Source organism: Dermacentor andersoni, chromosome 2 (genome assembly GCF_023375885.2).
Source record: "Dermacentor andersoni chromosome 2, qqDerAnde1_hic_scaffold, whole genome shotgun sequence".
Classification (NCBI taxonomy): domain Eukaryota; kingdom Metazoa; phylum Arthropoda; class Arachnida; order Ixodida; family Ixodidae; genus Dermacentor; species Dermacentor andersoni.
This window is the reverse complement of record NC_092815.1, coordinates 149842252-149914340: the sequence shown is the minus strand read 5'-3', so window position 1 is coordinate 149914340 and position 72089 is coordinate 149842252. Positions and strand designations below refer to the sequence as shown.

The 72089-nt window shown below is 42.1% G+C and overlaps 2 long non-coding RNA genes across 9 annotated transcripts; one reads left to right on the top strand and one right to left on the bottom strand.

Annotated features, from left to right (window-relative positions):
* The first annotated feature begins 30203 nt into the window (after positions 1-30203).
* LOC126527462 (uncharacterized) lies at positions 30204-46563 on the top strand. Of its 3 annotated transcripts, XR_008611466.2 has the most exons (4): positions 30204-30362; positions 33065-33205; positions 42848-43030; positions 46072-46563. It is a non-coding gene; the product is annotated as an uncharacterized lncRNA (long non-coding RNA). The 3 variants fall into 3 exon arrangements; XR_007598788.3 differs by lacking the exon at positions 30204-30362 and having other exon boundaries at positions 32453-33205; XR_011892847.1 differs by lacking the exons at positions 30204-30362; positions 33065-33205 and adding an exon at positions 39959-41134.
* On the bottom strand, positions 45733-70991 carry LOC126527452 (uncharacterized). 6 transcript variants are annotated; one of them, XR_011892842.1, is made up of 6 exons: positions 70867-70991; positions 68512-68596; positions 60702-60778; positions 59381-59432; positions 58325-58449; positions 53342-53446 (listed from the first exon to the last, which is right to left on the bottom strand). It is a non-coding gene; the product is annotated as an uncharacterized lncRNA (long non-coding RNA). The 6 variants fall into 6 exon arrangements; XR_011892843.1 differs by lacking the exon at positions 60702-60778 and having other exon boundaries at positions 70867-70988; XR_011892846.1 differs by lacking the exons at positions 60702-60778; positions 68512-68596; positions 70867-70991 and adding an exon at positions 45733-45861 and having other exon boundaries at positions 53380-53446; positions 59381-59989.
* Positions 70992-72089: the final 1098 nt, after the last annotated feature.

Sequence of the window (72089 nt, the reverse complement as noted above, 5' to 3'; positions counted from 1 at the left end):
GATCTGCCATGCTACTACCCAATGTGGGGTTCTTGAGTAGCGCTGTGTCCGGTTCTGCCCTCCTTTTGTGAGGTTTTTTAAGGAGCCTATTTGTTTTTGAATCGTTTCGACATGAGCGTTGTGCCTCATCCACATATCGTATTCGTGTTTGATCAGTTCAAAAAGCCGGTTTGTCCTGTCATCTATGTTTCTAGACACATGATCAACGTTTCTCCGGAGGTTCATTAGTTGTTGTCCTACCACGTTCATGATTCTGGTCTCGAGGTCCGCGAGTTTGCATTCTTCGCTACTGCGGTCTTGCAAGTTGATGGCGAGGGGTGTAGGTGGAGTTTCTAGTGTTCTTGGCCGCCTATGCTCTTTTGTTTGTTTGTGTTCGAGTCTGTCTATCTTGTCAGATAGCTTTTTAACAGTGTCGGTAAGACTTTTGACCGTTTCGGTCAGTTTCTTGTTCTCGTCGATCAGCTACTTTTCTGTGTCAGAGGTTATCTGTGGTGTTAGGTTAGGAGCGATGGTAAATACAACACTCGCCCAGCTCACCCTGTTGCGTTCTCGACCTCTCGTGTTGTCTGTCCGGCTCCGGGATCTGCTCTTGACTCGTCCCCTGGCGCCACTCCTGGATCTATGCCTAGTGCATGGGCCCGAGTCCCTGGATCTTGACCTCGATGTTCCCGATCTTGCGCCTTGTGCAGAGAAGCGTCCTCGTCAGGAGCTTTCCCTGTATCAATCTGCGGGCGGCTAAATAAAGTTGTTTCTCTCTCTCCCCCCTAGGCGCGTTGTTGGCGATGTTGGTTGAGTCAGTTTCTGCGCTCAGCCATCTCTTTTGTTTCGGGTTTGCTAGTGTTCTTCTTGTCACCCTGGCTTCCCTTAGTCTTTTCGGACAGTCCCTGGAACCGGCTAGGTGCTCACCCCTGCAGGTGCTGCACACCGGCTTGCACTGATGATCTGCTAGATGTTCTTTTACCCCGCACCTGTCACAAACTCTCAAATCTGGGTGGTAGAAAACGTCGGAACGGCGTCCGGATTTTTTGCACTTGGTGCAGAATTGTACTGTGCTTCTGAAGGGATGGCAAAGTCGCGCCCCTCCTCTCTGGTACACTCTGCTTGATATGTAGGGGCCATCGAAGAAGATTACTGCAGAGGAGCTATTGAAAGACATCCTTGCTCCAACAATATCCACATCAACGGACCGGTTAAGTAATTCGTCTAGGAGCACTTCCGGTTTGGTGTGAGGATCCACTCCGTGAATGGCTCCTTTAAGGATTCTTCTCCTGGGGACAGATACGCGTTTACCACGTGTTGTTCCCTTGATTGTTAGGTTCTTGATTGATCCGATTGCCAGAACGTCGCGCTCTTTGGCCGTAGAAAGAACGCAAATGTTGGAGCCTATCCTGGGTCGTACGAGGAAGTTCCTGTAGATCACTTTGCTCGCCGGTGAAATGGCGTCAGCGAGCTGCGTTGCTGATAAGTATTTTATCGAGAGACCCTGCTTAAGTCTCAAAACAATCATGAAGTGGCTTCTCAATAGTGGAGGAGATGGTTCTCATCCCATCTTGCCGTTAGGTTTCTTGGCGGTCGTCGGAAGAGTGCTCTCGGACGACGAACTTTCACGATGTTGGTTTCCTATGCTTTTCTGGCACGCCAAATCGCTTCTTCTTGGGTGAAATGACCGTTGTCCAGCACGAAACGGCGTTGGAATCGTCTGACGACACGGTGTTCTCCGTATCCTCAAACTGGCAATCCACGTTTTCGGTAGAATTGACCTCCAACATGCTCCATATGGTGCGTTCTGCCGCCACGCTACCCGGTATCTCCAATGCTTCTCTATGGCGTCTCACATTGCTTGTGTGATACAGCACAGAGTGATAGCCGCGCGGTCACCGCTGCAAAACTTCAGACTCAGAAAAAGGCGAAACATGCACTAAGAGCTTGAAACTTGGTATCCATGTGAAGCTTTTGAATAGTTGTTTCCCTTCGCTGCTTCATAAACAACCCCCGAGATGAATAATCGCATATAATTAGCACTGTTTGCGGAGCCCCTGCGACGTGCGTCCGCTCGCTCTGGCCACCCTTAGAGGGCGTCGAGAGAATGCTTTGTGCTCTTTTACTTAAGTGTCTTTGAGAAATGTATGGTTGCTCACATGGTAATGATGAGCATGCTAATTAAGAAGGGGCTAATTAGTCTGAAGTGAATGCCAGTGTTGTGCTTTCGCATTGTACATTGTGACCCTGATCTCGGGGCCGTGCAGATGTTGGGAGAGATGGAGTCGGGAGACGCAGGCGAGCGCAGTAAACAGACTTTACTTAGAACAAACCCAAAGTAAAACGCACTCAAAATAGAACTCAAAACTCAACTGACAAAGATAAAACTCCACACTTGCGTAGCGCACACTAAGAAAAAAACAAGAGTATCCCTTACACTTTTCGAAGAGTCTGGACTCATCACGTATACGACACACTTTGTGGGAGACACCTGAACTCTCTCTTAACAGAGAGTCCCTAGACTATCTGTGCTCGATACAAGGTGTTAACGTGACTCCGCACAGAATAATCATGCATACTCTGTTGTAGTAGTCGCCTATACCCTCTCAAAAGGGTTACAAGACTTGTGCTGAGGGATTCCGGTCAACTATTCTAGATGAGTCTGATGACTCCAGCAGTGTTTGTCAAGTTACCCTTAGTGCGTGGTGGTTTCTTGCAAATAGACTAAAATAACTAATTTATGTAAGTGGTTTGACTCTTGGATGGCAGTGTCCAGCCTCTTTTCAATATATGTCAACAACTTCTGCTATAAGTACACACGACTACGACTAGTTCTCAAGATGACTACTGTGAAAAGACAACATACGATAATAAAGAATCCATAGCAAACTTGCCAGAAAGCACATGGTAGATTAGCAAGAAAAAGTTAATATTTCATCACTCTTTGTTATTGTCCTCTGGAAAATTCAAATGTATCAGTCAGCACAGAATCACCATGAAAGCAAGACAGTTCTCATTACTATTAAACTGGAATAAATGGCCAACCAAGCAAAACAGTCTTAAATAAACATCCAATATGTAGCCTGCAGCTGCATATGCACGACACTGCAATGCCACTCAAAACCATGAAACCCCAAAATATTATGTAACTCATGTAGAAGCTCAATTCACCACCCCACAGGTCTCTTATAGTATTTATTTATTTATTTTATTTCTTTATTTCAGGATACTGCAGGCCATTGCTTGGCCCAAGCAGGAATGAATTTACATTGTTACATAACCAAGAGAATAAAATTTATACAATATTAGCAGCACACTTATATCAAAAGAATAAACCAAAAGAATGAATTTGTACAATATTAGCAGCACACGGATACCGAAAGAATAAACCAAAAGAATAAAATTATACAATATTAGCAGCACAAGGATACAAAACATACATATTATAAGGTAAGTAGACGATGTAACGCATCAGAAATATTTTGTGAGAAAAAGACAGATGCAGGTAACGAATTCCAATCTCGCACTGTTCTACGGAAAAAACTGTATTTAAAGCTGTTAGTTTTGGCGAAGAGGGGAGCTTGTGAATGCTCACGAACGCTCAGAGTCCTTCTCACTAGAGGACGCTTAATGCACTCTGGAAGCAGGAGCTTATTTTTTTCTGTTAAACTATTGAACAAGAATATCAATATATTATTCTTTCTGCGGGTTTCTAGTGTATGAATGTTATTTGAGATCATTAACTGCGATGGAGGGTTTTCCCTTTTGTATTTTCCGCCTATGAACCTAACCACTTTCCTATTGACTTTTTCAAGGATGATTATATCTTTTTTCGTGTACGGGTCCCACACTACTCAAGCATATTCAAGCAAAGACCGCACACAAGTTTTGTAAGCAATTTTTTTTAGGTGTGTAGGGGCAGTTCTTAGCTTTCTTCGTAAAACCCTCAGCTTTCGAAATGAAGCTAAAATTATTAATAATTTATAGGTTAAACCTATTTCACTGTTCTCAGAGACGTATTTTTATTTAGAACTTATGATTTAACATCCTAAGCAAATAAGCTACACATAATAAATAAAAAAGGCTGCACTTATGTACGAAGGAGACCCAGATAATGAAGTGCAATAAAAACAGTATTACAACTTAGATTACCTAATGTATGCATTATACTACGCTTGCTGAAAGCAACTGGTTGGCAATTGATAATCCAATCTAACAGTAAGAACAGCTGTCTTACATTTTGATATTCTTTTTGTCACATTTCCCACGCAACTTGTGCGTGTTAGCGCGAGTTCAAAATTGATCTTAAAAACACACATTAAAAAGTTGTGCATCAATTTTATTCTGTCATACAACATGCAACAGTGTATAAAAACTTCGTAACTGACAATATTACAAAAATAAATACAACAACATTTATAATGATAATTTATTTATGTTGACAAACATATACTCTTGCAAGACTATGTATAGTAGCTGACACAGACAATTTCACAGATTGAAATAACCACTACCACAAAACTTGCCATATTGCAAACACGCTGACAAAATAAGTAGCACAGGTAGCTGTATTTTGTTACAGCAAAGATAGCGCATGAATGATGAGGACAAGGGAGGAAGCAGAACACATCAACAAACTATACCCAGCTGCGTGCACTCAGCTGTAACAATACACATGGTGCACAAAGATAAAAAACAAACAAAGAGGAAGATGTGAGGAAGGCTCCTTTTACTCATCACACGTTATCCTGTAAGAGCACATTATGCACTGTCTGTAATCTACCTTCAGCACATACATGAATGAGTTACATTAGGTGCTACGTTAAGAAATCACTCATACAATGTTCTTCTGGTTTTCCTTATTCCAATTTTTAACTTATCAAGCATGACTGAGTTACTTTAATTCTTTTGTCTTTGTTTTTATGGTTATCTACCGCAGCAGTGTTTTGTACAGTGAAGCACATCCAGATAATGCACTGTAGGGCAACCAAGTGTGAGTACTTGTTCTTGATTTCTACCTTTCTCTGGTGTCCCGCTAAGGTAACATTGGCGCAAACGATTGTCTTCCCAATGTATGCGTTCCCACACAACAGGAGCAGATGATAAGCCACATTAATGGTGCGTGAAATTAAATATCTGTACTTAACTTTCCACTACCGCTCCAACCTGGAGTGATATTTTCCTTTGATGTGTACTCTAGCACAGGTGCTACGCAGTTCACTTGGTGCCCAAAGCAACTCTCACACGATAGCGGGATGTAAATTTTTTTTTCAGATTCTAAGCGAAACTCTTGTTATGGAGGACAACTGCAAACTTATATTTTTGCTTTGTATGTTAATTATGTTGTTGACCTTTAACTTTAGCCACTTTGCTACTCTTCTGCAGGTGCACACAGGCCATTGCACCAATGCCAGGGTAAGAAAACTCCAAAGCAGGGTACAAAGCAAGAACAGATATTTATAATTTGCGTGCCCACTGTGAATCGCGTGGACATGTTTCAATGAACGATAAATCTACTTCGTAGATAAACATATAAAAAATAAGAAAATTATGCTCGAACCCCACCATTTTAGTAACTGAGAATTTTATGTGTAAACGAACTTTCCTGACTCCCACTGATAAAGAAACTGTTTTGAGAATATGTGCCAAGGTAACGAAGTCACGCATGCTCACAAAGAAAACAAAATAAAAACAAGCAAGATTAGAAGAACTTCGAACTTGCAACCTAAAGTAAGACACCTCACATGATTGATTTATGTATTTACTGAGCATAATTTACATCTGTCGTATAATCTGCTTGTACAAGATGGTAAACAATGAGATAATATTGCTTTCTCTCTGGGGCTTTTGGATCTTCGGAACACATGTACAGGCGCCGACAAAAGTGGTATACTCCACGCAGTCCACGCAGCGGGAGCCGGAGCAACGGCAAACTGCATCGCAACGCCATCTACGGGCAGCATCTGGGATCACGTCTGCCGATACTAAAGGGCACCCATTGGCTGCCTCGATCCCAGATGCCGCCTGCAGGTGGCGTCGCGATGCAGTGTGCCGCTGCTCTGGCTTCCGCTGCGTGGAGTGCGTGGAGTATACCACTTTTGTCGGCGCGTGTACATTGTATGGCATAGCTGCGTGGATGTAGCTGGGCACAGTTGTGAGTCAACACCAGTCTGTTTCGGTATGATTTATCGGTATGATTTATAATTAGCAAATAGCCTAAATATCGGGTTTGATCAGCTGTATTTTAAACAAAACATACTGACAGATTTCCCTGTTTATTGCTAACATAAGGAGGCGGGTACATAATTTCAGATTTCAAGAAACAGCTGTGTAACAGAAGAAATGCTGAAGACAGAAAATCTACAATGACCAGTACCTTTATTATTAAATGCCATGTACTAGCTCTTTCTGCAATGAATACCTCTATTACCAAAAACTGTAGCCTGAACAAATAATTGGAAAATATTTACAAATGTGACAGAGATTAGAACTGCCTTATAATTGCAAATGTCTTCTTAAACAAGATCACAATAATTGAAGTTTTATTAATTTCAGCAAGTTGGCTGACATCCCGTTATTCAGGCTAGACAGTTCTGAATGTATTGTTAGTTTGTAGGAGTGCTCAGACTGACAGCTCTGAAATATTTGTCATCATACTTGATGGAACATGCTTTGCTGTTTCAATGTTACTTTGCCACAAAGCTTTTTGTAAGCCTTGTGGGACAATTCTGTGTGAAAGAGAAACCTATTTGATCTTTGCTTTTTGTGGTTGTGCATCTCAGAACATGTGCTTGTCCGAGTTCTTACAAAGTAGACGTTATTGAGTACTGTAATTATAATGCCTGCCACTGCTACAAATTTCTGTTAGCGAAAATTGTCGCATTGTCATGAAGCAGTTATGTTCAATAACTAGCGGTAGTGACCACTGAAACACTCAGTACAAAACACAAAACAAAGATATGGGGTCAAAATGTACATGTCGAACAAAGTTATAGTCGATTCTGTATTTCACAGAACTGTTTCTTTTTCTGTTAGTGTGCCAGTACCACTTGCACATGCACAAACGTTTTAGTACTGCACTTCTGGCAAATGCAGGAAAATTCAGTGTTTAACAGCAGCCCCTCGGAAGACAGCCCTTCGACAAGAAGGACTTCCTTTGCGTCGCTATGTTGTAGGTCACTATAGCAAGGGGCGCGTTTTGCTGATTGAGTATGACTCGAAATATTTTTATTATTTGTACTAGAGGTTTGAAACGAGAGCCAATTGTAGAGTTCTTCATGCAGATTTCACATATGTGATTAGTTTTTGTTTAGCTGCTTGTTGAGTTATGTCCTACACTACGGGTAAATACAGTGATCCTTGCGGGTACTATCTTGTGTATTAAATTTTCACAAAAAGCAGTGTGCTGTAGCTAACTCAGCACTTTGTAGACTACAAAGTGTTGATATCCATTCAAACAACATGTAAAGTTACTAGAAGTATGCAAGATTAGCAGGCAGGCAGGCAGGCTTGCCTACAAACCTTGCATACTTGTCATGCTATTGTGAAAAAAATTATTGAGTATACTTCAATAATTTTTTCTCACTATTGCACGAGAATAACCTTGTGCACTTATAATTGTCCAATACTAACAAAATGTGGCATACATACTCTTCAAGATATGCAAAATCCTGATATTTAATTGAAATTGCGATCTCTAAAATTATTTAAGGTGGCATAATATTTTTTTGCATAGGTCCAGTAATTCTACAAGCTGTCTGGATAGGTATCGCCATTTTGCGGTATACAACTAGCTAAATATGATACAGCATGAAGATATTTGGGAAACTTTTATGCAAAAGAAAGTACCCACAAAGTATTTGCCACTGTGTAGAACATAACTAAAAAACAGCAGCTACACAACAATCAATGACAATTCAAATCTACATAAAACACTCTTGGAATAGCAGTATATTCAAATCTCTAGCACAAATAACTAAAGAAAAGTTGTTTCGAGGAGCATTTCCCCTTAGTAAGTGGGTGTCAGTGCATTGCACCAAAATGTTAGAAAATGCCTTCAGGCATACCATAGGGAGTGTCATAAATAGCACAGGCACGCATCTGCCTAAAAAGCCCCACGCACTGCTTGCAATTCTTAGTCATTCTTGCACTCTGTTGTATGTCACCGTTTGCATCCCTTAACATTGAGTGCACAAAGCCAAAAACAGGCTATCAAAACACAGTATTTTTAGCCTGTAAAGGGTTTGTATACAAATGGGGGCAGCCAACGCTAGTGTTACAATAAATAAATATTTGTTCTTGCATTAATGAAAGTAGCCATAAAATATATCCTCATGAATTTGGAAATGAATGCACTAAGAACCTTGCTGATTGTCACATTAGTGTACCGAAAAAGATCTTTTGATGTTTATAATGCCTAGTTTAATTCACTTTCATCTGGCCTCTAGACTCTGACCTAGAATACTCAGTGTAGGAGACTAACCCAGACCTGGAAACCAATATTTAAATCTGAAATAAAGATATTCATCCCACGACCACATGTCACCGCTATGTCATCAGAAGAAGCGTGCAACCATGGGCATATAGTCTGTACAATTATTCTTACACGATCTGCACCATTACTCTCGCTCTAATAAATTCTCAAAATTAGGAATACATTTGCAATTTAAAGCACTGCTGTAAACTTTTGTGGTTAAGAAATGCAATACTCAAAAGGTGCAACACAACCAATGTGTGCATGAAACCTACGATGCCTTTGACATTCGTCAGTGTGGCAAATAGGCACTGAGAAATCCCAAAGGAATCATAGCCTTCATTTCTCAAACTTTGTATGCGAGTACCAGAATCTTTGCCGTGAAAGAAAGTCACATTATTACCAGACTTTAGTGGGGAACCCATGTTCCTCTTGTTTATTATTTTCTTTTTTGTGCTCCTATATTTCTGACTTTTTCAGAAATAATGGGTGTTTGAAATGAGTACTCTATATTGCTCTTAAATTTATCTTGCACCAGAGGCCGTGTTAGGTTACATTTCTTGAATACTTTGCAGTGCTGTAGATTATCAAAAGAACAAAAATGCCATAAGTTTGCATTTTAGCCTTTTGTATAACAAGAATTATGAACCTATCAATTACATACACAAACACAAAAGAATTATTAAAAACTGAGCATAAAGACAGATATACATTATAATAGCAGGAGTCGATGGTGAGAATTCTGAGAAAGCAACTATTAAAAACTAAGTACTAAAGACACATATGAATTATAATAACAGAAGTATTTGGTAAGAATTTGAAGAGAGGAGTACAATGTCTCTTTAAATCATTCCACCCCAACATTCATCCATGGTTCGATAAGTGACCACAGCTGGTGATGCTGTTTGGATAGATGAAGCTGAGGTGCAGTTGTTAATATGTGGAACATGTAGAGGGGTCACCAAAAGTTGCACGCTTCTTGCAAAGCAAATTGCCTTGATTTCCGGACTCACTCGACACTGATGCGTTGAGCCTGCTTATACGTCGTTTACAAGAGGCCTGGCCTTAGCGTGTGGCATGGCTAGCGTAAAATTTCGAGGCAACCTGGAAAACACAGATTCATATCCATAAGCACCAAAATATTTTCCTCATAGGGCAAACCTGAAGTTTACCATCTGCACATAGCAGATAATTAAAACAGACACAAGTCACCAGACTCAATGTAAATAAATGTGCAAAAGTGTAAATGAATGTGAAGAGCTGCTTATAGGATGGAATGCTTCATTTTGTCTTTTGTAGATCAATAATAGTATCTTAACATAAAGTAAAGTGTACATGGCCCTACCTATTTGAGTAAGCAGGCTAGTTCATGCCGGCTGTCCCAACCTGGCACACAACCACTTGAAATTTCTTTTTGAAAAACTGGAGGCTTTCAATATAGCTCAAATGCTAATTTCCCGAAATACTTAAGCCAAAAAATGTTTTTACTGCCGCAAGCACTAAATGAGATTTTGTGTAAAACACCAAACTATGCAGGCCACTCGCTACCTCAAGATTGGTGTAGAGCAATTGTTGTCCCAATTTTTAAAGGCGGCAATAGAACAATGTTGAGCAATTATAGGCCTGTGTCTCTCACGTGGGTGTGTTTTAATATATTTGAGCATATAGTTACAAAAAAACAGACAATTTTTGGAACAAAATGACTTATGTCCATTTCAGCATGGCTTCCACAGTGGCCTTTCAACTGTAACACAGTTGATTGAAACCATCCATGATTTCTGTGTTGCTATACGTGCCTGTGTGCAAGTCGATGTTATATGCATAGATTTTGCGATGGCTTTTGAAAATTTCCACACCATAAACTGCTTGTCAAGCTTCGCAATGTCGGTCTTAGTGCTGATGTTCTCGATTGGATAGGAGCTTATTTAAATGATCGCCAACAAGCAGTCAGAGCGGCACATACTATGTCGGGAAATCGTGAGGTGTATTCGGGCGTGCCACAGGGTTCCGTTCTAGGGCCACTACTTTTTCTGCTATACATTAATGATATCTTAGCGGTTGTCCAATCACCTGTACAAATTTAGCTTTTTGCAGCTAATTGCCTAATTTATTGTCCTGTAACATGCAGGGAAGCTCAATTTAAAATCAACCAGTGCCTTCAAGACTTGAGCTCGTGGTGTAAAAAATGTGGTAGAGAAATTAATTTTAAAACATATCTTACACACACATAACAAAACGAAAGTGATCTCGTTCACATATAATATTGCTGATAATATACTGGTAAAAGGATGTAGTTTCAAATATTTGGGTATAACTATAACAGATAAATTGAACTGGCGTCCCCATGTTGAAAATATTTGTGAATCAACATACCAGAAGTTGTGCTTCCTGCAATGGAAGTTGCGCCAGGCGACGAAAGGAGTCAAGCTGATTGCATGCAACACACATATCCGTCCGAGCCTGGAATACGCTGCTGCTGTGTGGAGCTCCCATCAAAAGCTTTTAAAACATAAACTAGACCGAATTCAGAGAATGTCAGTTCACTTATCTGCTCTAAATATCGACGACGTGACTCGCTAACTGTAATGTTAAAAATATGTTACTTGGAACCACTGTAATCAAGAAGGCAGAAGCAGTGATTGAAACTGCTTTTTCAAATACTACACGCAGAGGTGAAAATAAACAAGGATGAATGTCTAACGCTCTTTCACAAAATGTTCCCACGAACAACATGCAGCACGTTCGTGCAACCAATAATAGCTCGAACAGACTTATTCCGCTTTTCTATCTTTCCCGACGCTATTAAACTGTGGAATGAATTACCGAATGATGTGGTAAAAAAATACTCTGACTGATTTTGAAGTTGGTCTTGATAAGTATTTTGCTCAAACTGTATTGCTTATTATTTATTCCTTGCATGTAACAATTGTTGTTTTTATTACAAATGTTCTCCTACAAATGATGTTCAATATTTGTTCTATGTACAATTTAATTGCTGACCCTCCCTGTAACGACCCTCAAGTGAGGGTTAACAGTATAAGCAAATAAATAAATAAATCATAAAAGGCATAGCCAGAAAATTGGTTCCCTTATTAAGAGGGCCAAATTTTTCAGGACAATGAAGAGAGGCCTTACACCAAAAATTGAACTGCTTATTAGCCACTGCTCAGTTTATTATGGGTCACTAAAAATGGACAAAATGGTTTAACTTTATTTTGACAGAACTGGCTTACAGCGATACCTGCAAATTTATGTAATCCACGCGTTTAGGACTTGTGCTGTGTGCAAAAACTGGTTTCAGAAAGATAAATTATGCAGCAGTGCGCAGAGATGAGGATGAACTTGCAAAAAAAAGTCAGTTTTGGTGTATGTTTATCGGCATACTTACTTTTGAGGCAGTCCTAGTAAATTTACGCCAAATACCGTGTACGAGTGTACATCGTATGGTTTTTAAATTGGTGAAGCTTTATCAGAGTAGTTTTTGTGTTAAGGAAGAAACAAAATTCTACAAGTGGTCTCCCACATGTTCGAAAATTTGCATTACGTTTCGTCTTATCCACATAGCCTCTTGGCGGCTAAGACAAAATGCATGGACTTGAGCATTCCTGCACCGATAGCAGGGAGTCTAAACTGCTTCGAAGTTAATTCTTTCATTGCCGAGTGGCTACAAGCTGCTTCACTCAAAAAGAGGCCGCTTAATTGCATGTACCTGAATCTTTCTGCCGGCTGCCAGCCCGCTTGGCATCATCACTAAGGCTTGGAACTCCATAGTGGAAGTAGTCGGGACACGGCGGTGGCAGGACGCAGTGGCAGGAGCCGCCAAAGGCTGGGAACTCCCTAGTGGACGTAGTCAGGACACGGTGGTGGCAGGAAGCAGGGCCGCGAGCTGCCAGAGTTTACCTGCAACAAATTTGCACAAATGTTCTTAGTCCTACCATGTCACAATTTACAAGAAAAATTCAGCTGTCTGTGTAACATGGCTTCCAATACAAATAAATGTAAACAGTTAGGTCCTACAACACAACTAGAACCCCGACAAAAAAGAAACGGTACTTATCTTTATTAAAATCCAAGAAATGACAAAAAAGAATGTGCAACCGATTTGTGCATGGAAGCTCGGTTGAAACCTGAGCTCATACCATCAAGTGATCTGCTAGTCAACTGCAAGTCTGACATCTTAAAATGTCATTGTATGTTTATTTACATGAATTATTTTAGGCTGCATTAATACAAGTTCAACACCTCTTAGCATATGTAAATCACCAAGCTAATTCAATTAACGAATTCCAGTGGTCGTTAAAACAACAAACTGCAAGCTCGGAATGAAGCTCGCCAAACTGGGCAGTGAAAAATAACAATGTGGTTCTCTACATCTTGTTTTCCTGGCTTTCGCTGTAGCATTAGAATACACAAGAATTTTGACATTCCTGACTTTTCACCCTGCTAATTTTTATTCCATAATGCATAATACTTCAGCAAGAGCATTAATGCTTTCTTTTGACCGTAAATAGTGATAGAACAAGAAATTTCACTGGAGCCAACGTTTTTACAAGAAAACTTTTCTCCTTCTCTTTGTGGAAACATTGGCTCCAGCGATGCTCCTTGTTCTTCGGCTCTTCATCATTTCAAGTCTCTGTACTTTCAATGTTATGTCAATGAAATTGTAATAACGGAGAATTAGTAAATGTACCTGATGAGAAAGTTGAGCTTGTTCGTAGATAACGACAGAGTAACTGCGCAACATTGAGATAAAGTCAAAGGAGGCTTGTGTATATTGTCTCCTCCAGCCATATATCGCGTTTGGGCAATTACTATTTCTCGATGTGAAAGTATTACCCTTCGCATAATAATAGTAAAATGAATAAAGGTCAGGAAAGTGGACAGAAAAATTACAATAAATAACATCAAATGCTAATGAGATACGCAAAAGTTCTTGCTACGATTTGTCTCACCAATAACGTGCTGGATAAGGTGGCGACTTCTGGCTGTTGCCATTTCTTGAATACCAAATATAAAATCTATTTCAAAATTACAAAAATACACAGGACCACAGCAGTAGCAGAGGAGTTAACGCATTGTTTTACTCAAGAAAGTAAATTCATCTCTGATACGCGGCAAAAAAAATTTCCTTTATTAAATTAGTAAAAACATACACCACACTTCATTTCATTCAATGCTGTCAGCGTTTCTTAGCACAAGAAAAAAAGGTATTTCTGCATGAAAGCAGTAAAATAATACATAGCGTTCTACTTTTACAAAATACGCAACAGCGACTAAGCCAACTGAAGCTGTATATACCTAAAATTGTTATATACACATTGCAATAGCCAAGGCAGGATAAACTTGGGTTCACATGCAGCTCACTGGGAGGTACAACTTTGCAATTAACTCATTTATGCTTGCCACATATACGCACTAACGTAAAACTACAAATAAAAGGACCCTTCTTTTAATAAAACACAGCGCTCAAAATAGAAAATCCAGTAGCAATATTACAAATTCACCACATAACACACCCAGGTTTTGCAAGCCTACTAGGATTTACTATATACAGGTTGCAGCAAATTCTTGCTTTTAAATATTTACAACAGTGAAGATAAAGATTACGTAAAAATAATACATTATATATCGGCATAGATTATGAGCTAATACATTTCCGACTTGCAGCCAAATGCACATGAAATTTGTTCTGTTTCAGTGCTTTTAAAGCGCTGTGTCTGTTCGCTTGTGTATGCAACCGCCTTATTGCTAGTAAAATATACGTGCTGCCACATCGCCTGACACTTCATACAGCATAGTAGCGCTTTTATTATTCGCGGTAATATACCTACAGCGCTAGTAAACATTCAGAATACAGAAGCTGTCTTCAATGTTTTCGGCCACCTGTCTTCGCCAGCGAAAGTTACACTGATGCTAGTATGGTATCTACAGCCGCGGCCACGTCTGTGTAGAGCGCGCGAGCGGACGGCCTTGCTCTGCGGGGCGACACCGTGCGGCAGTTGCGGGATCTGATGCACTGTGCCCAGGAGCATGCGCGGCCTAATAGACATGCAGGTCGGCGCACGAGACGGTCATTAGAGGAAACGCCAGTTCACGGGATTGGCCAGTCGTTTCAGCGGGTGCAAGAGAGAAAATCTGGGGGCGTTTGCGCCTGAAATTTCTCCCTTTGCCTAGGTACTACGGAGGAGAAGCCGATTTGCTTGTTTCGTATGCGTTTGTCCCTAGGCGCGCATTTTGCCGTGTGTCGGCCGGCGATCCTTCAAATCAATGTCTCCTTTCTTGACGAAGCTGTGCGTGCCGTGCGTCGTGCATAAGTGTTCCTCCTGCGTCTCCTTGGATGTTGCCGGTAGGTTTGTTGCGCTTTTTGGTAACATACGGAACGTGCGACGGGATCAGTGAACCTGTGATATCGAGGACCAATCGGATAACTTAATGCCACGGCGTAATGCCAAAGCATTACGCCGTGTCCATCATGTGTTGGTTATCGGTGCATACTGCACCCTTCAAGAGATACGCGTGAACATGCATGTCTGCATGTCGAAACACATTTAGCACCCTGTAGCTGGGAAAAGCGAAAGTCGTTATGCAATTCATGGCCGTAGACCACTCTGAAACGTGATGGTGGCCGCAGTGTTCCGACTGGTGTTAGAAGTGGCGGGGTGCTTTTTTCGTTCTGACGATATAATGGATTTTTACCAGTACTGCGACAGGACGGCATACGTCACCGGCAAACGGAGCCCTCACGATAGCACCTGAGCTTATAATAACGCTCTGTCTAAATGTACATCCGATCCCGGCCACGGCGGCCGCATTTCGATGGGGGCGAAATGCGAAAACACCCGTGTGCTTAGGTTTAGGTGCATGTTAAAGAACCCCAGGTGGTCGAAATTTCCGGAGTCCTCCACTACGGCGTGCCTCATAATCAGAAAGTGGTTTTGGCACGTAAAACCCCATAATTTAATTTAAATGTACGTCCAACTTGCCTGCTTTGCTTCCGTTTCGCTAGCTCTGCGGCTCCCGCTTACCGATTTATTGCACATGGTTTTGCTGAAGAACCTTTATTTATATCGAAGGGGACCATTCAAATATTCCATTTAAAAGTCAGAGAGCAGCGTACAAAAAGCGTTGCACGAGCGAAGGTACTGCTCCAGGAGAGCATGCCTGGTCTACACTATGACCCCTATTCCTCGCCCGGGAAGAGACGCAAAACATCTTTAATGAGACGAAAGATGGCTCATTAAATCAATAATCCGCCATCACCAACTCGGCACGAGCGCCGCACGGGCGAGAAAGTCTTTCCGACGTACACCCACTTTAGCAGTACATTTCAACTCGACATAGGTGACAGATTTCAAGAAGCACAGGCTGGTACTCTTGGCTCACTGTAGCCCAGTACTGCCCGGTACTGCCATTTTTATGAGACACCTGCTGCTATCCCTTGCCACAACTGCGCCTTCACTTCCTTAACAGCGCCAGGACTGATGCTTGGCATCAGTAGCATTCGTGACAGAAAGTGCTTGCTCTTTGGCAACTGATGACCCAATTAATTTGCTACTTTCTTCTGAAGTTTGTGCTCATAAGTGCTGCTCTTGTCGTCACTGCCAAACTGATCTCCTTTGTGTGATCCCTTGTAGTTTTTCTGTACCCTTCTCCCTGCACATGCTTGATCACTTTTTGTTGCTCTTCCCTGTCGCCATTCCTCTACAGTGGCACTGTCTTTTGCTATATGTGCCTGGCTGTCTATTGCTTATGCTGCATGTTCACTGTAATGATTTCCTTCGCCAGATACGTGAATTATTAATTGCTAAAAAAACTTTTATCTGCAGGGTCTCCTGGAAATTCATCCACAGCTGGAAACCAAAATTGTGCTTCATCCCAGACCACAGCTTATCTCCACATCAAAGCCTCATATCACCATTACATCTCCAGTCTCACTCACGTTCACTCTGGAAAAAAAAAAAAAGAACAGTTGCTGCACTTCACAAGGCAAGAATCCATCTCATCATTTTCTCATGGGGGGGGGGGGGGGGTATTCTGTAAGAGTACACCTAGTGGGCTGTCCATTTCGGCCACTGCCGATTGGATTCAGCTGTGAGAGGAGGAGACGAGCAGCCCTCGCCAATCAGTAGCGGCCGAAATGGACAGTCCACTAAGTGGGCTCTTACAGAATACTCCTCCCCACCCCCCACCCCCCTGCTCACCACATCTTGCCTGCTGCTTTCTCTTGTCATGTATGACTTTGCACATACTTTTCGTTCATGTTCTCCTTTCTGCTTTGGCACTACACCTATGCTTTTTTTTTTTTTTTTTGTTCAAGCAATAGCTCTTCATTGCCATTGCTATTTTCTCGGCCTTCACGTATTCTATTGCAGTCACTAGCATCATACTTACTAATCAGTGTGGAAACAATGGAAGACACACGGAAGGGCACTGGACGAGTGCTATCTAATAACTGAAATTTATTGAACACTAGCATCAAATGTCTCTTACCTTTGGTTGCTCCATATAACTTGCTAGAAATGCAATAGAAATTTTCATCATAGGGCATTCAGTCTTGGAGCATACTGAAATTATAGCTATTTGCTTTGTGATGAAGTATTGCTTTAGTAAAAAACAACTAATTAACTTGGCAAGTTGTTTCCAAAGGCTACATCCTTTGCATGTCCAAATGTCCACACCTTGCAAGTTCCTAAAGAACTTCACAGCTTCAAAGGCTTTTGCTTCATAATTTTGCAGCTTAATTTAGCATTTTACCCCCCGTTGTTCATCTCATTATTGTGGTTGTTGTGTGACAGTACCGAACTTAGACCTTAGCATGAAGCAATGCTTAAAAACCGTTGTGCTCTTACACGCTTTATCAAATCACTGCTTTGTTTTAATGTTACTGGTGCTGTGGCTTTGGTGTTGGCTGCTAAGCCCAAGGCCGTGCAATCAAATCCAAGCCCTTGCGGCCACATTTCGATCGGGGCAAAGTGCAAAAAATGCTGTGCGCCTTGCATTGGGTGCATGTTAAACCCAGGTAGTCAGAATTAATCCAGAGTTTCTCATTATTGCATCCCTCATCATCATTTAGTGATTTTGGCATGTAAAACCACTGAACTTAATTTTTAAGTATTGTCTTTGCCAAGTACAAATCTAGATTTTGGATGTCACTGCAAATGTAACCAATACACAAATTTAAATACTTTGTCATCTAAAGAAAAATGGGACACTATAAAATGCAGTAATCACCATTATGTGCCTTGCAGCCAGAACAATATCAGCACGCTAGGAAGCACCATCGCCATTGCCTGTTGCTTGACGACTCCATTACACCTCGTCACAGTCAAACAGAACAGCTTTCACCTCCAACTTTTGTCCGCTCTCCTTTGCCTGTTGTCTAATCATCTCGCCAAATTCTATGGTTGCTATCCTGTTCTCCAGCTGTGAATCGTGGTTGAACCACTTCAAACGTCTGTCGACTTGTTTATCTGACACAGTGAAGTAAAAGTGTACTTACTCACTGTGAAGTAAAAATGCACTGCAGTGATGTTGCAGTGATACTCTTGCCAGAATAACCTACTTTTCATGAAACCAGAGTAGTAGTCAGAAGACTGGCATTTATGCCAGCTGCATTGCCAAGCTCCTGCACAAGAGCAGAGCTTAGCATCTGAGCATTCGCATCATTCTGAGTATTCTTGCATATCATTTTCGCTCGTTAAACCTTGCTACAAGACATTAATTTTCAGCAGCCAAGCCTAACAGCTTTGGTCAATCTTTCGTGCTCTGAGCTGGTTTGATGCAATACTTTTAACGGAATTTCTTTATTGCTGTTTGTTATGTGGTCAGTGACAGGATTTTTTTTTATGCAAGAATGTTAAATGGTTCCTTCAGTGAAAAAGCCGGCAGCACCTGTAGCAGCAAAACGGTGCCTAATTTCCCGTTGACTGTGACGCCATGTGAGCACACGAGGCGCGCTCATGACACTAGCTTGCACTTGCTGGCTCGTGTCTCAGCAGAGGAAAGCGAGTGAAGGGGAACATCTGCTGCTGCGCTACTTCGCGAGGGGAGAGTGCATTGCTACGACAAAACATCACCTTCCCTCTCGCAAGCCTGTGTTACCACCTGTTCCTTGTCTACTCAAGCTCTTGTGTGTGTTCTAACTGCGCCTCGGTGAGGCTAAATCAATATGTGCCAAGCGTCTTAACGTGCCCACTTGCCCGCGAGAAGTTCATAACTCGGACTGCTCAGTGGCATTCAGTTGGATATTAAAGTATTCACAACTCATAAGAAGTGCTTAGGTATCCTCGGATTTTCTTCATACTTAATGCACAAACTTCGAAGTCATTTTTCCTGGCGAAATTAGTTAAATATCATCGTCCTTTGTCTGCTGTCCGGCCTTTGTGTGAGCCTTATACATCTTCGCAGCCACTCCTGTCATGCACAGTAATTTGTGTACTTGTGCTTGTATCTTCCATGGCATATGATTAATTAATGCATTTTATTTGCATGATCCAACTAAACATAATCTCAAAAAGCTTCACTTGACTGCTCACTTGTCCCTGTGGCTACATTGTGTGGATGTACTATCAGCGTCAAATGAAACGCAAACAGCAGAGTGCATGCCTGTAGCATCACTGAATGTATAGTGCACACACTTGGCCAATCATCACCCTCACAGGCGTGCACATCTGGTTTCACAACACTGTGCAATGATGCCCTATACTGAGATAATTTTCTTTCTGTTTTGCTTCTTGCTTTCTTAGATCTTTGGTTTTTTTTTTGGTTTGAAATAAAAGGAAAGCATAACAGAAAGAAAATTTGACTGCATTCAATGTGTTAGAAAACGTTCACTTCAATATTTTTTTCTCACACTTCAATCAAAAGCAATGTGGCAACACTGAGTCTTGATGAAATGAATTGGCACCCTCGGAAACTGTTCCCACTGGTAATCGAAGCTGATCTTGAAGGCCATGCTTTTGTCTACTGCAAAAACTGGAACCGATTTCAGGAGCTGGGAAATACGTTATGGCCCTCATTCATTGTTTTGCTTTTGCATCTTGGCAGTTTGCTGCTGCTAATTATAGCACAAGTGAAGGAATTGTAGCACAAGTAACACTGACACCTGTGCTGCCCTTTTTGGTGCCAGAGTGTGTGAAGGAAGGCTGCTATCTGGTCTTGAAATCCATCGAAGCAGCCTTATTCCCAGACATCACACAGCCTGCCAAAATGGCGGTTGGCACGAAGGGTCTAGAGGCAGCGACTTGAAATAGAATTTTCGACTTACCATACCAGAAATGGTTTTATTTCCAACAAACTTTGTTGGGTGTCCTCCAGGCAAAAAGCTGCAACATACAGCTTTAATGTGCCTGAAGGCCCTCGCATGGCAGCAGTAAGTCTCCTATCGGCAAACGTATAACATACGAAACACTAATCTATTAGGATATACATTTACAATGTAGCAAAAGAAATGTGTGAAATCTAAAGAAACATTCATCTTTTCAGATAATTATATAGTATTTATAAAATAAGTTCTTCTTAATGCACAACAAAGCTAAGATGCATATTATATGTATTATACATCCCAAAGGATCACATTTCAAAAATAAGCACTACAGACAACATGTCTAGCATGTACACTCGCCCACAAAATGTTACAGGGTGTGCAAGCGTGTGGCAAAACGACCCTTCTTCCCTTCTAGCTGTGCACCCATGGTATCGAGTTTGCACGCATGCGCGTCCCTCTGAGACTGCAAGCGTGCATGTTTCTGCACTTCCTCCTTGTGCCCCGGCGATATCCGAATGTAGCCGTGAGGTGCCCCTCTTGCGATGGGCGCGAAATTATGTGAAGCCTGAGCTTGCGCGTGCCGCTGCGGCTGCTTTTTGTCGAGTCACGAGCGCCGACACATACGGCCCAGTGGCGAACCCAGCAAGTAATTTTTTTTTAATGAGCTGCACCATTTTGTGTCCAATCTTTGTTGTTTCTTTTTATGAATGGGGCATTCTCCCACAGAAGAGCATGTCAGAAAATGCCCCCTATAGAAGGAGACAGTGTCAACTCCCATTGAAGACCAGCAGTTAGGACACATGGACCTGCGACAGAAAAGCTGCCGGATGGATCTGGGACAGCGACGCTGGCCTGTACTTTCCTATCGTCTCCATTATCCATGGCAACTTGGTATGCAGAGCATGCGTTGGCCATTTATGCTTGAACTACTTTTTCCTGGAAACAGTGAACAAAATGTTTTCCATGGAACAAAGAAGGTATGTTCACCTTCGCAAGTAGTGGCTCATAGGGAAGGCTGGCACATTGGCTGGAGGGATCAAGGTTGGACATGTTGATCTCGACTGCACTTTTAACTCGAAGTCTATGGCAGCCTGAAAGCAAGAGTGCTTATGCTAATTTTCTGTTTGCCCTACGACATAGAATACACTGCCTCGGTAAAGCTGTTGAACAAGTTCAACTTAGGAGGAATTGTAGAAGCCCGGTAACCTGGGAAAGTTGGTATGATTTCACTGAGAGGGAAAATTAATTTGCACCCATTCAAATCTGAACTACTGGAGGCACCAGCACCTAAACCAGAGAACCAGGGGTAGAGAGGCTGGCCAAGACTGCTTTCATCAAAACTCGTAGTAACATGATGGGAAGACGTCTGCCAGCCAATAACCGCTTCAACTAAAACTGTGCAGCATAATGTGGACAAAGCAAGACATAAAAGCTATAGAGACAAGCCCACGATAAGTATGCTCATCCCTGTAATGTTGTTTTCCTTTTTCGACGATGCATGGCACAGTTTTACTTCAAGCTCATGTTTACAAAATGGCCTCATACTATGTTTTATTGTGGAGTAACTGTTTATTCCATCACATAGTCAGCGAGATCATTACAACAGCCAAGTGAAACTTTTACCTCTGCAAGCAGCAACAAGCTTTCAGCACAAGCTTGCATGGGCTGTGAATATGCACAGAGTGAGTGTACGACATGGCTTGTTGTGTCAGGTGCACTGTCACATTGGCCAACTGTATGAGGAAGCTGGGAGATTCCAAGCTTGAGAGTATTAGTTATAGTAATGGAAAGAATGACGTATAGCAATAATTCATTACAATTAAACCTTGTTATATGAAACAATTATAAATAGAATTACTGCTTAAATAACAGGTGGTGAATCACCAAGAGAATTACATGTATATGAAACTTCATACATCAAACTTGCTCAGACATTAAATGGATATATTGAACTCCGTAGCATTGGACATTGGGACACATATTAAAGGCTTCACTGCAGTACATCGGCAGATCCTGGTGGCGCAAATAGGACCTACAAATTCTGCATGGGCTAAAGGGTAGAAAGCGCTGCTCTGAATGTATCTATGTAGTCAAACGCCTTTTTAACAAAGTGCTCGCACCTTCAAAATCCTTCGCTATGCAGGTCACTTTGTTTTAAAGGTTGCGCAGCTCACTGCTCACATAGCTAAGCACTTTCAACAAAAGAAAATCTTTAACAAGAATTCAAGAGAGACTTAATGAAATAGACCGCTAATCTTTCTCTGCAAAATATCCCTGACAGCACGTTCTACTGTAGCCACCCTATGCTCCATTGAGGTTCCCAGCTTGCTCTCCAACCAAATGCAGGAACCATGCAAAGCAAAGCCCCCGATTGTCTAGTGCCCCTAAGCCTCCCTTGCTGCAAAATTTTTGGTCGCCTTCGTTGACATTCGCGGCCTATCCATTGCATTCGTCAGCCGTTGATCCATCACAACAAGTAGCATACGAGGTGAGTGAATCCTGGAGCAGGGCAACAGAACTAGTAATATCAGCACGCTCTTCAAATACACTGCTGTTAGCGCTAGCGCACAGCTTACCCTGGTGACATCTTCGCGGGGCAGTGGCGGCACTGGTGCGGCATTCGTTTTATAAACGTAAATCAGCCGCCAGGGACGCATAAGTTTCTTTGTTTTACAGGCAAATTAATTGTGGTCTTCATTGTAGAGCTGTTCAACTGTAATCTAGTGCTTATGCTGACGCCACTTGCTGCATGCAGCGGTTCGTTTTCCTCACGTGATAGTGTGCGACGCTGTTGTATCTCACCTTTCGGACTTTAAAACCAGCAAGCATCTAAAATGTGCTGCATAATAGACAGTTTTAGTTTAGCGTACGCTATAAAATAGTGGGTCATCACTGCGCATGCGCAGAACGCTAAACGACCCATTGCGTATAGCGTACGCGCACTATTTCTCAGATTTAGCATTAGTGTCTTTGCGTGGTTTGCGGAATTTGCGTGAAACATGGCGGCGGCCCCGGCTGCCAGCTTCGAATTGAATTTGGCGTTGCTTTTGTAAAATGGACTTCATTCTTTGCAACTGACTGTGTAAATGGCTTTCGTTTAGTCTCAGGCTGCTTCGACGACAGAGTATTATGGATAACCTTGTGGTGTTTTCGAGATCGCTTCTCGTTTCGAGTGAGTTGAAACCTAACGAAAGAAACATCCGACATGTTAGCACCACCTATAGCTACAGTCGGGAGATAGCCGCAATGACGGCACATGGCCTCTAAGATCTGAACATCTCACAGGCCAACTCAACCTAAAGAAATGTGTGCTGCTTAGCATACGCTATATATACTTTAGCGTATAGCATACGCTATAGTTGCGTACGCTAAATTAAAACTGTAATGTCAGACCCATAAGTTAGCTTCATCCCAATACAGTGGTGTTACGCATTCAACCATGCACTTAGCATTGTGATGAAGTATACCAACAGTGGGAAGGGGTCACAAACACTGGACATAGCAAGGTTACGCAGTCAAGCATACCATAGCGCTGAAGCATACTGAAAGTGGAAAAAGATAAAATTACATGCAGAGTATCCTGTGGGAGTTATCTAAATGATGCATAAGCATTTGCGACTGATCACCTACTGTTTTGTCGTCATATGCTGCTGCGTTTCATATAATTGCGAGAAACGCCACGAAAAAATCATGAAATGGAGAAGCGCATTTGCAACACCGAAATGTTAAACTGAGACCAGCATGAGTATGAAGCAGAGGCCAGTAGTAGCACTGTTGACTCCTTTTATATCATGGTGCATTTGGATGATGTTGCTGCTTCATGGAAGATGAGCATTGGCCAATGCGTGCTGTTCTACGTGACGTAATTGAACAGTGTCACGTTAGGTAGACGTCATACGTAGATGTGGTCAATGATGCTGCCTCCACTCGATGCAAACCATTATCAACTGTACATCAGCGGCCGCTGCTTATGGCACGGCTGCGCAGGCCCGATCTTACAATTCGCTCGCTCATGCGGGCCTTATCTTGAAAGCAATCATCTTACGTGACGGACGGGTTTCCTCATTGGGTAAGCATAGAAACCTTTACGCATTTTGTTTTAAAGTGAAGCTTTCTTTGTCTCTTCCTTTGACTTTCCCACTCCAGCTGCTGCTGTGGACTGCTGCTGATGTCACACACACCACGTCGGGGGGGAGGGGGGGTGTTCAGAGTGTGTATATACATGACAGGCACAAGTAAGAGAGAAAAGGAGATGGGAGAAGCTTGTTTTCACCCCACCGCATCGAATGTGCACAATGCCCTCTGGAGCTCCCTGGCCGTTGTCACATTAGCCACCTGACAGCTGCAATTATCCGTGACTCCCCTCAGAAGCACTGAAGAAACTGCAGCGCTTATGTGCGAGGAGAGAGGGAGAACTGTAGAGAGAAGAAGAGGGAGGAGAAGAGGCAGTTCCCATATAAGATGGGGGAAGTGACATGAGAAGGCAAGGAAACTCCACTAACATACAACAGCGGTTGCGGTGTGCTTATGTTCAAGGCACAATACAATACGTTGCTGCTATTTCTGAAAAAATAAACACTATGAAAATATGTCAAGCGGGCAATTCACACAGGGCGTGCAGAAGCAGAGCCGCATTATTTAAAGCACACTGCAGTGTCCAGGAAACACTACAGAAGTGGTTGACCGTCAAATCAACACTTCTGTGCCCGCTGCATTAGCTCTGCTGCTATGGCATTGCGAGAGGTCATGGATTTGATCCCAATCGCGGGAGCCACATTTCGACGGGGGCGAAATAGAAAACCCATGTGCAATTAGATTTTGGGACACATTAAAGAACATCACGGTGTCAAAATTAATCTGGAGTCTGCCACTATGCCGTGCTTCATAATCTGAGTGTCGTTTTGGCACGTACAGCCCCATAATCCAATTCAAGTTTAATACTTCTGCCATAACGCGATGTGCCATATGAGGAAATGACAACACTCAACCCTCTCGGGTTATAAGATATGGCCCACAACAATGCCTCATGCAAACATCTCTCCCTGTGTGTTCTGCCTATTACGCAGACAAACAGCAGTGGTGCCCACAAGGTAACGTTTAACATCAATTCGTCAATCTCGTGTTAGCCTAAACGTTGAAGAAATTAAGCTTTAGCCATCAACACTGCTAATTATCGTCAATCAGAGCATCCAGCATGGAAAGCTTCACTTACATCAATTCCCACAGGGTGTGGGATCTGCATAATTTTTCCCTTATTCCTCATTTTTGTGTGCATAGCATGAACAGGAAGATGTTCCAATGAGCTCAGTTTTGAAAATATAGTATTATATGTGCAATCTCCGGTTATGGTAAAAGCACCGAAACCCTTAAGGAGTGTACAGGCAGGGATTTAGAGCTATTTCCGGCAGCGTTGTAGTGATTTGGGCCCTTGCTTCGCCCATCTTGCAAGCTCCATATACGAGACTGCAACACAGCCTTGCACATGTTCCCGACTATACATGCGCACATGTGCCGTCATCTGTCACAGTATGAGCACCGAGACATCTAATAACTCACATGACACCCATTCAAAGCTGGTTCTGACGTTGCTGCAGTGATGGACCGCAATACATTACAGAAGCTCCAGTGCATAACACAACTGCATTGCGGTGAAGCTCAGTCTAGGGCATTGGCATTGAAACTTGTTTAAGAAATCACATTTCCTCAAGCCACAACCAGCATGCGTATTCGTGCTCTTAAACTACACAAGGGCCATCCATATGCCGACATGTCGGAATGTTAAGTCAGGTGTAGTTCTGACCAGAATGCACATATTGTTTGGCATATCTAGAAAGTGTTCCTAAAGTCACTTCTGCCACATTACAGTTGAGTTAAGCAGGGAAGCTTATGCAATGTATTGCACTGAAGCATATTAAAAGCGGAAAATTGCAATTTCATTGCTGTGGTGATTTAAGCCCCTTGTTTGGGGGGCCATGACCGTGCCCCCCTGGAGGGCACAAAGGAGCGAGGAATCATGGTTGGAGAGCATGACACAAACCCTGGCGATGGAGAAACAGCTTTGATGACCTGCTCTACCGAAACTGCACTGCTTGTTCAGCAGGTGTTAATCAAGAAGCTAGAAAAATGAAACCTAGTAGTCCGGATATTTATTGACTACAGCAAGGCTTTTGACAGTCTGCAACACAAGATTCTATTAACAGAGTTGACTGCCAACGGTGTACATGGAATGACATATTTTGTTGTGTTTGTATCTGCTTGATTGCAGGCAATGCGTTGTCATTGGAAATAGTATTTCCTCGGACGGCAATATTGTTAGGTGTCCCACAGGGCAGCATTTTAGGTCCCCTTCGACATTTACGTTAATGACATGATAGACATACGAGGGTTGATCCAGAAATAAGGTTCCCATCAATTTTAGAAGTAGAGAACATTGTTTATTCTCATAGAAATTTACATTATTGGAAAGATGAAACTTACACAATCGCCATCTTTTTCTATGCATTTTTGTATACAGTGCTCCAATTTCTGTATCCCAGTGTCGTAGAAGTCTGCCGCCGACCCATTGAGGAAGCATTTCACCTCTTCAACTTCATCGCTCCGGAAGCGTTGGCTACTCAAATGTTCCTTTAGCTTGGGGAACAAGTGATAATCACTAGGTGCAAGGTCCGGACTGTACGGTAGGTGGGGCATGACAGTCGACCCAAAGTTTGTCAAAAGTTCCTGGGTTTGACAGGAGACGTCAGGTCGGGCGTTGTCGTGAAGCAGTGTTACACTGGCTGCCAGTTGTCCTCGCCGGCAGTTCTGAATAGCTTGCCTGAGTTTTCATAGTGTTGCACAATAACTCTCAGAGTTGATTGTTGTCCCACGTTCCATTAAATCGATCAGCAGTACTCCCTTATGATCCCAAAAAACAGTGGCCATGACTTTGCCAGCAGAAGGAGTTTGAACTTCTTTGCGACTGGTGACTGTGGGTGATGCCACTCTTGGGATTTTTATTTCATATCGGAGTGAAATGAAACACCCACTTTTTGTCTCCCATAAAAATGGAGTCCAACAATCCTTCCTTATCTTCTTGACAATTTTGAAGAAACTGGCAAGCACAGTCAAGGCGTTTCTCCTTGTAGTCTGATGTCAATAGCCGCGGTATCCATTGAGCACAACACTTCTGATACCCCAATACTTTAGTCAAAGCTCTTTCCACTGTACCGTAAGAACTTCCAGGAATCTGAGCAATAAGTTCACAGATGTTGATCCTCCTCTTCCGAAGCACTTTGCGTTGGGCCATCTTGATAACCACCTTCGAAACTGACGGTCTTCCACTCCGTTCTTCATCGTGGACTTTCTTTCAACCGGCACTAAACTCCCTAAACCACTTTCGGACGTGTTGAACGGACATGCACTTGTCGCCATACACCTCTGTCAACTGATGATGAATATCCACGGGGGAGTCCCCTTGGCGTGCAAAAAGTGAATTGCGGAACAAATCTCGTACTTGGCGCGATCAACAATGGGAACCTCCATATCGGACGGCTGCTGAGCCAAGAATGAGCGGTGCAGCGAAGCAAAGTGCGGCTGGGGGTAACGGAGAGTGGGGGAACAGCCGCCTGCATGAGTGTTGCCGGATTTCACCTCGCACCTTCCCGTGCGGCTGGAGCTCTTTGGGAACCTTATTGCTCGATGAACCCTTGCAGAAAGTGAGGCAACAACCATTCTATATGTGGATGATACCAGCCTGTTTGTCTCTGGTCTGGAGGCTTGTGATGTCATTCCTAAAGCGAACGCACTCCTTTCCACTTCATTGGGATGGTCCAGCCACAACGGCCTTAAAAATATTATTTCTTTCCAGAACAGTTGAAATTACAAATTTACCAGGCACTATTTGCGTCTCATATTAACTACTGCATGCATGTGTGGGGCACCACTGTGAACACTAACACAAGCTTTTTTTTCAGAAACGTGCACGTCGGAATTATTGCTAACGTTCCATACCTCCACACAACATCACCACGTTTCACCAAATTTAACGCGATTTCAAACTGCCAGATCTGTATGGCTTTCCTTTACTCTATTCATATTTTTTTCCTCTAACAAAGTCTCTTCACTTGTAAAATCACTGTCGGGACTACAGCCAGGATAGATGGCTCGTGCCAAAAACGCTAACAATTTATCTAATGCAATCGCTAACCTGTAATGTTCCTTTACTTCTTAATAAGTATGAAAACCAAGGCATTATTAATGTTCATGTATTTATCCGGAAAGAAACACGAAATATTTTTTGGTCTACAATTATTCATTACATGATGCCTGCGCGCGGGAACAAATGTATGGATATCCATAACTGGGAGTTACTAATGCGCTGTTCTTTCTCTCTCTCTCTCTCTCTCTATAATATATATATATGTACATATATATTTTGATGGGCTCAGACACTGAACCAGTGTTTACAGTCGTCTTTGAAGAAGGACAAGAAGCCCCCGGAAAGGCTGGTGACGGTCATCGGAGACGTTGATCTTCCCAACGATGTCAGGCATGTGTTGAACAAAGGTCCGAAATTCAGCCACGAGCCACGGATAGAAGCACATGAGTTCCTGGCGCTTAATAGGCGCATGGCAGGAAAGGCGTTGGAAGAAAACCGTGAAAGATGCCTTCTGGATGGTGCGGATATGCTTATAAGATCTACGACCAGCACTAACACGTTGACTAGCAAAGATTCTATGGGAAAAATCGTGTCGTATTTCAGGAAGAATAGACTCCGGCTTCTTCAAGCTGACAAGGATGGTGGGTTTGTGGTGCTCACCGAGGAAGAGTTTCAAAAAAGAGCCGGCGAAGCAATTGCAAAGAACTTCATCCCTCTGAAAGCTAGTGCGACGCGAGTGAGAGGCAAGGCGGCTGCGATGTGCAAAGAATTAGATCTGAGCACGCTGGCCATTGACATTGGTAACAGCAAAAGCAATGCCCTTTCCATGTTCTTTACGGCCAAAACGCACAAACTGTCCGTGCCATTCAGAACAGCGGTCAGCGAAAATGGAACTTGGCTGGAGCAAGTTTCTTCAAAGGCACCTTACATCCCTTAAAGTTCAAGATCCGTACGCCACAAAGAGTTCAAAAGATGTTGTTAGGTTTCTTGAGGAATGTACTTCCAATGGTTATGTGTTTTCAGTAGATGTTGAAGACTTGTTTTACTCTGTGCCCCACGATGCCTTATTTCGTTCTGTCAGAGATGCTATAGAAAGTAACGGTGCAGTAGAGTTCCAAAACTCCTCTGGCGTGTCAATATATAATTTTATGAAAATGCTAGAATTTTACCTTGATGTGACGTTAATCTCTTTCGAGAACAAGTTTTATCGACAAAGACAAGGGATTTGTATTGGATCCTGCGTAGCCCCGGTGCTTACTAACATTTTCTTAACCTGTATTGACAGCGCCTTGGAGCCAATTTTAACATGGTGCTTGTCCTGTGTCGTTCTCCCCACTTGTGAACGTCTTCGTTGGCGCTGTTCCTTCCTAAATCAAGTATGCACCATCTAGCCCAAATGAATGTTGTCCTGAACTTCTAGACTCGTTGATTTTTTCATCGCCGCGTCTAGCCATAACCACTATGGTCTAGCCCCAGGGAGCCCAAACAGAGGAAACGAAGGTAGAAATGAACGATAAAGGTAATCTAAAATGATGCAGGAACTAGGCAGCCACCGTACCTGCGGTTAATCAAACATTCAAATTTTGACACTTCACGTGACAAAGCCGAAAACTGATAATGAGGCACACCGTAGCGGTGAACTGCGGATTAATTTTCACCGCGCGGGATTCGTTAACATGTATTCAACGTACGGTACACGGGCATTGCATTTTTACTTCGTCGAACCCCGTCGAAATGCGGCCTCCACGACCGAGATGTGATCCCACAACCTCACTTTCGCAGCGCAACGCCAAAACCACTAATACAACATGGTGGGTCTAGAAGCCATCAGGACAGTTTCAGTTAGCTGGACCAATAAACCATATTGCTTTTCACAAAATCCCGCAAAAGTTGCGGAGTCCAACATGACGGTCTAATGTGAGGAGTTTATTTTAAACTTGTTTCAATGCCAGGGCAGAATACTCAGACTTCGCCAACGTTACATCGCGATTGCATCTTTTGTCAGAATAGTAGATGCTTTCGAATTGCTACAGGCGCGCCCGTGCAGCCTACGCAGTTCGTGCGTGGTTGCGGGCCGGAGGAGAGAGATATGCACAAGAGAGGATATCTGCCACGCCTTCCGACGTCACTCATGCTTCGCAAAGAGTGACGTCAGCATCTCTCAGCTTTTTCTTTCCTCCATGGTCAGAGCACCCGCAGATATAAAAGGCCCGCTTGCACGCACTGAGCATAGTTACGTAATCGGTTTTTAGGAAACCCCCATGCTTCTCTTCGCGGTCTCGCAATGGCGAAATTTGCTTCCTTTGAATGTCAGTACTGCGACCGGCGGTTAGCGAACAATTGCAGTCTGCAGAGGCACATAAAACTTGTGCACAAAATCACTCACCTGAAGTACAACTGCGACGAGTGTGAAGTAGCCCTGACTTTGAAAGAACTGGAGTACCGCCATATCAGCGTGCATTTCTTCGAGCCGGAATATGAGAGGTATCACTTTCTGACAATGCCAGGTAAGACACTTGCTTATTCTCTCAAAGCAACGCGTGATTACCGCTGCACCTGTTATTTTTGCATTACGGGCTTGCAGAGTGAACGATTCACTTGTTCACTTATTGCTTGAAATGTGCTCATTTATGGTGCTTTCATGCTTAACATTTTATCTGACCATGCACTAGCTGCAACTTATACCATCATACATTAAATTGCATGCTTATCATTGCTGTTTTGAATCGAAGCAACGCAGAATCATTGCTGATGGATCTTTTTTAGGAATCGCATATTTAAGTTTTAAAAAAATGTACCCGCCGCGGCGGCCGCATTTAGATGGGAGCGAAATGCAAGAAACGCTTGTGTGGCACATTAAAGGGACACTAAAGTGAAAAATTATTTCTTCTGCATCAGTAAATTACTGTTCTACAACACCAAAAACACCACTGTTACAATGATAAGACGTTTGGTAAGCCAGAAAAAGCGCAAGAACGAAATACGGGTGGCGACGCCTACTTGAGTTCCCGCACCTGGGGGCTGTGACGTCGTGGATTTTGATGGCATCTTCTAGGGCCTACGAATTATATATAGCGGTACAGAGTGACTATATTGAGTTCCAAAGGAACCAAATATTAAACATGGCAAGTTTCAGGAACCTTTATTCAGCCAACGCGGCCCAAATGCGAAAACATACTTTGGAATCCCTGACGTCACGCTAACGTACCGGCGCTGGGGTTTCGGCGCAAAATTCAAATACTAATACTTAAACCTTCATTTTCTCATCTAATAATCAAACTATTTTTTGAAATCACTGCCTGCAGGGTTCTCAAACAATGCTTCATTAGTCTAAACTGATTTATTGTTTCACTTTAGTGTCCCTTTAAAGATCCCCTCATGGTCAAAATTAATCCGGACTGCGCCACTATGGCATGCCTCATAATCAAATCGTGGTTTTAGCGCATAAAACCCTAGAATACATTCTATAAAAGAAAAGTGACTGGAGGAGCATGAATGAAGTTAATGATTTGCTATTTTTACTTTAACTAATGAACAAAAGAAAACAAATATACAAAGTATGAACCCTGCTTCTAGTTCCCAACTTCTGTAAGGTAAACCATGCGATACATATATGCAGATTTGGTAGCATGAATATTAGCCATAGTGGTGGCCATGCCATGCAGGAAAGCACTCGCTTTGCAAACTTGGAAATGGGTAAGCACCTATAGTATGGTACAGGAAAAATTTGTTTCTCCCCATTGCAGCAAGCACCTACTTTTTTTTTTTTTTTACTGCATTCTTTAGGGTCTAGAAGCAATAGTTGTCAGGTTAGGTAGCATGGACAAGCCTCCTTGTACATTAATAATGTGTTAAATCAGCTTTTCTGTTCAAGAAATCTGGTCTAATCTTGTGCCTTAAACTGGTGCTGGAGCTTTCATATGCTTTACAGTCGTCGTATAGTTATGCACAGGCTTGCGCGGTATTGCACACTAATGAATAGAGGCAAGTGCACAGGTATGAGATTGCACTTATGCCTAAGGTCGATCTGCAATCGAGTACATGGCTTTGTGTGAGCGAGAACTCCATACAATGGAAAGGATTGCGTCTAAAAACATTTACACACAGCAGAAAAAACAAAGTAGCACTTCATATCAATCTTAACACAATAAGTAAAAGCTGAGTCAACCAAAGCGCAAATTTTGCATTGTTTGATTAAAGAAGTGCTAGAAGTACTGTACACTAGTTCTAATGATAGCTCCTGTCGAAGTTTTATATTTCCTGAATCCCCAATGTGCAAAAAATTTAAATCTACTAATTGTTCAGTTAAAACACGGGGAAAACATGGTGTCAACCACGTGCCAACGCACGCGTGTTAGCCGGCATGTCAACAGCGTCTGACACGCCGGCTGAAAAAACGAAGAGGAAAGAAAAAAAGAAGGATACGCCAAGAAACCAAACTAAGTGTTGTTGCCTATAGCTTGAAATTTAGCATAGCGGATAGATTATAAAGCTCCTTTTAAAATGTTTATGCCTATTTGTTGCAATGCCTTGAACTTATGGATAAGGTATGATTCTCTGTATTTTCTTTCTCGTTCAGAACGGAAATTTGTATGATGTAGAGTTGTCATTTTCAGTTGTCATTTCATGCAGTTCTTGGCGTTGCTCACGAAAAAATTTTTGATGGCAGTCACTTTGTGCTGCTATAATTAGATGCCATGTCACAGTGTCAACCTCAAATTAATAAAGCAAATTAGCTTACAGTTTCTATACATACTGTCTTTGCAGGAGTTTGATCTCTGTATGAAAGCTGCAAAATGTACTCAAACAAAGCATAGTTTAAAAATGTACAAGAAGCAACATCATTCTTGTCACTTTTTTATATCTTCTTTTTCTTCAATTCCATTATGCTTCGCTCTAAAATTTTGCCCTGAGAAAAACAAATGCTTGATCCTCATCAGGAAAAGAGAAAAGATGTCACTGAACCTCTTCTTCATAACTACTGAGTTCCACAACATGTCTACGATTCAACTTTGTAACGCTAGTTCTGTGCATTACGCACCCTGAAGTGCAGACTGAACATACAAGTGTCCAGGGTACTTAATCTTCTTTCTTCTTCTAAATTACCCCATAACATATTCTGCACAGCCAACGTGGGCTTACAATAAACTGATTCCCCTTGACACACTGCATACATGTAACATTTGCTTTATTTTATTATCCTGATCAGCTTTCAAGTCATAGAAGGAAAAGGTGGAGAAAGACACATGCAGTCACTTCATTGCAAGGACAGGTACAGAGACTTGCGGCCACCTGAAAAAGAAGCATTTCTACTTCGTGTGTCACCGGTCTGGAAGTTATGCTTCACAAGGTATCGTGAAATGCCCGTATCATGACAACCAGTCTGAGTCTCTGGCTTTGATGGGTTTTTAAAAACCACAGAGATTTTTGTTCAGTCATGTTTATACGATTACTCAAAGAAGCGTTAACAACATATCGGAATGAACCTCAACCTGGACAGTTATCTCAGTATGCTCACCCAAGCTGGGAATCATGTGTGCCTAAAGTTGGGCTTAAACATACTCCAAGGCCATCTTGGCCAAGATTATACATATGATTCTATTTCCTTCCTATCATTCAACACACCATCTATGCAGTAACACTGAATGAAGTGCGAGTGATGCGAAAGAAAATAGAACAGAATAAAAAATGTATACACTAGCCTGACCCTAATCACCTCAAAGCCTATGCATCAATATTAAACTACTTACACCCGAGTCCAAGCGTACCACTGTCCATGTGGCTGCCCTTTAAACAAAGCTCTAGTAATGCTGGACCTTGCTGTTAAAGAACTCCTATAATCAACCACAAGACATCGGCTGTAATCGCAAACCAGACCTATGACAGCACCAATGTTAAACTATTTGTTGTCACCAATATGAGTTAAGCACATTTGTTTTAGAACTACACTGTACTATTTCTGTGTCAGTGATTGCAGGGGAGTCCTCGTGTATCGTGTTAGACATAAAAGGATTTAAAGAGATGCCTACAGAGACATTGCGAAAGTAGCTGGTATTAGTAGATTGCACCAATGATTGGAACATCTTTTTGGAGAACATGTTATAAGCACATGTAATAAATAATGAACAGTGACACAATACATCCAGCGGTCAGATGCAAGTAGTACTGCTCAACATGACAACAGATCACTCTATTCACCACTGTCGGAGTGGCAAAGTTTAAAGTTTGTTTCCAAAAGCATTGCCTGCCTGGGTTACATGTCGTCATAACCTTCCCATGTTATGAATACGTAAAATTTATAGCAGGCCCATCCCAAAAATTTGGGGACGTCCAAAGCCAGTATATCAAAAAAATGTCTTCTGTTTGATTCTACTCTAACCTTATAGTCCACCGATTTCAAGTGACTGGCCCAGCTAGTAATGCAGGTGGCATGCAGCTCTAACAAGTAGTGCGGCTGGAATAGGAATACTTTATTGTGGCACTGGTGGCCTGAATTCAAAGCCTTTTCATTAAATAACAAAGCTCAAAAAGAACAGTGCCACAGTTATTTTTGTCTTACTGAGACTTGGCTAATACAGCCCACACCCACAGTGGGTGGTGTGTCAGCATGCAGCGGTGGCCTAGCCAGTTAACGATTTGAGCTAGGAAATAAGTAGTCATGGTGCATGTTGGAGCAGAAAAATTGGCCCTTTTGGAATAGTTCGAGTAGTACAGCAGTAATGTGTAGCCATTTGGTGCAGCTCATTATTACTGTGCACTCAGTAAATGCTGCTCAACAGCAAAGGAAGACACCAAGGCCAACAGCCAGCAGCAGCCAATTAGTACCACGTCAGTATGTTGCAAACACTTTTCTTTGAATAGGTAAGAAACCTTCACAAACAATTGAAAAATTCATGCAGAAACTCCTCTGGGACTTAAGTACGCTTAAGCATTGTACCACTTGCTCATCTCCACGCAGCCCAATGTCATTATCAACTCATTTTCAAGGATACGGCAGCCTGTAATGGAAAATTTCAGAAAGACATCCTAGGGAAAGTAAAAGACGTCCAAACGAATGTTACTGAACTTCTTTCCTAAATGGAAGGAACCTCTGGCGTCACGAGGTAATTCATATGCTTGACACCCAGACAAACTGGAAAGCATAAAATCAGGACAATTGCAACACAAGTTTGGTGGTAGACGATCTCAGTAACAGATTGAGTCACAACAACCTTATCTTTAAAGCAGTCATTGAGCAAGACTCAGACGTGGCAGGAAAAGGAAGGGCTTGTAACTGAGTTAGTTTCTAAATATTTAGGCATTGCAGCTGGTGAAATTGAACGTGCCCATAGAATAGGGCAGAAAAGACAAGGCTATACTTGGCTGATAATTGTGAAATTCCTAAACTTAAAAAAGAAAACACATACTGAAAAATGCATTTAAACTAAAAAAGGTTTGAATCGTCTCATGTGGATTGATAAGGATTTTTCAATGAGGATGCAGTCCAGAAACTCCGAGATTTCGGACGTTCCAAACAGAAGCCCGCTGAAAGGTTCAAACTTCTGTTTGACAAGCTTCTACTAAACAACACGATTTGTCTTTGACCATACCACTGATGAAGTAAGTGCCCTCCCGAAACGTCACGTCCTCGTGAAAACCCAGTGATGTAAAAAATGAACGCTGTGATGCATGTGTGTCAATTCTTGTGTCAAACTTCCGCAGCTTATTTTGTAAGCAAGATCACCTCTGTTCTTATCTTTAATCCTGTTCAGTAGACGTTCTAGGCACCGAAACCTGGTTGTCATTCGACATTTTGGATCGTCCTTGTCTCGTCAGTTTTCATTATTTAGAAAACATAAAACTGAATCGAGAGGTGGCGGTGTGTTAATCGCAGTAAAATCTAGTTTGGAAGCTTGCGTTATTGAAACTAATTCCTGCCTCAAAATTGTAAGGGTTGCTCTCTGTCTGCCCACACATTCTACCTTTGTCATTGGAGTCTGCTATCGTCCACTTGATTCATCCCACTACTTTCCGGATTATCTAAACAAGTCTTTAAGTTTTGTCCAGAACAATATTTCTTGTCGGCGATTTCGACTATCCCAATATTGCATGGCATTGATGCCGACCCCTGTATGGCACAAGAAAAACGTCAATGCCAATATTTTCCTGACATGCTCTCAACTTTCAATTTGCATCAAATTGTTTCTGTTCCCACTCATGGTGATTCACTCTGACCTCATACTAGCCACAGAACCAAATAATGTTACGGAAAATGTATTGGATGGTATCAGTGGCCACAATATCTTGCATTGTGAATTCATAGGTGCCCTAAAGAAACATGAAAATAGAAAGAAATTAATATTTGATTACACCTGCGTGAATGTCAGCGGGCTTGTTAGTGACCTTTCCACCTTTTCTGTCGGCTTCTTGCAGTCATTCCCTCATTGCAACATAAGCACAAACTGGGTTTTTCTTCATAATGGGCTGATCACACTTAAAAAGAAAAGCATATTCCAAAATTCAAAATAACAGCCTGCACAGAAAGCACTTGGTTTGCGACGCATGTGAAACCTATATATTGCAGAGCTGAACTATGAGCATCTGTGGAAGATTGGAGGCCCTATCGTGAGCATGCACACTTATGCAGGACCGTAACAACAACAGCCAAAGATAAATTTTTCAACCATGACATTTCAGACATGCTTAGCAATGACACAAAAATTTAGGAAACCCAAATTATCGAACTTGACGGTACCGTTATCTAAGGATGGTAACATTCTTTCTCTGGCACGTGTTGCTATTGAATTCAAGTTTTTTTTTCATCCGTTTTCACGGATGAGACTCCTGTACCTAGTAGCTTTCAGGCCCCTATTTTGCATTCAAGCATGCACAACATTAATATCGCTTCTGAAGTAGTACAGTCCTGTATCGATTGTCTTCCAACTAACTCTACTCCTGGTCGTGATGGCATCTGCCCTAAACTTCTTAAGATATCTAAACCTGCAATATGTCGCATTTTAGCCAAGCTTTTTCAGCAATGTATTGACACGGGATGCGTCCCAAATGATTGGAAGGCAGCTTGCATAATTCTCATATTTAAATATGGTGATTCGTCTAACCCATCAAATTACTGACCAATTTCTTTAACCAGCATGTGCTGCAAACTTCTCGAACACATCATTTCATCTGCTCTAATGAAGTTTCTTACAGAACATAACTTTTTCTTTATCAGTCGGCATGGACTTTTACACGATTGATATGAATTAATGACTTGCATAACTCCACTCATTCTTTTTATCGAATCGATGTAATATCTGTAGACTTCACGAAGGCTTTTGACAAGGTTCCTCAATTCTTGCTCATTCATAAACTGACAGATCTTAACATACATGTGAGAATAACTAGGTGGACTACCAACTTTTTAACTAACCGGTAGCAATCAGTTTTCATCAATGACCATTTGTCTCCATTAAATCATGTCAAATCTGGAGTACCGCAAGGTTCCATGCTCAGGCCTATTTTGTTTTTAGATTATATTAACGATATTAGTAATGGTAGGCGTTTCATAGACTATTTGCTGATGATTGCGTGATCTACTAACCCTGAGGACACCTGCTACCTTCCATCTTACTTAGACAATCTCCGTAAGTGGGGCAGTAAGCAAGCGGAAATCAACATTAATATAACAAAAGCTATCAGATTCGGGACTAGAGCTAAACCCGTGTTATGCAATTGCATAATTATAAAACATGCCCGTAGCCTCGGTATTCACAATATCTGGGTGTTCATTTGTCATCCGATCTGTCATGGAACATTTGCGTAGATGTGATTTTCACTAGAGTGTTTTAGTTTAGTGTCATTACGGTCCACCCCGCTCCAAGTTGCCCCGCTAAGCCACATGGTGGAGTGGTGGGTGATTGCATGTTTTAGTTGTATGTCTAGCCTAGCGGAGCAGAGGGACGGATGGATAGGTGCTATGAGTGTCCCCTTTGGAAAGATGTGTGGGTTGCGCCATGAAGCTCTTGTATTGCCTAATGTTCTACCTATGTTAACAAAGAAAAAAAACCCACGATGACTTCCCATAACCAAACTTTCTGAACTTTGTCTTTGCAAGCCTCTGTTGTTTGATGTTTCCCTACTTTTTGTCCACCAATCTTCCATTCGCTGCTTACCAATCTTTACTGCATACATTTTTACTTTCCCTCTGCTCTTGCTGAACCCAAGGGCTTCAAGCAGGCCAGTGGTGTATGTGTGTGAAAACTTTTATTGTAATGATGTCCGGAGGCTAGACTTCTCAAGCCAAGGCAGGCCGCTCCCACGTTGGCACTGTCAGGCCAAGCCTTTCAGTGACATCATGGGCCCCCTGGATGGCCCTTAGTTGGTCCTGAAACAATGGGCTTTGAATCCTTTTCTCCCACTGTGTCCATCCTTCAACGAGTTTGGGGAGAGTCGCGGGACACCCCGCCAGCATATGTCCGATTCCAATGATGCCATTACAATCGTTGCAGTCCATCTTAATCTCCCTCTACGGATGTATTTTATTAATGGTATATAGGCCAGTGGTGCCTAAATCTACTGCTGGGGAGATATTTCACATTCTAGTAAAGCATGCTCTATTGTTTCCCTAGCTTTACCGCAGCAAGCACATGCTTCTTGCTTCTTATATCTTGCTGTATAAGTGCGTGTTCTAAGGCATCCCGAGCTCATTTCAGAAAGTAATAAGCTTCCCTTTGAGTTATAATAGATTGTTTCCTTCCCGATATTGTTATTTCCTCTTCAGTAGTTACTCATAGCAGGTTTATTTTCCATTGCCGCCAGCCACGAGATTATCTCGGCCTCTCTGGCTTTCCGCTTGATGTTCCTTTCCTATTTGCAGTGCCTTTTGGCCGAATTCAGGGTAATGAAACAAAATAAAAGCACCTATAAGTAAAACTTATAAGTAAAGCTTTTATAAGTAAAATGAATACATATAGCTTATTTGTCCATAAAGCATCTAAACGTGAACTTGTAATGCATTACTGGTCCATTTTATCCAGTGGAAAATAAAGCCCCATCTTGGGAAATGCCACGTGATAGCCAGCGAGCTTGCATTTTGCATCCAATCTGATCCTTTCTGATGCCAACATGTTGCACAGCATGCATCACATACTCCCGCGCTGCGAGGTTTTCAAATGGGTCAGCATGCGCACCTTCTAGCAGACATAAGTCTTCGTCTGTGCAAATCTGTCTTGTAAAGATCAAGGCAGGCAAGATGCCTCGATGCACGTGCCAGAGTGGGTGTGTGCATCGACCACCCTTGCTAGAAAAAAATGGCAGCAACCTTCTGCTCAGGCAGCTTGTAAGCGGACCGTGTTTCTGACTCCACCAGCCTGCTTGCAGCTAAGCGGAGGGCGCATGTGCATTCACGCTTTCGCTTCGCTCAGCTGCTTAGCCGAGTGTAAAAACTGCAAACTAGAACACTCTACTAAAGCAACCAGATCACTTGGCTTCATAAGGCACTATTTGCACTCGGCTAACTCAGAGACCAAATTTCTGGCTTACACCACCTTAGTATGCTCTAAAATCGAATATGCCTTCTTAATTTGGAATCCACACATGAGGCCTACCTCGAACACAAACTAGAGTCTCTGCAAAATAATGTTGCTCGCTTCATCACAAGAAACTACTCGCATACATCTAGTTACGGAAATCGAATATTAGATTAATTTAGCTCCTCTCAATATACGCAGGCTTCCAACACTATTGTCCTTCTTTCATAAACTTTACTCCAATCGGTTGTCCCACGTGACTCTAAATATCAGACTAGCTCGTGACATGTGTCTTGACGGCTTGATCACCAACTTAAAATCGCACCCATCTTCACCCACACTAATCCGTTTTTCCACTCACCTCTTCTCCTCGCTATTTGTCACGACTCATTTGTACATAATTTGAAGTTGTTCCTAGAAATCTGAACTACCTCTTACCTTGCTGTTCCGTTCCAGTTGCATTTCTTGATGTTCTTATTTAATATGCAATTTTGCTTTCCTGTTTAGTAATGTATACTTAAATTTTTTTCCATTGTTTTGTAATGTAAAACAGCTCATTGTGATAAGCCAAGTATTTTAGGAACCTTGTCATTACTATGTTTTTTCACACATTGTATATACCCTGTAATAAGTAGTTTTTTTGCACTAATTCATGTTGTTCCAATTCATATTTCTTGTTTAGTTGTGTACTTTTGGTATGTTTTGCTCCTTTCATTGTAATCCCTGTAAGAGATGGTGTCTGCCATGAAAAGGGTACCTGGCCCATACCATTGTCCGACTCATTCATGCTAAGGATGCTATTGAAGGGAGCAATGAGGAGTAGGGGATTTATTTACAATATCTACATGAAGGATGGAGAACATTACATCTGATCAGTCTAGCATGACTGAAATGCACACTGAACAGCCGAAAATGTCTGCTTAAACACTCTCTGTCCTTACTAGATCCCTAGGCCAGGGAAAGCTGCCATCCAACCTTCATCCAATCAAAGCGTCCAAAGTCGTCGAAGTACCCGCCTTTGAGGGCGAAGGTTCACACACTCTCTTGCACTTTTGTTTTACTGAACACACCAAAACCAGTGAGGCCTCATAGACAGGTGTTGTCACGCTTGACTCAAGCTCGCATGTCTTGGTTCCTGAGCTGACTCTGCAGTTTGCTGCTGAATCTGTCATGACCGTGACTATTACCAGAGTACATGGGGGAATGCCATAGAACAAACATTTCCAGGAGTTTTCTTGCTCCAATTGGTCCCTGAAGGTGACAGCGAACCAGCTAACAATCCTGTCCGCCAAACGTGTCAAGCCTTACTGGCTCCGAAGGGCTATTCGAAGGGGGCGTGTTGTTGGCTTCACGAAGCGATTCATTGCAGTGAAGCCAGAAGGTCACTATCCCCGCTGGCCAATCGTAACATCCCCCACCCCTATGCCTCCTGGGCTCTTTAGGGTACTTGAACAAAAAAGTGTTATGGAAGTTAATATGACCGGTATAAACAGCAGCATCGCAGCAACACGGACTGCTGCAGACGGCGGCGCCAGGTGTGCTGATGACGTTCTGATCATTATAAGCTGATACTGCTCTTTAGTGCCTTATTCATCCACGTCAAACCATTATGCACCGCGTGGACCATATCTTGAACTCCGTGTTCTTGTCGCTTTGCCTTGAAGAGCGGACCCATATCTTCAAAGTGATCTGCGAAAGGTGCACGGTGCGGTGTGTGCTGAGAGATTTGCGAGCGCTGCTTCGATCTCGTGGTAGCGACAGGCAGAACAAAGGTAAAGCCACTCGCTGCTGCATGCTCTATCTATATTGTATGCACTTTTCACTTTGTTGGGTGCTTGAAGGCTGTTCACCTCCGCCGTAGGTCGGCCCAGTATTGCACTATCTCTGGGATCGGCCCACATTTTTATCTTGCGTGATGGACGTTCGGTAAGCATAGAAATGCTTACACATTTAAGAAAATTTTAACACTCAGAACCAGCCAATTACTACCATGCCAGTATGTTGCAAGTACTTTCATTTGAGTAGGTAGAAAGCCTTTGTAAATAAATAAAAATTTTGTGGGCTAATGAAAGCAGCTGTGTGCCTAGGCGTCGGAGAGGCAAGAAATTACAACTGCACTAGAACAACTTGCTCTGTCACACATAAGAAAAGAAGTGAAGGTGAATGTCTTATGTGCATTGCAAATGACACATGTGCTTTCATATGCACTATGGCATATGCACAAGTGTATTACACCCGATAACAATGCAAGAAGCTCGACAAGAGACTGCCGCGAGGCTATGAACGGCGTCCAGAAGGAGGTGCCATAGCACAAATGGATGCAAAGATGGCAGTGGTGGACACAAACAACATTGCTACCATTCCATGCACTCAATTTTGTTACAAGGTGGTTTGCTGGCCTCTGCAAATAGATATGAGTCGATTCATCAGCTAACTGTAGCTCTAGTTACTGATACCCAACCGACCTGATGAAGCAGTGCTGATTAGGGCCAATGGTCAGGGTAGTGTGCCATGAAATTAGCTTTTGGTGATTGTGATATGGGCTGCAAGCAGTTACAGGAAGCTTGGTGTTAATATATTGGTACGATTGGCAATTGTTTCAGAGATCATTAGTACGAGTTTTTGATAACTGATGAAGCACTGCTGTACGAGTCCACAAGATCACAGCAGATCTGCTTTCCATGTGAAGCTTTCATCACTTTAACTTGTATATTATTCTACTATATGCAGGGCTCACAAACTATATACAATATTTTCCGGACAATAATTTGAACCTGGCACAAGTAACCTCCCCCTCTTTTCACAAGTCAGCAACTATCACAAGTGTGCACAGAAGTTAGTTCCTGTACTTAAAAGATCACAAATTGCCATACAGTTCTGAACCACGTGCAAGAACACATGTATGCAATGCAAACTGTGTGCCTTCCAGTGGGTCTTAGCGCATGCCATTGTGCTTGCTATGAATGCTGCTTTTGTCACCGTACCCTGTTAGCATTGCATATAGTAATTGCTTCGATTGGTGTTGACAGCCAGGACGAAACTTATACTGAGAGAGGCATGCCTGATAATCAGATCGTGGTATTGGCATGTAAAAGCCCTAATTTGTTTTATTTGTTCTTGTTTCGAGACAAACCAAGTGCCCTTGAAATGCTGCATGCAATGCTTTGACTTCGGGCAATCCATTGCATTACTGCAAATATTACTCAATATTTGAAAAGTCTAGTAGATGATCCATCTCAAACTGACTTACTTGCACGTTCACTATTTGTTTCTTATATTTAAGTCTTCTCGTACCTCTGCTGAAAACGCTGCGTTGCCCTGAAAGCGTGAAAATACGACACCTTTGCGCACTTCGCGTAGCCAGGTTTCAGGCAAGTTGAATTGTAGCTAAATGGTGTAAATGGTGTAGTAGAACCACCACTAAGCATGTGTTGGAAGTCCAGTGCTTAAGTTAGAATAAACTACCCGGTTATCTTTTTCCACAGCTACAAGTAAACAAAAGCTGAAGCGGCCTTCAAGTGTCAAGTGTGGAAAAAGATGTTTTGCGGCAATGGCTGTGACTGAAGACAACACAGGTGTGTATGTGGTTTTCCAATTCAAGCACAGAGGCCACGACTTTGAACTGGGTCGTGTTTTTCTGTCCAAGTCGGAAAGAGCTGCTATTGCTGGTAAGAAACCACTTTTGCCCTGCTTTATAATACATAAAGAGTGGTTGTTGAGTTTTCAACATCCCAAATACAAGGCAATACTCATGCCAGACCATGCAATGAACTTGGAGCACATGAAATTCATTTGAAATTCATAATTTCCACATAATTCGAGGCCACCTTTACTGACTGCAGGGCATTATAGTTAATGACATCTTAAACATGTTTATCATTTTGCTACATTGTATCAATGCCTGAAGGGTTCAGAGAGAGAGAGAAAAAAGGGAACCGTTCTCCAATTTCACAGCGGTAACAACTACCTTGGCACAGCCAGTGGCCTGTATTTGACCTATATGGCTATTCTTATTGCAGGCAACGACTTTAGTTATTTTATACTTGTTTGCATCACTTCATGTACCAAGCAGGAAGGTGTAGTGCCTCCTGGTGCACTGTAGGCCACGCAGCAGACTGTGGCTTTTTCTTTTTCTGTTTTATTTTTCAGGCTTTCAGTTAACTGTATTGGTATGACTTATGATCCTAGTGGGATTCAATGTCTCAAAATAGCAGTAAGCTGGAATAATTTCCACTTGGGATTACTTAAGGTGCATTGTACATAATTATGTCTGCCATTTTGACTAAACTGAAGTGCAAGTATTACAGACATCGATGAAACTGCGACCTCTCGCCACTACTGTAGGTCATCCACAGCTGATGTGCTTTCCATGTGAAACTTTCATCAGCTCAAGTTGTATTTTACTCTACTATATGTAGGGCTCACAAACCATGTGCCATATTTTCTGGACTATAATTTGAACTGTTGTACGAGTCACCCCCTTTCCCCCCTCTTTTCACAACTATCAAAGAAAAAATATGTGTATATAACTCATTGTATAACATGCATCTATCTTAACTTGGGTCAGCATCGTGAAATGCGATTGTGCATGTTTATACACTTATCCTAAAATGTCGTACTTACCCATTCCAGGGCACTAAACTTCAGTAAAAAAAAATTTTATGAGCCGCACATTCTAGCAGACAAAATAAACTGCAAGTACATTGCTGGAGAAAAAGAATGTCTCATGTTGGTCTTGCATAAATAAGTTACACTGTTCTACAATACGCTTGGACGAAAATGAAAAGAAAATGGTGGCACCTATGGTTTGGAAAATATGGTACCTAAATATTTTGAATGCTCATGAATCAGCTATGTGAATGAAACATGATTGAAACGATCACGATAATTAGGCTTATACCCCTGTCACACGGCGAAAACTAATGTCATTTGAAAATGATGACAATGACGATAGTAAAAAAAAAAAAAAAAAGACACGCCTCAAACCCACTTTTGTCCAATAATTATTTTCCAGTATGCTAAATTCTACTAGAATATGTGATCATTGCTTTCAAACCGTAGTGCTCGATTACTAACTTGTCGACATTGCCAACGAAGTCGAGTCGAGCTAAGGCAAGCAACAGGGCGAAGAGAACGATAGGCGCGTCCGCTACATCTGCTAATGTGGTACGAGAAGGGCAGTTGCATATCATCGCCTTTCTGATGTGCATGCGAGCTTCTAATATCCTCATTCTTGGCGCATGCCACAGGAAAAAACTCGTATGCTTTTATGCCAAGTCAATTGAAGTGGCCGCGGCCGATGCTCCGGTGAGAACCAACACGACTGCTGCAGCGAAAGCTAAAGATGGCTGTCTGGTCACTGGACTGAGAGTAGTTTTCTGTATTTACCTATGTGATGGACTTCAATGTCGTTAAAGCAATAATTAGGTAATAAAATGGATAGAATAATAGTGATTTTTTGTTAAAACAAAAAAAGAAGCACATACTGTTTGCGAAACACTGGTAAACTCGTGGTGTCGAGGATACACATTCAGTTCCAAATGAATGCGAATGAGTTTGGCGAACTGATTTGTTTGTAAATGTCATTTTCGAAAATGTCCTTACGTTTTACCGTGCGACACCAAAGAAATGGCATTATCAGCGAATGTCATTCGTTGTAAATGACATTAGATTTGCCGTGTGACAGGGGTATTAGACATGAACTCGTAAAACAGCTTCAAGTGTCCAGTCAGTACTCTACTTGACTGAAATAATACCTTTAACTCAAAAACCCACATGACTGCATAGCCTTCAAAGCATACGTTCACAGGTGTGTCTGCTCTGTAAATATGGATGAATGACTGATAAATCAACCATTAAAAATAATTGCTGAAAGCTTTAATTGGCAATTTTTATATTGACATTAATCAAATTATGTGCATCAATTCAGTCAGTAACAGTGATGTTTATATTTAAGTTAATCTGGAAATGCTGCACATGTTTTCGATTGCAGACTGTTTTGCCCTTCTATGGTGGCATGCCACTATGGAAGTGGCAATAACTTATGCTATGGAATGTAATTGGAAAATTAAGTTCTAACTGTAGGATAGAAATTGATAACAATGGCAATATTTAGTAAAGGAACTAAAAGTGGAAGACATTTTTGCCCTGGGTAGGATCTGAACCACAATCTGCACATGTCCAGTCCAGTGCAATGCTTTTACAATGGTTCAGTAATGTCTTGTGCGAACAAGGTTACCAACAGTGAAGGATGAAATTGGCAGCCTAGCTGTAAACTTGGTACACGCAATAAATTTCTTCACTTACGTACCTGATAACACTGGTGCAGATAATCCCTATGACGGTTTATCAATGACATGTTTATCAAACATTGAAACACTTAAATATGTAATCTTGCCTCTTCAAATGTAATGTAATCGTGTAGTGTAATTCAGAAATGTAATCTTGCCTCTTCAGCAGCTGAAGGCTGCATAGCACCATGTCCTTGCAAAGAGCTGACCTAAAAAGAACAAAAATTGCGACAGCTTGAACTATTTAACACACACCATTGCAAAAGGTTTTTGTAAGTCAATGTAACTCATTATTCAATTAAAGGAATTCTAAATAATGATATTAAAAATGTTAATCAGTGCCCATTTCACTTCCTTGCGTGCTCGGTAATTTTTACTTATGCTTCAACTAATATACACTTTTTCTCTACTCTCTCAAGACAAGCTGCGAGAAGGCGTGTCCATGGATGCAGTACTGGATAATGTGCGGTCCAACGTGGATGCGACATTCCACCGCATTAACCTGTTAAGCAAGCAGGATCTCCGCAAAATAATGAGGGATGCCAGAGTCTCGAAGACCGAGCGGCTGCACGATAATGACTATGTGAGCGTGCAACTCTGGGTTGAGAGGATGCATAGTGAAAAGGAAAACCCATTGCTCTTCTTTAAACACCAAGGACAAACAAAAAGTGACATTTTTTTAGAGAAAAAAATGAGGACCTTTTGGATGACAGAGATTTTATGCTAGTCATCATGACCACACCACAACAGGAGCTTTTCAAGAGGCTTGGAACTGATCGTATATGTGTCGATGGAACACATGGAACAGCAGGTGAGCAGTACTATATAAATGCATTAATAATAAAAGCAAGAAAGAGGGAATGCTGTCCGAGAATAATTGCAATAGATATGATGAGTAGTATTCCTTCACACATGGTATTTCTCTTAATTTTTCATTTGATGGAGTTCTCAATTATCAGTAACAGAGCAAGAATGAATTCAGCGCTCTGTACACTGGTGATATCATTCCATTGCTACTGTCCTCATCGCTACATGCCCTGCATATCCTGTCTGTATTGTCACCACGGAGTTATAATAGGTCACATAATACAGCTCTTATCACATTTGTCTTGTGGGGATGCGAGACTGTCACACGTCCCCTGATATGTTGTTTTTCCCGCATAGCTTCCGTCTCCTGCATTGCGGCTTCGCCGCGGGCCCCAGGCCACGCGAGAAATGGCGCGAGTGTTGCGCTGCTAACGCCGCCTCATGGCAGGGTTACTTGAGGGCGCAAGGGAGAACACGTTTCCTCTTTGGTTCGGGACGGCAAGCAGCACGGACGTGCCGCCCGTGCGCCGATCCATGCTTCTGCGAGATCGTCTCGTGAAGCCTTGTGCGAAAGAGCCACCGTTCGCGTGACCGTACGCGTGAACGACCAGGCATTGGGATCCAGCAAGGGGCGAACATATTCGCTCGCTATCCGGTCGCGGTGAGTCGGACTTCCGCGATTTGTCGCACGCCCATCGGCATGTTTTGTGGAATAGCAACTCGGCTAGCAGGCATTGATCTATGAAAGGTGCAATAAATGCCCTTGCGATTGTCGTTCCTTTGACCCAAGGTACGGGATGAGAATCCCACAGTCTAGAGTGCAGAAACAGTGCATTGCACTGTGTATTAGTGCCTTCTGTCAGAGGTACAGCTGTCTCGAGGCTGTTTGGCATCCTGAACTGTTTGCCAATTAGGCGAATCACTGATTACTGCTACAGTCAAAAGTGCTTTTTCTTGGTGGCGATGGGTGGTTCCCTGAGGACTGCAAAAACAAAACATTTAGAAAATCAGGCAGTCCAAAAAAAATTAATGCATGCCTTTTACTGCCATTTAAAGGGAGGTGCTAGTCTAAAACATAACAAGAACCTAGAACTATGAAACCCCAGCTGTTTACATACTCTTATGGTAATTTCAAATACTATATAAATCAGTTTTATAGCAAGTTGCATAGGTTGTGTTCTGTACAATGACAATGTGTAAAACGTAAGCATTATTGCCCCCATTTTTTTGTCTCTAAACTTCCATAATTGCAGACCAGTGATGGCGCATAATCCTCCAAATCAACTGTAGAATACTGAAATCGTTATTCACTGTTGTTTTAAAAAGTGCATATAAGTGTTAAATTAGAACCTGTGAAACCATTTCAAAATGTTTAGACAACCAGTAAGTGTTACTCAAGATTTTATCTTAAGTATATAAGTGATGTTGAAGATCAACCCCTCAGTGGTGGTCAAGACAGTTTAGGGTTTCAAGCACAAAGTTGACATTCTGGAGCAGTTTAGGAGCAGAAATTTTTTTTCTACTTCGTGTTCCAAAAGTCTTCTTGGAACACTTGGAGTAGTACAGAAGTAATCTAGCCATTTGGTGGAGCTTATTATTACTGTGCAGTCAGTAAGCGCTGCTCAAGAGTGAAGCAAGACACAAAGCCAACAGTAACCAATTAAGCTTGCCTTCCCAAGGACGGTATACCACGCACATCATGTTGCAAACATTTTTGTTTGGGTAGGCAAGGAACTTAATTTGTACCCGCCCTAGTTGCTTAGTGGCTGTGGTGTTGGGCTGCTAAGCACGAGGTCGCAGGATCGAATCTCGGCCAGAGCTGCCGCATTTCAATGGGGGCAAAAGGCGAAAACACCCGTGCACTTAAATTTACTGTAGGTGCACATTAAAGAACCCCAGTTGGTAGAAATTTCCGGAGTCCCACACTACGGCATGCCTCATTATCAGAAAGTGGTTTTGGCACGTAAGACCCCATAATTTAATTTTTCATAATTTTGTAGACCAACCACAACACTTATCAGGCTTCTTGGTGCTTGCGCTGTAACAAGAGAGTATGTATGTGTGTAAATAAAAAAATGTAAATCATGCCATCTTACAATGGCCCCTTTTCACTGCTGGTATGCTCCACCACGATACATTGCATAAGCCTCTTCCCGTAGCAAGCTATATTGCAGCAAAGTTGACGCTTGAAAACTGGCATTATACAACACTTTCTACAATGGTTGTGCCTTCCGCACTTTGAAGGCAAAGCATTTCAGCATCCGAAATTTCAGCTGTGCTTATAATTAATTGCCTCTGTGAGGTACGTGGCAGTGTTGCAAGGATACCCGAATTCTCATGCATGTCCGAAAAATAGTTTGTTGGGTGTATTTCTGCTTGGTAATGAAGACCCGCCACAGTTGCTCAGTGGCTATGGTGTTGGGCTGCTGAGCACGAGGTCGCGGGATCGAATCCCGGCCACGGCGGCCGCATTTCGATGGGGGCGAAATGCGAAAACACCCGTGTACTTAGATTTAGGTGCACGTTAAAGAACCCCAGATGGTCGAAATTTCCGGAGTCCTGCACTACGGCGTGCCTCATAATCAGAAAGTGGTTTTGGCAGGTAAAACCCATATATTATTATTGGTAATGAAGACTGCTACGACAGTGCACATTAGTGACACAACAGTGGCCAAATGCTCAGATTCCTTTTAAGTAGAGTGCTGTGTGCTTTTATGACTTTGGTGAAGTTAGCATCTGAATTTGCCATACACACACCTGCAAATTATCTATTTATTAAACTCACGCACACATAATATCACTATAATGAGAAATGCATAGTGTTTTAGCTGTTCCCTGCAGAATGTTTTCTGACAACTGCTTTGATGATGGATGGATGAATAAATTTCTTGACATCCGTCGGTACGTGCGATTAGTGCGCAGTGGGCCACTCCCACGTCGGAACAGAGAGGCCATGCCCCTCCGCCGCGTCGCGGGCCCGATGGACAGCCCAGAGCTGTGCTTCAAGGTCCGAGCTGTGTGGAGCTCGGTCCCACTCTTCCTTGGTGGTCCTGGCACTAGGGGGCAAGCCCAGAGCATGTGATCAAGGCTAGCTATATCCTTACAGTAGTGACACGCATTGTGAGGGTGCACGTCCGGAAAGATTTTGTGCAGGAAGGCCGGGCATGCGTAGGTGCCTGTCTGAAGCCACCTGTACGTGACTTCTTGAGCTTTATTGGGTGCTTAGTGCGGTAGCGGCATGGTTCTCCTGACTAACTTGTAATGCTGGGTGAGATCGTTGTGACGAGGGGATCGCGCTCGCTTGCCCATCCTGCTGAGAGGGAGTCCGGGCTCACACGGTGAGTTAGATCTGGTGCAGTCTTGTGTGCTGTCTCGTTGAGGTCACTTTTTAAGAACAATATTTGATCACGAATATACTCTTAATGCTTCACACACAAAACAATTTGTTACCTTGTTGTGTCCATGAAAGGGTTGTATTAAGAATAATTTTTTGGCAGCCTTGTTAACAGTTTGACAGCATCAATCAGTGAATCCTCAACAGGCACTCTGCAACACTTTTTCAAGAAGGAAAGCCAACCTACTGAGTCTCCAACACATGCGATTTCACATTTTGTCACAACCTTAATGCAGCTGGCACATCTGGGTTCAAGCTTATATAGTGCTAACTTAGGCAAGTTGGCACTTCATTTGTCTCCTTTATGTCCTACGTGTTGTAATGCTATGTTATTTATTCAAGCTCCTACTTCTGAGCAGCAAGCAAAATGCAGTTGACTTCATTCCGTTAATTCGACTCTGACGGGACTGACGAAACAGATTGAATTATCTGGTGGGTCAAATTTAAGAAGATGCAGAAGAAATGCCAACACACATGACTGATTTATTTGCCATGGTTTACGTACAGATTCTAACATGCCCCAGAGTGAAACACACGCCAGCTGTCTGTGTGTCCAAAGTGTAAACTAGCATAGAAAGGACAAAAGCCCCTAAAATGAAACAGAAATCAAATGCGCACACAATTTTTGTTTTAAAAAAAACGGACAAGGGTCCAATGTGTTGCACATTGCAACCAATTTTCCAAAGTCAGCTTCGCCGCAATACATCCGTGTTATGCGGTAAAGCATATGAAAATCGACAAGAAAGTTTTGTTAAAGATGGCACATTAGAAATGGGTGAATACCACAATCAGACGTTTTGATCTGTGATTATTGCTTGGAGCTCCTCCTGGGCAGGCAGAAAATAGGCATTTCCTGCAGGAGATAAAGTCTGTTTCACACATCTACTGTCCTCTAAGGTATGTCACCAAAGGGGTCGCTTATTGGGTTCACTGTAGGGGTCAGCATGCATGCTGACTGCTCAAGTTGGAATTATTGGGTGAAAGCCTATTTTAGTATCAAAATAACCGAAGTTTGGACCTATAGAAATGCACGTGTGTCGGCTGGGACTTTCAGACGGGATCAAATTTATGGGAGTCTATTGTTCTGCAGCCACTGAGCACTGCAGCATGCCAATATTCTGCTATGTGTAGTAGGAGATACATTCTTGCTGCAAAGTACACTGCCATACGGTACAGTCGACTTCTGTTAATTCGACTCCGGGTAATTCAATCCTGGCCAAAGGTCTTGGCCGGCAGTCATACATTTCTACAGTCCCGAATCTCTTATTTTGATTGTAAAATTGGCCTTCACAGGATAACTTGAACTTGGAACAGTGACTCGCTGTTGACCCCTATATTGAACCCAATAGCGACCCCTTTAGTGGCAGCACGTCTAGCTCGGCGATGCTTAGGAAACAATGTATGCATTCAACACGTGTGATCGCGTGTCGACAACTCCCATTTATGCTTGCCATAGGAAACTTTTGAAGCAAGAACCATATATCACAAAGTTTAATTACGGTATTTACCCGATTCTAATGTGTGCCTCATAAGTTAGCACTAGTAGAATGCAATAGTTGTACACTTTTCTTTTCAGTGACACCTGCCGTGGTTGCTCAGTGACTATGGTGTTGGGCTGCTGAGCACGAGGATGGGGATCGAATCCCGGCCACGGCGGCCGCATTTCGATGGGGGCGAAATGTGAAAACACCCGTGTACTTACATTTAGGTGCACGTTAAAGAACCCTAGGTGGTCGAAATTTCCAGAGTCCTCCACTACGGCGTGCCTCATAATCAGAAAGTGGTTTTGGCAAGTAAAACCCCATAATTTAATTTTTTTTTTCTTTCAATGACAGTGGTAAGCTCCCAGCCATGATTTGGTAATGCCTGCCATATGCATTCCACCCCATTTTTATTCTTAGGTAAATTGCCTTTTCATGATCAGGGTCCCTTACGAGCAACTGACTTACTCCTGTACAGACTCTAGAGGCTGACTGGCGATGTGAATTCTTCAACTTTGTCTTCTGCATATTAATCTTCAAACCCACTTTAACATTTTTTTGGTTAAGGTCCTCAATCACTAGTAATTTGTCCCCACTGTTGCCGAGATATTCACTATTGATCCGCACTCCGAATGTGCTGCAACTGCAGATTTGATATGGCATTAATCAAAGCCAACACCGCCGTGTTATCTCACCACCTTGAACTGACACTCTCATACGCAGATCCACTGGCCACTGTAATCACCATGGCGGGAACGCTAGGCTATTACGGTTCTTGACATTCGGTGCTGTCTTTTTCATTGAAAGAATTCACCGCTGTCAGCAAAGGTACCCACTCTGCCTCTGCAATCCTCGTAAAGCACGGCGCGTTGCATATTGCTAGTCCTCGAAAGGCAGCTTTGCCTCAGCACAGTGATGCTACGCGGTGAAGTGTATGGGACGCAGCACACATATTGTTAGACTCGCGTGCACTTGCAGTCTCCTGTCAGAGTGCCAGCACCTATATGCCTAATAAGTGTACTGGCAGACCTTCAGAGCTTTTTCGGACGTGCCTGTGGCGATTTGGGCCCTTAAGGGCAGTAAAAGACATGCATTCATTTTTTTTTTTCGGACATTGTAGCGGCCCTTAGGGAGTCTGAAAAATCGGACTGTACAACTGACCAAAAGGATGCTTCATCCATGGGGCGAACACGCATAGGAAGGACCATTGCATTGAGGAATGATCAGGAAAGGAACTGTGCCGCCGCCTCTTTGAAGGAGCTTGCGCTCAAAAAGCAAAGTGTTGGCTGACGCTAAGATGCAGGTTACCCACATCCAAACCAAAATAAACCCCTTAAAGCAGTGAAATGCAACAGTGAGGCATTATGCGCAGGCTGAGAGTATGTCAGGACAGTTGAGGTTGACTTTCCAGTTGCTTGGAGAATCTCATATGTGACAAAGTTCGGGCATGATACCAATGAGCTTGCTATCAGTTGATACAAATAGCTCTATTTGCTTTTGTATGCATCTCTTTTTATTCGCATTTTAAAATGTTTGACTCTATTTGCCGTGAGCTAGACCACTTTTTTTACAGTGAAGCTGTCTATGGTGAGGATCTGGCAGATCGCATCCGCGCATAGACCAACAATTTTTCATACGGTGGGCCGATCCCAAAGAAAGTGCAATACCAGGCCAACCCGAGGCAGAAGTGAAGCAAGCATTAAGCACTCCCCATATGTGGGCTGATCCCGAAGGTCGTGAAATGCCAGTCAAACCTGCGGCGGAGATGAAGCAGGCTTTAAGCACTCGCCACACATGGGCCAATCCCATAGGTAGTGCAATACCAGGCTGACCCGCGGTAGAGGTGCAGTTCACCATTAAGGGGCCCACGTACGCAGCTTTGCTGGTCATCCTTCACAGAGTAAAAGGGCACAGAGTTTCTTTCGAAGATATTTTAGTAGCTGTGCATTTTAGAAACCCCTCTTTTCAGTTTTCTATTTTGAATAAAATAAACACTACTCCTTACTGTTCAAACTGGATTGTTTTTATTTTTTTAACATGCTTACCAGAGAGTGACAGCATCAGGTGACATGGTGTCAGCCCATCTTGACATAAAACAAAGTTCTGTGAAACCTGAAAAAATCAGGGAATTTGAAAATGTCAACTTGGTAGACACGTTGTTCTTCTAAGCATGCAGTATGGCACATAAGCCTGGAGGTTAACGAAGAATCTCAAGAACATGTTAAGGGCCGTACAAAGAGCAATGCAATGATAAATGACAATGAGACAGGAAGAGAGCAGTGCGGATAGTCGATATTCTAGTAGACATTAAGAGGAAAAAATGAAGCTGGGCAGGCCATGTAATGCATAGGGTAGATAACCAGTGGACCATTAGAGTTGCAGAATGGGTGCCAAGGGAAGGGAAGTTCTGTCAAGGATGACAGAAAACTAGGTGAGATGATGAAATATGAAAGCACAAGTTCGCATCAGCTAGTGCAAGACAATGATAATTGGAGATTGCAGGGAGGCACCTTCATTCTGCATTGAACTTTAAAATAGGATGATGATGAATGCGTGCAACACTTTAAAAAGAAATTTGGGCCGGAAATAGCTTGCACAGTTCACCAAGACACGAAACCAAATTCGTATGCTTTACCACTAACACAGATGTATTCCAGCGAAGCTAACTTATGAAAAGCGGCCACCATTGTGCAATCATCTATTTCATTGTTGGAACAGCTTGCGAAACATAGCATGTTGGAAGGAGCTCTAACTTTTTTTCTTTATAGCCGGCTATAATATGCACATGCTGAATTTTTTATAATTAATGCTATGTGATGTGCAAATTAAGCAGTAATTTTAGCAGTATTAAAACGTACCCTAGTGTAACAGTACAATGAGAGACATAATCAAGAATTTGTATGTATGCACATCTGAGTTCGCATGCAATGCGTGCTGTCATCCTTGAGTGCGCACAGACGTGAAACTGGTGCACTGGTCTTAGTGCAGCTTGGTAGGTCATAGTTTGTGAGGGGATTCGTAATGGCAGTGCTCCACCACGCCACAATGCAGCAGTCAACGCTGAAGAGAGGAAATGCTAATTTTACCAACGCTACACATGCTCAACAGGCCAATGAGAGTGCTGACAGGTGAGCTTGAAGCTCGCCAGATCCATCTCACAATTTGTGCGTCGTACATGACAGCATAATCAACATTTAATCATCGATTTATTTCAACTACCATGTACGTCGACGTTGCTTCTTTAGTGTTGATACTTTGTTGGCCCCCTCCCCTTTTTTTCTTCAAGGATACTTCTGACAGTGAAAAATAACACTGAATGTCCACATGAACAGGAACTGGCATAAGATGCAACCATTTGTGACCTTTTTAACAGAAGCTTGTATTGCCTCACTGGTGTCGGTGTTACCGCGTGAAAAAACCCAAGCTGCGCAAAAATAGAAATTGCTTATCAGGCTGCGGATTCGAACCACCGACCTCTGGGTTGCGAGACCACCATGCTAACCGATTCAGCCACTGTCAGTTCATCAAACGCTGCCTTTAAGGTGGGTAAGTAGAAGCAGCGCAAGGCATGAGCCAATCACGGGCGTCCCCTTCCTCCAGAGGAGGGAAAGGGTGTGTTCGCTCGCATGACACCCGCAGTTTCCCACACCAGTTCAGGCCCAGCAGTCAGGTGGGGAGGCTGCGTTTGGTCTGTTCTGCCGAAGAGCAGGCTGTGTTGAAGGAATGGCAGTGGGAGCAGGCCACGTGTTGTGCCTTTGGCCAAAGAACAGGCAGTGTTTGATTGATGCCACCGGGAACTTGAGAAAGGGGTCGACGTTGATGTGCCGCCCTCGCCGTGAGGCGTTACAAAGAGCCGCAGATCCCAAGTTTCGCTTGCACCCCACTTCGCAGCAGTGGAAGGGCAGTAACTTTTTGGCCTCCATCCTTGTGTCATAGTCCAAGCATGCTCTTGCTAAATAGAATCATTCTTGGCAACTAAAGCTTAGTGTTTAGGTGCAATTAAAGCTCGTCATTGGAACAGTGTCCAGTACTTCAGAATTTCACAATAAGTAGAATACCATTTTGTTGGCAAGTACCACGGCAGAGATAGTGACCTATAGGTAGATACTGAAAGAGCCAGTATAGTAAGAATTTCATTTGAAGTTGGAGGAATGGTACAACTCTTGGCATTCTGGGGAGTTAAAAAGAGTGGAATTAAGAGATCTCAACTTTGTCAAGCAGGAATGAAATGGAGGGCCCGCCCCATTCTGCAACTTTACTGTGGACCAGTGTATGCCAACATGGCAAGTAAGAAAAAAAATTGGGTATTTCATGGTGCGTGTAGATCCATAGACTTTTGTTCCCAGTGGTATCTTTTGATGACATGCCCAGGCTTTTTTTTTTCTAGTCACTTGTTACACTTTAATGCGATAAAATCTACTTGAACCTCTTGTGGTTGCAACATCCGCAGGCGAGCTCGTTCCCTCACTCGTCACATAACCATATCTTGTGAACATTATATAATTTTTTTTCTTTGCCTCTTAGCATTTTGGGTGATATCCTGAGTGATGAAAACAAGCACTACATAAAATCAGCAACATCTATCACTACGACAGATTCATAACAATAGTGCAGCCACTACATTATTTTAGCTTTCCATACTAAATAAACTCACTGTGTCTGCGTTCAGTGTGGACAGAGGTAAACTTGCACACGTAAGTTTTTGGTAACATTCATAACAAAGCAAACAAGCTTTCAGGACTATAAACCTTTGAGTCACATCAGCTATGTGGGAGCAAAATATACATTCAAAAAACAGGAAAAAAAAGGCACACTGTTATGTGCCACTAATCCTTTCTTAAAAAGCTGCAAGAATTTTAGGCGGTTTTGATAGAATTATAGCATGGCACAAAACTGATGGTGCTGTGCATTTGGTCACCGCAAGCAGCTGTACATTGTTAACCTCTCTGGTGAATCATGTCTGCTGCAGAAGCATCCCTAGTATGTCTCCAAATTTCAAGATACTTGATTTAGTGCAGTATCACTCTTTGTTGGCCTTTTTATCAGACTGACGCAGAAGTGGGAGCACTGTACACTGTTCACATTTTCTTTGTGTGCAAAAGATAAATATGCGTTGCATTCACCACTAAGAGAATGTATTTAATGCTGTTCTTAAGTTTACAGCCTTACAGCACATGACACAGATATTCATGACAAATGTGTGCATGTCATACAGACAGCTGAAATTTCAAATGAAACGCCACTTTCCTCCCTCTCGAGAAAGCGCCACACCCAGCCAGAGTCAAGGCAACACAAACAAACAGTGCGACGCAAAACACAGTCGTGTCGCTCGCCATGACGCATTACTTCGGTAAATCGCCCAATTCAGAATGCACAATGCCACGGTGGAAAATGTGCCACGCAACAAAAATGGATAAGAAAAAAAAAAGCGGGCGGTGCTAGTCACGTGAACCCGATGTAGTTCTTCGGCTCAAGTATGTGACAAGGCGAGGAAGGAATGTCGCTTGCGGATGCTACTCAAGGCAGAGGGAGAGTGTGTCTCTGTTGGCAGTCATGCTCACCTCATGGTGGTCTGGTAAGAGGGCATTCAATTTCTTCTGTCTCCTCTAATAATGAACCAGTTGTTACGTTTCGCCTACAACGCGCGGTAATGCCGGCGCGGATGCAACGGACGCAGGGGCTTCGTTCAAAGCGGCGGACATTTTGGCCCGTGCGACGCCGCCGCAACGCTTCCCCGCCAAGCGTGTCCAGGCGTGTTTCAGTGCCACGTGTCTTCGTGTGTGCGTGTGTGTGTGTGTGCCCTCGCTTGTCAAAGCGCGGCAGCCGGGGAGCGGAGTTCCCCGAATGAGGAGCCTGGAGGTCTCTCGGCTCAACCGTTCGCGCCGCCGAAGTGAGGGTTGGCGATGCGTCACTACACTCGGTTCAGCAGGTCTCTCGGCTCGACCGTGCGCGCCGTCGTGGGCTCATGCTCCGCCGTCCCGTGACCTTCATCCCGTGACCTTCCCTTTTGGACCGCGACGCCGAGAGTATAAGAGCAGCTGCCCCGGACGCCAGGGGAGAGGCTCCGATTTGTACTGTTGAGTTACGTGCTCTCCCGTCTCTCCACTCCGGTCGACCTGACCGGCCGCTCTTTTGCTATGTTAGAATAAACAAGTTGTTCTGTTACCAGTCTTCTCTTGCTTTGCCGGGACCTTCGGATGCTTCCAGTGCCCCAGGCCGCCAGGCCAACGCTACCCTTGGGGCTTGCGACCCATTGGCAATAACGGGCGTCAGCACCGAGACCCCAACAACTCGTGCCAGCGGTGCGATTCCAACACAGTTTAAAAGATTATTTCGGTAAAGCAATGCCAGAAGTCTGAAGTCATTACTCCAAACATTCATCATGGATATGAAGTCCAATGCATGTGGAACTGTCGAAAGTGGTTCACTCATATTCTTCTCATCTACTTTCAAGAAATTTCACACTAAATTGATCTAGACCTCTGCATTGTCACAAACAGCAGGAAGCAACCTTGAAGTCTGTTTTGAATTCCTCATTAATGCATGAAAATCCAGGATGCAGCAGCCAAGTAACAGTCTACTACACATAACTCCATCTTCACCTCTGTTCAGGCAATGAAATACAGTTTTTACCATAGCGAACATGAGATGTTCACTTGTTGGAGATGCAGCTCTTAGCCTGTCTACATATGACTGTGACATTTAAAGAAGATGCCAGTTATTTAAAACTATGTTATTAAAAAAACATCTTTCATGTTCGTAACATGCCTGGAGGCAATAATAACCAGCTTGAAAAGTAATTATGTCCCATGGCTGTATTCGGGTCTCAAGAAGCTTTAAATTGCAGTGTAAGCTAAAACTTGCTAGGGGGCCTGATGTAAGGCCCTCAAAAAACAGGCCAAACGGGGCTAAATGTTTCTTCAATAGGATGGAAAGTGCGCTGGAAAGTTAACACCAAATATAAATGAAAATATATTAATTCAGACTTACCACCAGACTTTCACAATTCGAGTCTTGTTCTCCAAGGTGCATTGCCATTCTGACTTGTCCAGCTAGTGAGAAATGCAGTTCGTATTGCCTCCGCCAATGTGTTGCACATGCACAAGTGATGAACGCTACAAAATGAGAGCAGCATTGAAGATAAACTGAGCAGCTGTAAGTGCACGCACTGTTGCTTCTACGCACAATATGGAAACTTAAACAGCAGAGGTAAATTTCGTTAATAGAATTGCGTAACACTTCATTCCCGTTCATATTGAAACATAAGTCGACTCTGAATATAAGACAACCCCCTACTTAAAGACGTCGCATTACAGTCCCCTTTATAATGGAAAACTACATGTTCTATAAAAAATTCGGCACTGAAAGCACCATGCCCCGCTTTGCTTCAATTGTGTCGCTTACATCTTTTGTGTACCCAGCAGAAATTCTAGATTCTAAGCTTTTGTTTTAAATGTAACAAACCTCGTCAAATTTGGTGCAGTGGTTGCCGAGAAAAACGAATAGTGCGTTTACATGTATTTAGATTGGAACACCCGAGCTAAAGCTTTCTCTTAAACGCGCCCGCCACGCGGAGGCATTGCCGAGCCCAAACCGACGGAGCAGTATGGGATCCACATTTTGTCTGCTGGAGGCACCGCCAAATTATACTAAACAAAGAAACGTTGCGTACACTTAGTACACGTACAAATTTCCTCTTTATAGCGACAATGTAGGGGACTACGGCTTGCACTGGCAGCCGGCTTTACCTATGCGCCGCCAGTCTGGTTCCTCAGACGTGTAACGATTGCAACAGTGTACGCGGCGGAAAAAGCACCTTGGACTCCTGCAAGACCAGACAAAACCTTGCCTCTGTGCATTATCTAACTCCTTCTCATTACCGTTAAACAAAACTCGAGAACGCAGTCAAGAATTTCGTATTGAGCTGAGAGTACGCTGCACAAGGTCTACTGAAAGACGGAACTTTTAACGACAACTTGTAGGCTAACTTCAAGATGTATCGATAAGTAACTGTTCAATAACTGTAGAATAAATACGTCCACTTGCCTGTCTGTTCACGCCAATACCGCAAGCTCTTTTCAGAAGCACGAGACGGGCGCTGAAAAGCGTCGAGACATTTCATTCGGCGAAATTAACTGCTTGCATTTCCAATGCAGCGAAAAATCAAGCGAACGATTAGAGTGTATTAACGATTTCGACGATGCAGTCGGCCATTTTGGGAAGCTTTAGGCATGGATCGGCTTGGCTATAGATGCGCACAATCTTTGGAAGCGACTTTTTTTTTTTTTGTCACCAGACGAAAATCACTGTGTTAAACTTTTTTTTTTTTTTACAGAGAAGATATGTTTATACTAAGGGTATGGTGGCTAGCATACACTCTTAAGCATAATTACACCCTTTTGCCACACAACGATAATCGTCATCTGCTTGTCCGCATTTCCTTTCTTTAACGCGGCGAGCCCGGTACTTTCCTGTAACGAACGGCATGCGCGTTATCATTCCCGACAGGAAAGTAACAGGCAATGCTATCATGCTGATAACGCGTGTGCCGTTCGTTACTGTAAACGCCGCCAGAAGTGGGGAGCAATTCCATGTGTCTTGAATGACGCTTGTACAGTTATCGGTCAAACCGCCTAATGTTGCCACTTCTCTGTTGTGCTTATGTGGGCTTTTTTCTAACCTTCACGGTGGGCGCAGCATGTCTAGAGCCGCAGCGTCCTGCGCTCTATGCGGTTGCACGGGACTGGTGGCCACGCATCGTTACACAACCTCCCAAATAACAATAAGAGTCAGTTTTGGCAATTGGTAGAGCAGTAAACGAGGGATCCAAAAGAAATGTGATTGTTCCGCAAATATATATTTCTCTATAATTCTTCTAGAGGTAATTAAAAAACGAAACTAACTATAGTCGGATGCAACTTAAGTATGCAGCGAAGCCCCGCCCACGGCCTCATAGCCGCCAGCCACTGTTCCTCTGCGAGGCTGCAAATAATTCATACTTCAAACTTTTCCTGTTAGGCAAATAAGGCGGTAACCACAAAAATAATATTATTAGCACATAATTTTATACATTTTCCCTCGCCTATTAAAGTATAATAGGCGAGTATAAGTACAAATCTATCGTCCTCTACTGCGTCACAAACTACTTGCCCACTAAAACCAAGCGGCCGCCAAAAAATAATCCCTGGATAACCCAAGAAGTAATTCAGGCAAAGCGCCGTCTGAAAAGACTGCGTAGAACAATAAAAATTAAAGGAGGAGACGAATCCAGGGTGACGAAACTTCCTAATGCCATCGCGGAATTCAAGCTTGCAGCCAAACGAGCAAAAGAATATTATTTTAATGTAAAGTTACCGAGCTTTCTTACTAATAATCCCGGAAGGTTCTGGAGGCACTTTCGCACCAATGATGGAGAAGCGTCCCACTTAAGCCCAGAGGAAGAAACTGCGAAAGCCAACGTATATAACATTTTTTTTCAATCAGTATTTACTACAGACAATAACATTATTCCCCCCATTCTAACGAGACAGGGCGTAAGCATTGGCGAATTACACATTACGGACGCTGGCATACTTAATCTTCTGCTTAATCTTGACCCTAAAAAAGGCAGCGGTCCTGACAACATACCTAACGACTTTCTGAAAAGGTATGCGGAATGGTGCAGTAGATACCTCGGCATAATTTTTCGTAAATCACTCACGACTTCACAGCTACCGAACGACTGGAAAATTGCAAAGATAATACCTATCCATAAATCAGGCGACACAGCAGAAATTTCAAATTTTAGACCCATTTCATTAACTAGTACATCCTGTAAGCTTCTAGAGCACATAATCTTAAAGCACATAATGGTTTTTCTAGAGAGCACTGGCTTCTTGTCTCCCTACCAACATGGTTTTCGCAGTGGTTTATCAACAATAACCCAACTAACAGAACTAGTCCACGATCTTGCATATACTATCAATCACCGCGGCCAGACTGACATGATTTTACTTGATCTATCTAAGGCATTTGATTGTGTATGCCATAACAAATTAATCGCTAAAGTTGAAAGTGTTGTTGGGAAAGGGCTCCTTTCAGCCTGGATAAAAGAATTTCTAGCCAATCGTTCACAATTTGTAACCTACGAAAAAATGCCACCTAACACTGTCACCGTTACTTCCGGAGTTCCCCAAGGCTCAGTTCTTGGGCCATTACTCTTCTTAATAATCTATATTAATGACATCACAGCTAACATTGGTTGTAATATAAAACTGTTCGCCGACGACTGCGTTATCTATAGTGAAATCACTAATTATAACGATAACATCGCACTTAATACATCCCTCAACACTCTAGCTATTTGGTGCTCTAATTGGCAAATGTCAATTAACGTAAAAAAGTCTGTGGTCATGACCGTAACAAGGAAAACAAGACCATCTAACTTTACATATGAGATTAACGGCATACCACTCACTAAAGTTGAACAACATAAATACCTGGGAGTTACATTAACCTCAGACCTCAGGTGGGATAAACACATTTCGAATATCACGGCAGGTGCATTACGCAAACTATTCTTCCTCAAAAGAAGCCTTGAGCTCTCTACAACATCAACGAAGCTACCAGCCTACACAATGTTCGTTAGGCCGGTTCTCGAATATGCAAATACAGTCTGGTTTCCTCATACAACAACTAACATAACAAAATTAGAGGCAGTACAAAGAAAGGCTATAAGGTTCATTCAAAACAAATATATACGCACTGACTCACCGACTAATCTTCTAACACAGTCTGGATTGCAAATGCTATCTACCAGGGCAAAACACGCTCGCCTGAAGTTCTTGTTTCAGCTTCTAAAAAATAACTATAAGATAGATGTGTCCAGGTACATTTCATTTTCTGAGGCTCGAAAAACACGTAACAAACATGCGCACACTTTAACAGAATACACATGCAACAATGACACGTTAAAGTATTCATTCTTCCCCCTTACAATTGCTGAATGGAACCAACTTGATCATGCTATAACCGCCATCGAATCGTTGTCCGAATTTACTTCACAAGTGGAAGCTGCAGTGCGTAAATAAAACAATTTATCATCGCACGTGTCATCGTCAGAAATTTCGCATTGTGTTGCTTTCGACTTCCCACTTTTCTTTTTCCATTTTTGTTTGATTGTCGTTATGTGGACATATGGTACACTGTGTTCCCAAAATAAATTTTCATTACTGTACTACTGCTAGTCCTAAGATAATTGTTATAACTGCCATTTCCTGCTGATTGCTTGCCTAGATTGTTCTTTCTTTTTCCATTCGTGTCTTCTCGCTCTCAAAGTGTATGCTTTAAAGCGTATCCCTTCACACAACTTTAAAATTTCTTCACGCGTTAAGTGTTATCTTTCAGTTCGCTTCTATTTTATGTATAAACTAGTTAATTACGTGTTCTTAACTGCCAGAATCATGTTAATTAACTGTCATGTGAAAACTTGCATTTTTGTTTCTAAACTCAGCTTCTTTCTTATATTACCATCCTCGGGCAATTGTTTTCTTTTTTCTTCCTTTTTTCAATTAACTGTTCTGCCTAAATGCGTATTCATATACATGTCTACTGTATCGCCCAACTGCCACGCTCTCAAATGAGAGTAGCAGTATTGTAAATAAAATAAATAAATAAAATAATGGCGAAAGTCAAATTCTTTATTCAACTGAAAATTATAAAATGCTTGCTTTGCTGCAACTATTTGTTTTCAAGTTTCAGTGCAGTTGGCAGTGAAGTTTCATGAGTAAAACTGGTTCAGCAGTGAAATGAACTGTACCGCAGACTTTTGAAGAGTGAAATGCTCAGACTCCATACACTTTGTCCATGTCTGTTGCACACCTTATTGCTTCTGCCGATAAAAGGCTCTTCAAGAACAGCAGACTCTCCGGATCTATCAAGTACGACGCATTGTTGAAAAGGCCACATGACGATGATTTTGTTTGCTTTTGTGATTGGCTGGCTAAGTAACACAACCCCGCGCGGTTCATGTGCCATGGTTGCTATGTATTCTACTATAGAAATCTTTAATTTACATTTTCACTTGTTTACTTGTTCTTGGCAGTGTTCTTCCTGCGGTTCTTTCCAGTGTGAGTCCATTTGATGGGGTTCCTTGTTTGCCATGTAAAGGAGAGGTGCATCTCACAGGCCTACCTGTGAGACGCACCTTATTTCATTTCTCTTTTCGGGTTTATGTGTCTTTGTGGTGAATGGTCGGCATTATTCATATTTGTATAATAAAGGTACCCTTCCCCTAATTTGCATAGGAAGGAGACCTATAGCTTCCCCCCCCCCCAAAAAAAAAAAAAAAATTACTGCATACGCGCCTGCTCTGTTGCCATTGATGAAATGACACAGAGGAATGCATAGAGCAAACTTTAGAGTCTGAAGGCTCGCATCGATGTCACTGGTTGTCCTTTCCCATTATGCACCATTAGAAGCACTCATTGGGGTTAAAACAATGTTTGACTAGTTGCTAACATATTTCATAGTTTCCTTCCAGTGCAGACCCTCACTCCAGGATGCTGCAGGTCACACTGAACATTAATTTCGAAGTTTCAGTGCACTTCCTGAACCGCTCCCACTGCCAGATCCATCCACAGTAATTTTGGGTAGTTATTCCCGTAAAACTTCCGGGTTCCTTGCCTTGGCACTCAACCTCAGTACACTGTAGCTACTAGTATAGGTGAGAAAATTATGCTGTATAAACAGAATAAAAGGCAATTTCCTAAACATGCAAAAGCATGCAAGTTCCTTTAACGCGCAAAAAGCATGGATAGCAGGCATATTTCTAATTTAGTGTGTTCACTGTGTGAAAGCTTACATTTACATATATGGAAGCATAGAACAAATGTTTCAAAGCATTAATTACATCCTTGAGCTTAATAATTAACATTAAAAAATTCTGTATAATTTGGGCAATTTAATCTTACACATAAAACCAATTCATTCAGTTTTGCAGACACTAAGTGGGCTCAAGTTTTACTATGCCTTTTGGAAGGATGACACAGGAACATAATTTCTGCTGCAAAATGTTTTCCAGTAAAACATCCAATTGGGAAGAAAAGCATTCTAAAAACAATACAGGGTTTTCAGCTTACTTATCCCAAATTAATTATGGAGTAATTTTTTACCGGTGTCTTTTATAGTTCTTTCAACAAAGAAATTATTGCCATGTGATGCTTTGTGCACTACACACAAAGTTCAGTGAATGACAATGTCATTCATGCTTAAAATAAAAAAACACTGCTTCCCAAGTGTTGCTAGCGGCTACTTCCTAATATAGGTTATAGGCACTCAAAGTTCAAAATTCTCAAGTGGAAATGAGAGTGAAGAAAGGCAAATAAGGAGGTTAAAGTGAAAACACTGTATTAGGCACACCTGCAACTAATAGAGAAGAAAACTCAACTAACAACTCCATGGAGGTAATAGCAGAAGTGACAAAGTATGGAAAAAAATAAACGAAGCACTAAATCGGAAGTCAGTCGATACACAAACAGATACGTTGAACATTGATTGCACTTTTGTAGGTGGTACAGAACTTGCAGACCGTTTTAAAAATTTTTTTGTTAAAGTAGGATGCATAGATCACGACATTCAAGATACAATGGATGCCGCTTCCTTAAGAGAATCTTTATTCCTAAATATTACTAGCATCCCTGAGGTGATTACAACATTTTCATCCTTGAAAAATAGCCATAGTCAAGACGTAGATGATTTAGAAATTAGGCCAATTAAGTGCATCATAGACTTACTTGCACCTGCAGTAATGCACATTTTTAATATTTTCTTGTCAACCGGAGTTTTCCCGCATAATATGCAGGTAGCGAGAGTAATAGTTCACAAAGGAGGTGACAAAAATAATATGGGCAATTATTAGCCAGTATCTATACTTCCTGTGCTATCAAAGGGACTAAAAAAAATTGTTAACTTTTGTATTAATAAATTTTCGCAAAAACATAGCCTGCTAACCGACTGTCAACACGGGTTTAAGAAAAAGCGGTCTATGGAAACTGCTTTAAGTATACAGAAGGAGCTTATTCTAGAGAACACTGACAAAAAATTTCTGACTTTAGGGTTATACTTAGACTTCAGCAACGCCTTTGATAGGGTCAACCAGAAATTGCTGCTGATAAAGCTGGAAAAATATGGCTTCCGAGGAATAACACTTGAACTTATCTGATCTTATTTAGAAAGCCGACATCAGTTTGCTGAAATTAATGAGAACAGATCGCAGATAAAATCTTTGACAGCGAGTGTGCCCCAAGGTAGCATTCTTGGCCGGATACTTTTCCTGTATTACATTAATGATATTGTACAAGTGAGCGATATGTGTAAATTTGTCACGTATGCAGATGATTGCTCTGTTTTCTTTACAGGTAGAGATTTAAAAGAAATAACGCCTATAGCAAGCTCCGTTTGTTACGGACTTCGAGCATGGTCTAAGGCAAACGGCCTCATCCTCAATGAAACCAAAACAAAGTGCGTTATTTTTCATGCTCTGGGAAGTTCTACTACATTGCCAGATAATATTGTGTGGGGTCTGTATAAAATTAACCTTACGTCATCCATAAAAACCCTAGGCATAATACTCGCAGAGCATATGTCCTGGAATGAACACGTTAGTCATGTTTGCTCAAAGGTACGAAAAGTTGTTGGTGTGTTAAATTGCAATTTAAGTGCATTACATTTTCAAGTTAAGTGTCTCATTCATCATGCTCTTCTCCATTCACACCTCAGTTACTGTTCACTTATATGGGGTAACACTACAGCGCAAAATATTCAAATGCTGGAAATACTTCAAAAGAAAGCAATTCGGGCGATAGCGAACGTTTCTTTTTTCGAGCATACGCAAGAGCTTTTCCAACAAAACAGAATAATCAGAGCCCGTGACATATATAAATTCAAAACATTACTAAGCTATAGAAATGCTATACTGGGAAAACTCTATTCATTCCTAGCCCCGGCAACTCTACAACAAAATAGAAGTGCATATTCATATCGTCACCAGGCACTATGGCAGATCCCTTTCTCACGTACTAATTATGGCTGCCAATGCCTTAAACATACACTACCGTCCCTACTTAACTATTTTAACCAACAACATGTTGATGTGTTATCTCTAAACAAAACTAAAATATTGGATTTGTTCTTATAGATGTGTATTGTTAACTTCTCCAACAGTTCCGCAGAAGTTATCATATATTCTCATTTTGTTTATACATTCACACTTGTAAGTACTATTCCTAGAATCCGGGTTTCCGCTGCAGTGATTGTGCCCGAACCACGTGGCAGGGTTTCGTGTTGTAAACTGGATGCTGCAAAGGGCGTCTTCGCGTTTGTTAAAATTCAAGGATGTGATGACGCCCTGGGCTACGTTGCCGTGATGTCTGTCGCGAAAGCAGCAGCCTATATGCAGATTTTCTTTTTTTATGTTTTTTAACATAGATGCACATACATATTTGCAAGTATGTAAAATAATTTCTGAAAAAAAGAATGTTTCCTGATGGTAACTTAACTTGTGTTTATTGTAAACTTCTGTGAAATTTGTTATATTTATATATGTATGTATATGTATGTGTGTGTATGTATATATATGTATACATATATTGCTTTTGCATTCTTATTTATTTATTTTACAATACTGCAGGCCATCGTCAGGCCCATGCATGAGTGGTTACAACATGGAATACAGTACAAAAAAAGAATAAAGTGAAACTAGTGTATCCAAAACAAAGAGCATTAGCACACACAAAAAAGAACACACTCAATAAATATATACACTGTTTAAATGAGCCGTCCGGGAAGCAGGAGAAACAGCGTTTACCATAAGAATGCATCTACAGAGGCTGCATATGAAATACAGGTAATATCACCATTCGAATTCCAGATTCTCAATACTGTCAATAATTGCGTTGGCAGATGGGCAATTTACGGCTCTAGAGGGTAGTATGTTCCAATGGGAAATGGCGTGTGGGAATAAAGAGTACTTGTGAGTGTTATTATGGCTGGGATGGTGTCGTATTGATTTATTATGGTTGGTTCGGGCAGAAAGTCTGAATGACGCTTGAATTTATGTTGCTTGTGGTATTCGATAGGAGCCGCGATAAAGTAAGTATAGAAATTTTAATCTGGAAATCATTCTATGTTGAGCCAGTGATTGAATGTTAGCCTTGACGCGCAGGTTCGTAATGCTCGTTTGACGTGAATATTGTGAATATATAAATCTCAATGCTAAGTTCTGTATGCGTTCTAGTTTCTCGGTTAAATACTTCTGGTGCGGGGCCCAAATAATGTCAGCATACTCTAAAGAGGGTCTAATGAGGGTTTTGCATGCATTTAATTTAACACTAGGAGGTGTGTTTCTAAGTTTTCTTCCCAAGAAATGTAGTTTACCTAGGGCCTTGTCATATATGTTATTTATATGAGTTTCCCAATTTAATTTCGTTGTAAGAGTGACCTCGAGATATGTGACCTCCTCGTATTTTCTTAGTGATATATTGTTTATTGTGTATGTAAACTGAAGCACATTTTTCTTGTGAGTGAAGGAGATACTGGTAGTTTTTGATGCATTCAGTTTCATCCCCCAAATGTTGCACCAATTTTGTACAGCAGCTAACGAATCATCTAGTTTTACCTGATCCTCTCTGGTATTCACTGTTGCGTACACTACGCAGTCATCAACGAATAGGCGGCTGAACGCATGAACGAATATCATTGATGTAGATCAGAAATAGGAGGGGCGCAAGAACCGAGCCTTGTGGAACACCAGAAAAAACGTTGACGCAATCAGACGTAATATCATTCACAGCTACGCATTGCTTTCTGTTTTCGAGATAGTTCTTGATCCATGACACTGTTTTCTCATGTACACCAATGGCAATTAGTTTAGTAATAAGATCTGGATGAGGAACAACACCAAAGGCCTTTGAAAAATCTAAGAAAATGGCATCTATTTGGCTTCTGTTATTTATTGTGGTAGCTACATCATGGATTAACTCAGCTAACTGAGTAATAGTACTTAGACCTGAACGGAATCCATGTTGCCGGCTGTATAGTAGGTTATTATTCTCTAAGTGCAATATTATGGCCTTATAAATAATATGTTCGAACAGTTTACTGGATGCACATGTTAATGAAACAGATCTACAGTTACTTACGTCGAGTTTAGAGCCAGATTTGTGCACAGGTATTACTTTGGCCCTTCGCCAGTCGTCAGGTATCACTGAAGTTTCCAAAGATCGCCTGTAAATTACGTATTTTGACGTCCAAACTGCATGTTTTTGCAAAAATGCATCTGATATAAGATCAGGGCCACAGGGTTTCTTTACATCCAGTTTTTGTAAGAGTCAAAGAATTCCTTGTTGGTCGATATCTATTTCAGGCATTGGATTCTCGAAATGATAATGTAGTTCTGTTAAATACAGATAGAAAAAATTCATTAAATTTGCTTGCTATGACGTCAGGCTGAACAATCGTCTCGTTTGAAACAGTAATCTGCGATACGGTGTGCCACTCCCTCGATAGGTAGCACCAGGATTTTTGTGGTTTATTCGTCGTGTAAGAAGGCAGAGTAACAGTGAAAAAACGCTCCTTGGCCATATGTTTATCTTATCTTGTAATAAGCGTACGAGATCTTGAAGGTCACGTGTGGTTTTCTTTCTGCGCTTCCTTTTAATTTTTCGTTTTATATGTATTATTTCGTGCGATACCCAAGGATGTTCTCTGTTCACTCTTTTCTTTCTGGAGGGAATGTAGTTTTCTTCACAAAAGTGTACAATATGCTTAAAATGTAACCATAATTCATTTACGTCATGAAGTAATGAAACCTGCAGAAAGCAGGCGTTTAAATATTCTGAGATAGCATTGTCATCCGCTCTTGAGTAATCCCTGATAACAGCAATCGATGGCTTAACGCGTTCACAGTTTCCTAAAATCGGACAGGAGAATACAATAGTGTTATGGTCTGAAATGCTATTTTCAACGTTTAATGTGTTATTTTGAAATAGACTGCTTACGAACATCAGATCAAGCACAGAACATGACTGACCAGCTATTCTAGTCGGTTTGGAAACTAGCTGGTCTAGAGAGAAGGTAAATGACATGAACAATAGTGATTCAGCACTTTTTGCGTCGGAGCTGTTGTGCGAAAGATTAGACCAATTGATTCCTGGTAAATTGAAATCACCCGTGATAATAATATTGGAACGTGAATAAGTGTGTTGTGCAATGTAATCATGCATAACGTCTAGGTATTCAGGGGGCGCATTCGGAGGTCGGTATACGCCACCCAGAAATATGCTTTTTCCATTAAATGTAAGGTTACACCATACGCTTTCATGGTCAGGTAGGCTGTTTAAAACTGTGAATTTTATGTCAGATTTAATTGCGACAGCTACACCTCCCCCCCGCGATTCTCTGTCTTTCCGTATGAGCCGATAAGAAGGTGGAAACACTTCGGAATCCTGGACGCTTTCCTGAAGCCAGGTTTCCGTGATGACTATAACGTGCGGTTGATGGGCTGCAACTATGCTTTCAAGTAGGCTGGACTTATTGACTACGCTGCGCGCATTCAGTGATAACACTCTGATACATTTCGCACGTTGTTGTCACGTGCCATCGCAAGCTGCTGGGCCAGCGTGTGCAGAAGTTTTCGGTTTAGATAGTTCAATTCTTCTGACCTCACACTCATTCCATATAAAGGTGTTGCCATTTATTTTTAGTTTATCAAATAACAGAGATACCTTTGCCCCTTTCGCCTTGTCACTTACTGCAGAACACCATAATTTAGCACGTGTGTCGCATACTTTCTTTGAGAAATCCTCGGATATTGAAATCCGGCTGTTTTTCACCTTGAAGCAGCTTGATAATATTTTGTTTTTCTCAGCGAAGTTGAATAGCCTGATAATAACGGGGCGTGTCCTTTGGCTTTGCTTTGTACCAATTCTGTGAACTCGTTCTATTGAGTTAATTTCTATTCCTAGGATCTTCTTAAGTATACCGTGCACTTCTTCTTCAAGTGTTTTAACATCTTCATCAGAGCTCTCTCTTAATCCATAAATTACTAGGTTATTCCGCCTACTTCTATTTTCTAAATCATCGACCTTCGATGCCAGAAATTCTACTTGCATCATGGTAGATTTACAAGATTCCTCGCAGTGTACTATCCTGTCTTCGCATTCTTTCCATAATCCCCTTTCATTCTCAATAACTGTCATTCTTTCTTGCAAATCTGCAACTATTGTCTCCACATGCTTGATATTTGAAGACAGTTGTTTCAGTGTTTTGTTCGTTTCCTTTTGTTCTCTTAGAATGTGTTTCATTAGTTCCTGCTGCGAACATTCATCTGAATCAGAGTAAGGGCCTGGATTTTGTTCGTCTCCGGATGTTAGTAACATTAAGCGGACAACATTAAAACAACCCTGCAACATAGCAACACAGCATTGTGGACTTGGGAGCACCGTTAACGTTACGCCGTTGTATCTAACTGAAGAGACTAAATGCTGGTCACTAACCTGTGCGATCAGAAAAAATTTGATCAGCATCCGTGCTCGTTCAGTGCTTCCAAGTCCACTGAAGGGAACGTCGAAAAGGCTGCTGCTTTTATCCGGGTGCCACGATGTCTCCGTCGACGTCACCGTGCTGGTCAGGTGGTCTGTTAATGAAAAGAATGTTACAACTTTCAATAGCAAGGGATTGCTATTATCAAGACTCCACAAAATGATGCAATAGGGGCTGTTCTGCCATGAACAATTTTCAATATTGTAATTCTGAGAAGCGGTTATTAAGTTTTGAGGAGAAAGTTAGTTGAATGTATGTTCCAGCTTGTAAACCGCGCACAAACTATTTGAGGGCGGTAAGAAGATTCTCTATTGTTTAATATCAAGAGTTGACGAACAGCCACAGTTCAGCAATGTCATGTGTTTTCTCATTTTGAAGAGCAAAAATTATTTAAACATATCTGAGCTATCAACACTACAATAGTAATGACGCTAGCCATTAATCAAGTGGGGGACCAAGATTACAATTTTTTTTTCAGGGTGGGGGGCTCAGCCCCCCCCCCCCTGAAAATCTCCGGAGGGGGCTCGGGCCCCGGAGCCCCCCACATAGTCACAGTCTATGCTGATATGTTAACATGGATGGTATTATATGTGCATTTCTCAAGTGAATAAATTAAACAAAGTACACGTAGTTCATTTTAATGGGAAGCAACATTGAAGCAATCAATTTTGCGTCTTTCCATTTTAAGGTGAAAGCCTTAGATGCCTATGCTTTAAGGTCTCATTGTGAGGTACAGAAAATATCATGTGACCCAAGGAAGGCCAGAAGCGAACGAAAACATGTGCAGCCATGTATAAGACATGATTAATGATTATCAGAGTTATCACTATGTGGTACCTGTTTCCAAGTTCCTGTGATGATGTCAAAGGTTATTTCAGATACACCGCTTCATCACTATCATTATATACAGTTCTTTCATATGTGAATGCATAGCTTGTAGAAGACAGGTAGGTAGAACCATAATGCAGAATGGACCATTTGTTAAAGAATTGGTTTTCTTCAAATGACGATCCATCTATAAGATTTTTATAATGAGTGGGACATTGCACCAAACTGGTAGCCCATGACGGTGAGGTGCTCATTGTTACCAACCTTCTAGTGAAAAAAATATACTTCCGAAGAACTCCCAAGAAAAGAAATGTATAGATATAGAGTGAAATGCACATTATTGCAGGGA